The sequence below is a fragment of the Furipterus horrens genome, unplaced genomic scaffold (assembly GCF_987537825.1).
Source record: "Furipterus horrens unplaced genomic scaffold, mFurHor1.1.pri manual_scaffold_13, whole genome shotgun sequence".
NCBI lineage: Eukaryota > Metazoa > Chordata > Mammalia > Chiroptera > Furipteridae > Furipterus > Furipterus horrens.
The window spans coordinates 47,247,473-47,308,420 of NW_028327183.1; the positions used below are offsets into that span (position 1 = coordinate 47,247,473).

The following is a 60,948-nucleotide window of genomic DNA, read 5'->3' on the forward strand; positions in this document are numbered from 1 at the left end:
TGTTCCTTAACGCCCCAAATCCACATGCTGAAGCCCTAACCCCCATGTGCCTCTGTCTGGACATAGGGCCTATAGAAAGGGAATGAAGGTTAAGGAGGTCCGAAGGGTGGGCCCGGATCTGAGGGCACTGGTGTGCTTATCAGAAGAGACACCAGAGAGCTTGCCCTCTCTCTGTCCCATGAACCCACGAAGAAGAGGACACATGAGCACACAGTGAGATGGCAGCCACCTGCGTGGCACAAGAAGGGGCCTCAGAATGAAACATATGTACCTTGCCAGCACCTTGAGCTGAGACTCACAGCCTCCAGAACCGTGAGAAACACATTTCTGTTGTTTCAGTCACCCTGTCTGTGGTACTTGGTCATGGCAGCCCGAGCTGACCAAGGCTCTCCAACATTTATTGTCTTTCTGTTCATTCTTTTGTTTTGATTAGTGCAGCTGTGGTGGTTTTCTTTTTCTTTGTTTCTTTTTTAAAGATTTTATTTATTTATTTTCGAAGAGAAGGGAGAGAGAAAGAGAGGGAGAGAAACATCGGTTGCCTCTCACACGCCCCACAACTGGGGACCTGGCCCACAACCCAGGCACGTGCCCTGACTGGGAATCGAACCAGTGACTTTTCGATTCACAGGCTGGTGCTCAATCCACTGAGCTCCACCAGCCAGGGCACCATGGTGGTTTTCAAATATGTCCACGACGTTTCGACAGTCCTCCCCTCAAAAGGTGGAGACGAGTTCCCCTCCCCTTGGATGTGGCTGGACCAAGTGGCTTGCTTCTAGCAAATAGAAAACGGTGAAAACGACCGTCCGTGACTTCCCAGAGAGATCCCATTGGATGTCTCGCTGCGAAAGAATCAGCTGCCTTGCCACAGGGCCACTCCATGGAGAGGTCCGTGTGGCAAGGAACTGAGGCCTCCTGCCAACAGCCATGTGGGAGGTCCAGGAAGTGGGTCCTCCAGGCCCCGCCAAGCCTTCAGGTGACTGTAGCCCAGCTGCCACCCTCACCATACCCTCCTGAGACACCTTGAGCCAGGGCCCCCCAGCTAAGCCACTTCCGGATTCTTGACTCACAGAAACTGTGAGGTAATACAGGGGCTGAGTGTCCGGGGAGTTGTTACGCAGTAGTCTGTAAGTAATATAATCACTCCAAAGTGTGTTTCATTAGCTGGTAGGGCCAGTCTCCTTATGGTTACTACTACTTCTACTAGCCACTGAACACACACTGTGTTCCCAGCACTGGTTTAAATGCAGATGCATCAGTAGGGAACAAAAGGGAGAAAATTCCTGCCTCACGGAGTTTACAGTCTTGTGGAGAAGACAGGTAATGAACAAGTAAAGCAAGAAAGATACAGTAGAGTCTGGTGTGTCATAAGTGCTATGAAGAACAAGGCTAGACATTTGCACAGAGACCTGAAGAGAGTGATTGAGCAGGTGCCTAGGGGAAGGACATTCCTGGCAGAGGGAAAGGCCAGTGCAAAGGCCCTGAGGCAGGATTCGCTGGGTTTGGAGTGATGTGAGAGGAGAAGGGTATAGACTGTGACTCAAAGGGGACATAATTCCAGAAATAGGACCTTACCTCTGGGAGGGGGGTTCAGTTTTCCTTTTCTGAGGAATGGGTGGGCTCACACCTGCTTCTGAAGGCCCCTGTGGGAACTCAGGGACCTCCTGCGTGTGAGCAGCAGCCCAGGTGAGACCCTCTGGCTGCCCTGGGCATGGAATGCGCTCTCTGGAGGCTGCACTGTGCCCCAGGGAAAGGTTGGAGAAGGCCAGACTCCCTTCTTGGTCCCCAAAGACTGGCCTTGGCAGCCTGGTGCCAGGCAACTCCCCTTCTTTCTCTTCTCCTCCTCCTTCTCCTTCTTCCTCTCATCCTGCCTCCTCCTCCCTTACCTCCTCCTTCCTATTCATTCTGTCCACTTTCTCCCTCCTCCTCCCTCTCTCCCCCTCCTCCCCGCTCTCCATCGTGAATCAACATTCCAGCCCAGGGGAGAAAAACAGGGCAGATTTCCTTCCTCTCCCTGGCGGGTCTCCAGACAGTGACTGGACCATTGTGCGTTCTGGCCTCAAGGTCATTCCCACCCCCACTCCCTGCCCTCCCCCCAGCGAAGGGTTACTTGAGAAAAGGCATCTAGGGGGAGTGGGTAGGAACCCGACGGAGAGGGGCAGAGCCTGCCCTGGAGGCCCAGACTAGCTCCCAAGCCACTGCTAGTGAAATCCCAGCACCCGCAGCGCTTTGAGCTTTGTAGCTTTGAGGGGGGCGGGGTGGGAGGGGAGCCTCTATCAACCTCCTGGGGCTGAGGAGGGCTGGGGTCTCAGCCCTCAGTCTGCCACCTGCTGTGTGGTGCTGGGCCGGTTCCTGCCCCTCTCTGGGCTCAGCCCTGGCCCTGCACCCTTCTGACTGAGTGCCCGCCAGCAAGTCACCTCCTCTTTGTGCCTCAGTTTCTTTTTTCTGTCAAACAGTCCCTGCACCTGGATCCCCCAGCTTCTCAGCTGACAAAAATCACCCAGGCTGTTCATTTTAAAAATTCAGCTTCCAGGTCTCTTCCCTAGAGAAGCAGATTTCCTGCGCCCTCTGTATTGTTTAATAAGCAGGTAGGGGACTGGGGGGACGCAGTCCCCTTTCAAAAGGAGGCTGTGAGGAACAAGTTAGGGAATCTGTGCTCAGAGCGTGTTCCCCTGGAACCTGAGATGATTCATGCTGTGATTGTAAAAGCTCATACCCATTTGTTACTCTTTCTTGTGAGGCATTTTTCACCAAGTGCAATTTTCAAGAACATCACGTATTCCATAAAGTGAGGCAAACCTGTGTGGTAGGGTTAATGAAGTCCTCCAGGAAGAAGACATTGCAGAAAAATGGTTGTTTTTAGCTTTTCCATCTGCCTGTTGCCAAAAGCTAGCAGACACCTAACTGGGGGGTCAAAGGGATTTACCAAGCCCTTGTGCGCTAGATTCTTTGCTGTATTGACTCAGTTAGCCTTTTCAGCAATCCTAGGAGGTGGCCACTGTTACTTCACTTTTACAGGTGAGTAAAAGCAACATGCCCACGGCTATGAGCGGCCAGCTCAGCTCCCTCTGGGCTCCGATCCTGTGCTGCTGAGGAATGAAGGGGACTCACCGGCCACCGCCTCCCCACAGCTGCCGTGGCAACTGTGGAACCTGGAACAAGGTTTTGGGCTCTCTGTGCCTCAGTTTCCTCTCTGTAAATGGAGAACTGGCAGTAACTACTCCTAAGGGTTGTTGTAGGAATTCATTGAGATGGTGCCTGACAAAATCAATGCCTGAGATACAGGAGCTATTATTATTTTGTGGTTATTGTTGTTGTTCCGTGAAAGGAGGAGTCAGTCAGGGAGCCCAGAGATGCCTAGAGAGATGGGAGACTTGGTTTTGGGGACATCTGAGTCACTAGGCCCTAAGGATACAGGATCTGGCTTGACCCAGAAACCTGAGCTGCCTGCTCCTTCGCTCCCTCCACCCCTCCCTCTGGCCTCATTCTGCAATGCACAAAGCAAGCCCCAACTGAATGCAACCCCAGTCTTTTCTAATTCCTTGCTACCATGGCTGTGGCTCCATCCTGTTGGGTTTAGGTGAGAAAGGCCATTTGGTCCAGCTTGGGAGGCAGGAGTTCTGAGGTCTGGCATGGCAGAGCCTGCCAGCTGCCCACCTGGGATCCATTCTTCCTGTCTTTCTTGGTAGCAGGACCCTGATGTTCTTTGGGGCAGCAGTGCAGTGTACTCAGGGAAAAGACTCTACTTCCCAGCCTCCCTTGCAGCTATGTCACCACATGGCTAAGAGCTGGCCAATCAGATATACGTGGAAGTTGTAGGCTGGATCTTGGGGAAATGTTCCTTAAAAGGGGCACAGTCCATAAACTGGTATGGGGCTCTTGTTGCCCTTCATCCCCCTCTTTCTGCTTTCTGCCTGAAATATGGATGAGGCAGCTGCAGTTCCAGCAGCCGTCTTGGACTGCGAGGTGATGGAGAGAACAGAACCCCCCCAGCTAAAAACCATGGACCAGAAAGACAGAAAGAGCTGTGTCCTTCATGACGCCATGGAGGCCCCATTCCAGATCTGAACAATTTGTTTATGGGCAATTCTTTTATGTGAAAGAGAAACAATCTTCTACTCATGAAAGCTACTCTGACACATACCAATTTCTCCTTTTTCTTATGTTGGTCGTCTCTCTGTTGCTTGTGTTGTGTTATGTTCAGTCTCTCCTGCTAGCCACTAAAAAGGATTCTAAATGACACCCCTAAGCTCTAGCCCTACATATGTCATTGGCTCTTATGTGAACTTGGAGGGGTGGAGAGAATACGGACGTTATTTTTCATTTGGGGGCTGAAGAGTGCTGGGATTAAGAGTATGGGGTCAAATTTATCCTCAGTTCCTAGGGGTGCTACTGCCTGGAAACCTCATATTGGAGAGCGCTGATTTAGGTAATAGCTTCCAAACTCTTGGTGCCCCCGGGCATGGGGCAGAGCCGTCTTGGACTGCGAGGTGATGGAGAGAACAGAACCCCCCCAGCTAAAAACCATGGACCAGAAAGACAGAAAGAGCTGTGTCCTTCATGACGCCATGGAGGCCCCATTCCAGATCTGAACAATTTGTTTATGGGCAATTCTTTTATGTGAAAGAGAAACAATCTTCTACTCATGAAAGCTACTCTGACACATACCAATTTCTCCTTTTTCTTATGTTGGTCGTCTCTCTGTTGCTTGTGTTGTGTTATGTTCAGTCTCTCCTGCTAGCCACTAAAAAGGATTCTAAATGACACCCCTAAGCTCTAGCCCTACATATGTCATTGGCTCTTATGTGAACTTGGAGGGGTGGAGAGAATACGGACGTTATTTTTCATTTGGGGGCTGAAGAGTGCTGGGATTAAGAGTATGGGGTCAAATTTATCCTCAGTTCCTAGGGGTGCTACTGCCTGGAAACCTCATATTGGAGAGCGCTGATTTAGGTAATAGCTTCCAAACTCTTGGTGCCCCCGGGCATGGGGCAGAGTTAGTGGACAGGACCTTTGGCTCTCTCCTTCCTTCGTTGGCCAGAATTGGTCACATGGCCACCTGTAGCTGCAAAGCAGTCTGGGAAAGTGAGTATCTGACATCTCCAGCTTCTTTCGTGGGAGGCAGCACCTGCCATCATAGAAGAGGAGAGCGGAGTAGCTGCTGGGGAGCAATCAACAAAACCTGTCCTACTTTCTCTCTCAATATATATTTATTGAGCATCTAACCTGGGACAGACAGACCCTCTACTTCAACCAGAGCAGCTTCTCTTTTATTTTACATATTAGTCTCCTCTGTCTCTCATCCCACTTGCAAAAAGTTTGCCTCTGTCATTGACATTTTCAAAGAATCAGCTTTAGGTTTTATTGACCAACTCTAATTTTGTTTTATGTTTTGTCCGTTTTGCTTTTATTGTTCGCAATTTCTTACCTTTTTTCTTCGATTTATTTTGTGGACTTTTTTCTAGTTTCTTGAATAGAACGCTTATTTGGTTCACTTTCAAGTCCTTTTCTTTTATTACTGTCAATGTATTTAAGCATTTAAGGCTATCATTCCCCCTCCAAGTGTGGCTTTGGCCATATTCTGCAGATTTCTACACATAGTGCTTTCACTGCCATCTGATTCTGATTGATTTTACCTTTTTATTTTTTTTGTTGTTGTTAATATTTATTTTATTTCTTAATTTTTTATTGTATTTTTTCTCACTGCCACTTATCCCCTTCATACTCTCTTCCACCTCTAACCCCCCACCCCAGGTATTTTGCATTTTAATGACCTCTATAATCTAAATATTATTTAAGTTTACGGAATTGTTTTCAAGTGTGTAGGAATTTTTTGGGGGGAGAGAAGGCTATAGCTTTTGAACTGATACCTACTTTTATTTCATTGCTATTTAAAATAATATATTGACCTACCATGTAAGCTTTGCATTTGAAGAAAGGGCTCTCAAGTTAATAAAATGGTTTGGAAGAGTCTAGTCTACTCTACGTCCACATCCTGGACAAACTGAATCTGTGACAAATGTGAGAGTATGACCCAGCTTTTATAACTCATTCTGCGAGTCTTTTACCACTCACGATCCCTACTCAACACAGCCATCCGCAGAAAGGCTGTTTTGAAAGTTTCTGGAAGATCTCTGTACCAGGCCTTTCCTACCCAAACCTCTCTTGCTACCCCAAGTCTGGACTCTGCCATCACCACTTCTGACCAACACCAGGAGTCTCTCTCTAGTGGGGCATCTTGACTGGGTGGAGCCTGCGGCTTAGACTCTGGTCGTGAGAGGAGTTAGAAGACACACTCTCTCTGGCTCCCACTCCCCTGATCTCTGCCCCTCACCCAGTCTCGTCCCCATTTGCATTCATTTATTCACAGGGCCCTGTCCTGTGCAGAAGCAGCTTTGTTTTGTGGGCCGAGGAGATGGAGGGAAGTACAGCATTGGGGAGGGCTATGGCCGCCACAGCCCAGCTCTGTTTGGTGTCTCAGGGAGGGTCAGCCTTTGACCCACTGGGAGGAGGCAGGACCCTTGGATATAGTTTGGGGAGACGTGGGAAGGGCCTGAGGCTCCGACAGTAAGCAGTGGAGGCTCGCAGCCTGTAATCTGGGCACCCAGACTGAGAATAACCTTGGGTGGGAAAGGAGGCAAGTGGGCTCCCGGGAAGTGGCAGGGTTGGCAATGGTGGAAGGAGAGGCTGACGCACACTTGTGTTAACCAGGACGTTTATGGCCTCCACGGCTCTCCGACAGCTCAGTGAAGGAGGAGGGCCCTGTTGGCTCTAACTCTATTGTGGAAGAAGGAGAAGAGAGGACCCAAACCACGGCGATCCTCCGCTCAAGAGGAGGGCATGGGGCGGGTGGCCCGAACAGCTCTTCTCTCTGGAGGTCTCCAGGTCCACGCTGCTACTCCATGGCTGTAGTGGAGGGCAGGGCAAAGGGGGGGAGGAGGCCATCAGGGAGGTAGAGGACCAGGCCCCCACCCCTCCTGCTCCCCTGCCCACCCCTGGTCTCCCAGCGGCCCCGCCCGCCCCACGCTCAGCCTGTGCCAGGTTCAGGTTCAGGAAGGTGGCGTTGGTCCTCATGCGAGGGAGGGAGGTTGACTGTGAGAAGAGAGACGGGTGAAAGGGAGGTCCGGGCTCCATCGGCGGGGCCTGCTGTCAGGGGACAGCATTCTCCTCCCGATAGGGATCCAGAAAACCAGAGCGTGATGAGTGAATGGATGAAGGAGGGGGTCTGGGGGTGTCTGCTGGTGATCGGGTCCCTAATCCTGGAAGCTTTAAGTCTATGGGAGGGAGATGCTGTCCCTGGCTCAGGGACAGGGCTTCTGCGAGTACCCTGTCTAATAGAGGAAGCAAGACTGCAGCCTGGGATGGCCTAGCTCCTGCTCTAATGGGTGAAACCTGGCCTGGCCTCTGGGGCGTGGCCTCTCAGACCTCTGGAGATGCTCAGTCTGATGGAGGAGACATTCCTGACTCTGCGAGCCCCCAGTCTGATGGAGGAGACGCGGTCCCTGACTCTGGGAGCTCCCAGTCCGATGGAGGAGACATTATTCCCGACTCTGGGAGCTCCCAGTCTGATGGAGGAGACGTGGTCCCTGACTCTGGGAGCTCCCAGTCTGATGGAGGAGACGTGGTCCCTGACTCTGGGAGCTCCCAGTCTGATGGAGGAGACGTGGTCCCTGACTCTGGGAGCTCCCAGTCTGATGGAGGAGACATTATTCCTGACTCTTGTGAGAAAGACATGGTCTTCAACATTTGGGAATTCCCAGTCTGATGGAGGAGACATTGTTCCTGATTTCTGGGAGCTCCCAGTCTGATGGGGAGACACGGTCCCCAACACCTGGGAGCTCCCAGTCTGATGGAGGAGACATTACTCCCAGCTTCTGGGAGCCTTCAGTCTGATTGGGAGTCACAGTCCCCAACATCTGGGAATTCCACATCTGACGAAAGAGACATTGTCCTGACCACAGGGAACTGCCCGTCTGATGGAGGAGACACATTTACCACCACCTGGAGGCCTGCCTCCCTGCTAGTGAAATAGCTTAGCCTGACTTCAGTTTGAGAGATATGTTCCACCCTCTGCTGGTAGAACTGTCCTTGTTCCTTCTGTAACGCAAGGGGTGAGACGTGACCCATCGTCTGGGCTGACAGGCTGGAGAGGGAGCCTGATCTGCCCTGACTCTGCACTGCTATTCTGACGGGGGCGGTAAACTGCCATCCGCATCCCATGTTCCCAACAGGGCGGCAGAAGCAGCCTACGCCCCCTTTTAGAACTTCCAGTCTGGTGTACCTCCCGCCTGAGAGAGAAGGCACGGACGCCCCCTTGGGGAGCCCTCAGCAGGCTAGGGGAGGCCTATGGAGCCCTGGTCTAGGTCATCGGTTTGTCAGAAGAGGGACCCCGGAGTCAGAGGGAGGGGACAAGGCCCGTTCTCGCAGTCTGGCGGGGAGGCGTCGCCGTCCTTGACCTTTGTCCCCCAGCCTCACGGCGGAGTCAGAGGCCCCTCTGGGGGGGCCCCGGCCTGGAAAGAGGCGCCCTCGGACCCTCTCGTACACTCACGGGCCACCTGCAGCTCCAGCTCCAGCGACTCCGTCTTGCCCTGCAGCGTCACGGTCTTGAGCGTGTAGCGGCCGGCGTCCGTGAGGTTCAGCTTCTGCACCAGCAGCGAGCAGTTGGCGAAGCCCACCTCCCGGCCTGTGTGCGCGGGGCCTGCGATCCAGTTCCCTGACGGCAGCTGGCTGAGCAGCCGGTTGGGCTCGGAGGCAGGCCCGCGGTACCAGGCGTAGACCAGCAGGTCCCTGGGGTAGCCCTGGACGGTCAGTGTCACGTCCTGGCCCTCCATGGGCTTGGTGGGCACCGGCACGATAGACATGGCGACTATGGCCGCTGGGGAGAGAGGGAGGGGTGTGGGGTCAGCCGGGCCTGCACCTGGCGTCCTGTCCCCTTCCTGCCCCCAGCTGGCTCATCTGTGCCTCCCCCCAGCTGGCTGGTGCTCCCTCACGCAGGGTTCTGGGAAGGAGACAGAGGAAGGAGGTCACCTGTGTGGTCGTGGTGGAGGGTTTTGCGTCCCTACAATGCCTGCCAGGGATCCGTGTCTTCCCGCTTAGACTGCGAGGCCCCAGGGGAGGGGGCCATCTCTCCCCCATTAGACTAAATTTTCAGACTCTGGGGGATATCTCTCCCATGAAAGTGAAGGACCCTAGAGAATAGGGTCATGTCTCCTCCATCAGATTGGACATTCCCAAAATATAGGGGCCATGTCTCCCCTATCTGATTGGAAATTCTAGAATATGGGGGACCGTGTCTCCCCCATTTTTAATTTTTTAAATCAAAAAAATAAATTGACTGGGAATCGAACCCTCAACCTTTCGGTTAATAGAGGATGCTCCAACCAACTGAGCTACACCGGCCAGGGCGTTGTGTCTACCCCATTAGATTGGAAATTCTCAGAATATGGGACCATGTTTCCCCCATCAGATAGTCGGGTGTTGTGTACCCAAGGTCGTGTCTCTTCTCTCCAACTGAGAGACCTCAGAAGGCGGGGGCTGTAGTTTCCCATCAGGCTGAAAGATTCCGGAGGGTGGGAGGCGTGTGTCCTCCATAATAGAAAATTCCAGATTATGGGTTAGGTCTTCCCAATCAGTCTGGAAATCCCAGAGACTGGATTGGGGCCCCCTACTAGAAATTCCTAGAAAGTGGGAGGCCTATACTCCCCCATCAGATTGGGAGCACCCCGAAGGTGGGAACCGTGTCTCCCCCATCAGACTAGGAATTCTAAAAAAAAAAAATAAACCACAAGGGCTACATCTCCTCAAGACCATGTCTCCCCATCAGAATAGAAAATCTCCTGAGGGTGGACTGCATCTCCTCCATCAGATCAGTGGCTTCCCCAGGTGGGGGAAGGGCAGTGTTTCCCTTTTCCTCTGTCTCTTTCCTGGCACCTGCCACAGGGTTGCTGTCAGGAGAGGGGGCCGTCTGGGGCATTTACCTATTCCCTGCACATACCTGTGTACCTTAGATACACCCCCCCAACCCCGCTACCACAGGCGGGGCTTGGGGAGAGCACCTGAGGTCATCTGGTCTACCCCCCTGTCTCTGGCCAAGACCAGCTGCCAGGACCCAGGTGGGGTGGGGCCGGAGGTGCACTTACCTCTGGGGATGTCATTTCTGCTTTGGGTGAAAGAGGATCCACCCTTTGGATGAGACCCAGCCTGTTAGTTGGAGGGATGGGAGGGAGAGGGAGGGGAGGACTGTTCCCACTGTCCCCAGGGGATGGTGGCCACTTGGGAAGGAACCAAGGCAGAATTAATCAGACCCCAATGTTCAAAGCCACCATCCCCAGGGGATGAGAAAGTGTCCCCTGAGGACCCTGATGGCTCTGAAAACACCAGCTGAGTCTGCACTACCCCAGCCCCTGGGTCGTCCAAGGACAGGGTGAAGACAATGCCTTCCCAGCTGTGTTTTTCCACTTGCCAACAATCGGCTATGATTTTCTGCGTGTATGTGTGCATGCGCACCATCATCTGGGCCAGATAACGGGGTAATCCGGTTGGCCACCCAGAAATTCAGCCGCCTGTGTGGCAGAGAGGGCGTCCAGCCCCTCAGCAGCTGGTGACTGAATTTAGAACAGGCGCACCCGCCTGAAGGGACAGCTGAATGCTTTCCCACTCTTGCCACTGCGAAATGTGGGACATCTGGCCCATTTCTCACTTAGCCACCCTTCGAGGGAGAGAGTCAGATGTGTTGTTTGTTTTCCAGGCGACTAGGAGGGATGGTCTCCTTTTGTCACCTGGATGAAGAGGGGTTCGCCTGACCTGCCCCTTTGCTGCTTGGCCGACAGACAGGTTGCGAATCTCTCCCTTTCCAGTCACGTGTTGGGCAAGCGGTGGCCTGACTGGGTGGAGCCACCAAACCCTCACAGTCCCACCGGGCCTCCGAGGGGAGGGGGTGGTGGGCAGGCTGGGGCAACTCACCGGTTAGCTTGACCACCACTGAGGCCGATCCGGAGAGCAGGGTCTTGGTGTTCTTGGCGATACATGTGTAGGTGCCCTCCTGGGCCGCTGTCACGCTACTGATGGTGATGTGGTCTTGCCCATCCTTTAGGGCCCGCCCGTTGAAGGCCCACACGTACTCAGGCTCTGGGCAGGACCGGGACACGCACCACAGGGTGAGGGATGTGTTGAAGTCGACTTTGATGGTGCAGCCCGTGCGGGTAATGGAATCCTGCAGGATGGCCACGCGTTCCGGGCCAACTGTGGGGGCAGGGCAAGAGAAATGGGGCGGTAGAGGGAGAGGGGAGGAGAGGCAGGCACCCCTGGCTTTTGTTCCACCAGGCTGGGCCCCCGGGAGTATCTGGGCCTAGGGGAGGGAAAAAGAGCTCTGGCCTGTTTGAATCCCACACGGATCTCTAACTCGCTTTTAGGATCTCGAGAGCCTCTTTCCCGCTCAGGGGAATCCCCGTTTCTCTTCTGTAAAAAGAGGGTATTGAGCCAGACTAAATGTCAAGAGATTTTTCTTTGAAATGTATGGCTCCATTAAAAAGAGAAGTAAGTCTAAATGATTGGTTTCTGATAAGCCGGTCTAAGAGTCTAGAAGTAAGTCTAAGGCTCCAAGAGTGATATTTGCAGGTTCTAGGATTCTAAGGTTCTAGAAATCTATGTTTCTAAGATTCTAGGATTGGGTGGCTCTAAGATTTTAGCATTAGATTCTAAGATTCTAAGAATCTCTGCTTCTAGAATTACTAGGATCCTCAGAGTCTAGAATTCCGTGCTTCTCAAATCCAGAATTCCTTGGTTGTAGGATTCTAGGCTCTAAGTTTTTGTACATCACTGGCCCTCAAATACCTCAGCAGTTCGTTTTCCTGGATTCCACACCGCGTATCGGCTGCCCCTGGCAGTGACTCCGTGCTTTGGTAGTGTTTTTCTTTTATTGCCCTTCCGGCCTCACATTCCAAAACCAAGCACTCCACTGTCCCTTCCCTGCAGGTATTCCTTCAAACTGGAGGACTATTCAATCTCAAAAGTGTCCTTCATCTTTAGGAGGTGGGTCAAGTGCATTTGAAGGGGGTTCCCTGGTTCCTAACCCCAGCACACCAGTGACACACTTGTTTGCCCTTAGGTGTCCTTTCTTGGCCTCAGTGTCCCCATCTATGAGGTTTGGGCCCTGGGTGTCTGGCGGGGCCAGAAGGACTCACAGAACACGGTCAGGTTGATGGGCTCGCTGCGGCTGACACTGACCGGGTTCCAGACCTCACACTGGTAGAGTCCGGCCTCCTCCCTGCGGATGCCGTGCCGGGTCAGAAGCCGGCCATCGGGGGACAGGCCGAGGCGGAGAGCGATGGGCAGGGTCCCGCCATTGTAGAACCATCGGACCTCAGCGGGGCTGGGGCTGCTGCAGAACAGGCGCAGCGTGTCTCGGTGCTCCACCAGCTCTGTGCTGTTGGCCATGACCACAGGCGGGGACAGGATCTCTGTGGGGCAAGAGACAGAGGGGGAGGGCGCCGGGCACCGCCTGCTCCCAGGGTCTCCTCCTCCCCAGGCAAGGGGCATGGCTGGATCCTGGTGGCGCCCCTGTAACCCCAGCCAGAGTGGCAAAGAGTGGGATAAAAGGCAGGTCTAATCTTGGAAGCCATCCTGAAGGAGGTGATCATTTTAATGTTATTTTAGGTCCTTTTTATGGCTTTAAAGTATTTTAGGTTTTTTTTTTGTTTTTTTTTTTTTTTAAGAGGGATTGGAAAGGAGGTGGGAAGGCTCAGCTGGGGAAGAGGAGGTCTGGGGGTTGTCTCACCATAGACCCGCAAGTGTCCGTAGCCCACCTCCGTCTGAAGCTGCCTGTTGAGGGTCTGCACGATGTAGGTGCCCGAGTGCCCAACCATAGCACCATGGATGTCCAGGCCGCCGTCAGGGCGCACAGTCTCCCGCCCCGTGTGGGCCGGGCCAGGGGTCTCGTCGCCTGTGCTTACGATGTAGCTGGCCACCAGGTAAACAATGTTCATCGAGGGCCCCGCATACCAGTTGTAGGCAAGCAGCTCCCCCGTCAGCCCGTGGACAACCAGGGTGATGTTGTCCCCTTCAGCTGGCTGGCTAGGCTCGGGGGTGATAGTGATCTCGGCCACTGTGCTCAGGAACACAGCTGAGAGAAAGGAGCCAGAGGGGTCAGATGAGGCAGGTGTGGCTGGCCCCCCATGTGACAGAGGAGACGTGGGCTACTGGCATATGTGTTCTGGGTACATCGTAAATGCTCAATAAATGTAAGCCTGGGGAACGGGGTGCGTGTGTTCTGGGGATTGGATCAATCTGATGGGCTGGGCCAAAGATCTAGCATCAAGCTTTGCCAAGCGCAGAGCCCACACGCAGCCTACGGGGGCCTTGGGACTTCATGAGACCCAGGGTTTTCCGGCTGTGAGAGTCACCAGACAGCGGAGCCTTAGAAGATCTGGTTGGCTCCTCCAGTCCCTTGGCCCTGACTCCCACTCCAGTGCTCTTCCTCTGCCTCCCCATAATTAACATACTTCACCCCTTCTCTTCTAAACCTGACAGGTGAGCTCCAAACCCGATAAGCTGGCCAGGGCTGCTTGGGTTTGAGCTATGTGTGGTTCCCGGGAATGAGTGGTCATGGCTGTTCTCACGTAAGAAGTACTCCCATGCCTGGCCTGATTTCTGGTACTTTCCACGCTAGCAGAGCATGGCTAAGAGGGAGGGCTCTGGGACTAGTGCTCAGCCCTGCTGTTTTCTGGCTGTGTGACTCCGGGCAGTGAGTTGACTTCTCTGGGCTTCAGGTTTCTTGTCTATGAAGTGGGGGTCACGAGTGGGCTTCCTTCACAGTGTGGTTGTTAACATACCACAAGCATGGAGAATAGCTCCAGGTGCATAGCATGCCCCAGTAATGCTGCTTAGGATGACCTTCAAGTGACCCTGGGAGTTAGGCCCATTTCACAGACCAGGAGACTGAGGCTAACAAGGGGAAGGCAACTGCCCAAAGCCATATCCTCAGGAAGGGGCAGAGCGGCTGGCTACAAGTCACCCCGCTTAAGCTTCCAGACCTCAGTAAGGGTTTGCCGCGTGAATGAGGGAGCAACAGTGGCTGCCTCGTCCGAGTTCATGCTCGGTCTTAGGAACCTCCAAAGTCCACCCTGCCAGCCCCTCTGGGTGGCTGACCCGGCTGGGCTCCGGCTGGTGCCTCTGGGGGCCTGAGGGAAGCAGAGCTGCCTTCCCTACCCAGCATGCTGGTCATCTGCTCACACCTTCCCTCTCCCGGCCAGGATGCCCTACCTCCCTGAAGCCATAGGGGGCTGAGGTTCTGGGGGGCACCATTCTCGCTCACCGCTGAGGAGGAGCCAGCTGCACCCGGTCAGCGCCATCTTTCACCCCAAACCTGGGTCTTGGAGACAGTGGCGTTGGTGTCCCAAGGCTGTGAGACCCGTCCTGGTTGGGGCTTGGCTCCGTCTGGCGTGGGACCTGGGAGGGTTCGGCGATTTGGAGCCGGGGGAGATCACCTGAATTTGGAGGGATCGAGTCACCAAGGATCTGGGGCCCCGTTTGGGTACCAGAGCAGGTGTGGCAGGCACGGGCCAGGGGCCACGACCTGGCCAGGCCTCCTGGGGCACTGCCTAACCTTCTTTGTGCCGAGGGCCCGGGTTTGGTACCAGGAAGTGAACCAGGTCACCAGGGAAGGCGGGGGGAGTAGCGGGGGAAGATTTTAGGGCAGGTTTTTACCCATGGCCCAGGTCCTGGCCTTTCTGTCTCAAGCTCAGGGGTCACTGAGGAATAAAATGAAGCAACAGTGGCTGCCATTTCTCCAGCCTCCCTGCTGTGGGTGACCTTCAGCTGTCATCTCATGGGAGGTCCTGCGAGGTGGGCACTGTTAGAACCCCCGTTCATTTACAGGTGGGGAAACTGAGGCCCCGGGCAGGGGCTCCGACCTGCCTAAATTCCTGCAGGGAGAGGGATTTTGGCCTCTGCTCTGTTTCCAAAGCCACACAGAAGGGCACGAGGCTGGGTGCCTGCACACCGCCGTAGGGGCTGTGCTTCCTGGCCTCCAGCACGGGACCCGAGACCCTGCTCAGGGCCGTTGCGAGCAGGCAGCAGCATGCTCCTCTTTAGGAATTTAGCCAGTGCCTGGCAGCGTTGCGCCCTGAAGTGAGGTCTGGTTGGTGTGACTGTTATTACATGTGTCCTGGACCTAATGCCACTGTCTTGCACCCCCATGGCTTTGGGCAGCTAATGGAGCGCCCTGGGCCTCAGTGTCCTCATCTGTAAAATGGGAATGAGGACCGTGCCCCCCCCCCATAAGGCTGTGGTGAGAATGAAATGAGTGACTGTGTGTGAAGAACTTCTGACAATGCCCAGCACAGAGCAAACGCTCAATAAATCATTGATTCATTTATTCGGCAAATATTAAGTGAGTGTCTCCTGCCTGCCAGGCACCGTTCTGGCTGCCGGCAGATACAGTCCCTGCCCTTGTGGGCTGACATTCATGGGGTAAAGTAATAAAGCATAAAATCTATCCCCCGTCGAATGGAGATGTGATGTCTAGAACCATAAAGCCAGCAAGGGGGTTTGCAATGTTTAAATTGTGGGTGGCAAAGGGAGGGGGCCAGGGAGGGGGCCTCTGGGAAGGTGGTGTTGGGCAGAGGTCATGGGCAGGGCCTGGTGGGACGTGGGGGAAGAGTGACCCTGACCCATGTGCTATTATCATGCCTTGGTGGCTTCTGGGTCCTGGCTCCTCTGAGGCCCCGGGGGCCTGCTTCTGGGCAGGGAGCCATGCCTGTGGCTCACCTGTCCTGGTTTGTTCCTCCAGAGCCATGTCCTAAGCTGCCCTCGCTGGGCGGGGTTCTGGGAGGGGGAGTGAGAGGTGCGGGTGACCTGGCCCCCCTGCTGCCCCCACCCCGCCTGTGACCTCACCTCACCCTTCTCAGCCCTGGCCCCGCCCCACCCCTGAGCCCTGGGACCACATCCCAGTGTCCTGCAAGATGCCTCCCCCGATGTCCCTGGGCACCTCTCACTCACCTCGTCCCAGACTGACCTTGGCGTCTTCCCCGGATCTGCTCCTCCTCCCTGTCCTCTTATCAGGGATTGGCGCCACCGTCCACTGTCATTGGGACAGAAAGACCCAGACCCTGTCCCTGATGCCTCCTTGCACTCCACCCCCACATCATTCTTATGGCGCCTGCCTCCTGAATATTTCTTCCATGAATGCCTTTCTCTCCCTCCCTGTGGCCCCTGCCCTGGTCCAGGCACCTCCTGAATTTTGTCTGGCTTCCCCTCCAACCCTTTCGTGGTCCCTGCCCACCCCACTCCCATCATGGTGCGCAAAACCTGCCATGGCTCCCCAGCATCTTCAGGAAAAAGCCCAGTTCCCCGCTGGGACCCCCATGTCCCGGCCTTAAGAGACATCCCTTCCTTCCAGAACTTTCTGTTCCATTTATTCTGTCTCACTTGCACTCCCTCCACTCAGCATATCCCCCTGCTTTCCTCTACTCTTTCATTGCCTGCTCCCAAATTCCTCCTCCTCCTCCAGGCAGCCCTCCTGGACTCTCAGGCTGGGTTAAGTGTGCCCTGGGACCCCTATTTCCAGCCCTGACCCCCATGGGTCCTCACTGTCTGGGTGGTGGGTCTGTCTCCCTGACTGGATTGACTGTGAGTCCTGGGAGGGCAGGACCAGGGCTGCTGTGGTCACCACTGTGTCCCCAGCACTGCCCAGTCCAGGGTGGGGCACAGAGCAGGGGCTCAGAGAGTATTTGTGGAACCGAACACCAGGTGTGGATGACACAGAGACAGGAGTCTCCAGGGAGGCCCGGGTTTCTGGTGATTTGGCTGAGGAGCATGACGAGGACAGGGATCCAAGAGGCTTAGGGTGGAACCCGGCTTGTGTCCAGATCCGCCATGGCTCCCTACCATGCACGGCATCACACTGACCCTCCTCTGCTATTTGCCCCCACCCCCCACCTCCCTGGTCCCTCTCTGGTGCTCCTGGACACGAAACTGGAGAGCTGCAGTTTCTTGAGCACCTACTACGTATGTACCAGGCCAGAGCTGAGCCGAAAGTAGACCTGGCGACCAGGGGCAGGGTCTTTTGTTTCTCTGTGAAGCGGGTGGTAGGTGATCATGACCCTGACCTTCCTGGGAGTCCTCTGAGGGTGGATCAGAGCAGGCACAAAGAGGGCACACGTGTGCGAACACCTTGGCTCACGCACCATTGAACCAACATTCGTTGAGAACCTACACTGTGCTGAGCACTCTGCTAGACACTGGGTTGCAGCCTTGAACAGGACAGAGAGCACTTCCTGCCCCTCAGGGCTGGGGAGAATGGAGTGGCCGGGGCACTGGTTCATGCAGGGCAGCGAGGAGTCGTGGCAGGGGGTGACATCGGAGTAGAGACTTTGTTGAGCAAACTCAAAAAGAGTGCGGAGTCCTGGCTGGGTGGTTCAGTTGGTTGGAGTGTCATCCCATACACCACAAAAAAGGTCGTGGGTTCGATTCCTGCTCAGGGCACATGCCTAGGTTGCGGATTTGATCCCTGGTTGGGGCGTGAAAGGGAGGCAACCGATTGATGTCTCTTGTCTCTTTTTCATATCAATGTTTCTCTCCCTCTCTCTCTCTCTAAATCTTATAAACATATCCTCAGGTGAGGATTTAAAAAAAGGAGTCTGGAGACTTTGCTAGAAATAAGAGATTTATTCAAGGGTGTTGGCGTTTACAAACTGGAAACACAGCTAGGCAAAACCCCAGAAGTGTTCCAAAGGAGAAAGAAAAGTTAAAAGTTCTTATAGCAAATAAAAGTACTTTCTTGAGAATGATCAGTCCTGCCTGTACTCTCAGCCCTCGGGTTGGTCCAGGCCGGTTATCAGCCAGATTCGGGTAGCCTGCCTGGAAGAGGGGTGCCAGGACATCTGGTCACGTTGTTCCAGTGGCCTGAATAATGGGTGTCAGGTGGCCTGGATATGTGAGTCCTTCAGGGGATGATCAGAGGGCTGCCTGGAGGTCCAGATGTATATCCAGGCACTCGTGCAGAACCGGAGAGTTCAAAAGAGTTCAAGCTCCCTGGCTGGTTAGAGCAAGAATGGAGTCTTTCTTCATGCCTCGGCCTTCATAATGTTAGTAATCTCCGCAGCTTGGCTAAAACAACTCTGTTTTATGTATTCCCTAGCTTCACTTTTTCCTTAGACTCTAGAAAGGACCTATGCTGATTCCGGGGAAAGAGCATTCCTGGCAGAGGGAGCAGCAAGTGTAATGGCCCTGAGACAGGAGTGTTTTGGTAAGTGTGAGGCCGGTGGGGCTGGAGCCCATTTTGCAGACAAGGAAACTGAGGCGCAGGGCCATTGCCTCAAGAGGTTAGTGCGGATAAGTCTTATCTTCTCCTCGCAACCAACTGGGGACAAGGTTCTCTGACCCTGGTCCTGTCTGCTCCCTGCCCCACTCCCAGCCCTCTTATCTCACCAGCCACCTCAAGACTTCCTTAGGGAGCCAGAGGCTGCCTGGGGCCTCCTCATTCAGTCCACTGGCTGAGGCCCCACCCATCAGACTTCATCAATATCTGTTAGACAGAAACGGTGGCCTGTGCCCTGCAGCAGGACTCCTGTCCTATCCTCCCTGAGCAGAGACCTTGAAACCAAGGGTTGGCTAGCAGGTTTCTAACTACCTCCTTCCCCCCTTTCCTTATCTCACCAGGGCGAGGCTGAGGGTGCTGCAATATTTACTCAGCGATCTGACCCCCCGGGTGCGGCTTCCTCTGCAGGCTTGGCCAGGTCTGGGCTTGGTCCTGTGGAGGCTGTTTTTGGGGAGAAAGGGCCTCATGTCCCCTTAACTCCTCACCCGAGGAAGAGCACCCAGACCACTGTGCAAGAGCGGACGGTGAGTTGCAGAAGCTTGAAGCCTCAGACCTTTGCACAGGCTGTTCCCTTTGCGTGGATATCTACCTCTCCCCCCTCCTTCTGCCCCTCTCACCTCATTCACCTGGGTTTTTCCAAGGCATTTAATCATTTATCAAATATTTACTGAGCACTGACTATCTGCAGGCTGTGCCAAGGACATAGGCAACATCCCTTCCCTTGTGGGGCTAAATCCTATTGGAGGGAGATGGGCAGTAATCAAACAACTGATACAGCGTATCGTGTAAGGGAGAGATAGTGCTATAAAAAATAAAATAGGGCAAAAGGATAACCCTTTTAGCTGGGGAGGTCAGGGAGGGCCTTTCTGAGGAGGTGATGTTTGAGGTGAGACCTAAAGGAGGTGAACATCTCAGGGAAGAGGGTTCGTGGCAGAAGGCACAGCAAGTGCAAAGGCCCTGCAGCAGAAAGAAGGTCTTTGGTGAGCGCAAGGACAGCATGAGGCTGGTGTGGCTGGAGCTGGGTGTTGGGGTCGGGGGGACGGTGGGAGGAGGCAGTTACACTCCACCCCCTCCCATATTATTTGAGAGGAAATTTCAGCTACTATATTATGTTATTTATAGATACTTCAGCCTGTGTCCCTAAAAGATAAGGACTCATTAAAAAACAAAACAAAACACTCACAGAGTCATTATTTCACTTAAAAAGTGAAAAGAAAATGAACAGCGAACACCTCCTTAGTATCTTCAAATACCCAGTCAGTGTTCAAATGTCCAGCTGTCTCATAAATACCAGAACCTCCTTATCAGCTTCATTGGGCAGAATTTCCATCCCAGAAAATTTACCTTGGGCAGCCATCACCCAAATCTGGTTTTATTTTGATTTTTTTTATCGTCACCTGAAGACATTTTTCATTGCTTTTAGAGAGGAGAGGAGAGAGACATCAAGGGGGGCAGGGGGGGCGGGGAGAGACTGGTTGCCTCCCACGTGTGTCTCGACCGCAGATCGAACATGCAACCCTTCAGCTACATGGTGACACCCCAACTGAGCCACACCGGCTAGGGCCCAAATCTAGTTTTGGGATACTTTGATCACCCTGAAAAGTGTCCTTGTGCCAGGATTTCAAAATGGTCCAATGTATCGACATTTTTGCTTCAGCAGTGGACTGCTTTTCTCAAGGGAAATCTTCCATGGAACCCCTCAATCTAGACTCACCCCTCCCCCAGGTACACGAAAGAGCCCGTGCCCCCCACCCCCACCTCCATCAATGGCTGGGCTACCTGCGCCAGCTGACCAGACCCAGAGACTCAGAGGGCAATGCCCTTTGCTCACAAAGAAGTTGGATTAGGGAGGGAAGGGTTTTCCCCATGAATCATAATCACTCTGTGTCGCGGCCCAGCCCACTTCCTTCCCCACACAGCCACTTCCTCATCTGCAGACTAAGGAGCCACAGCCCTGAGAATCTAGTGGTGCCCGGGGACCCAGAGGGGGTGGTGGTGGCACGCAGTGACCTCTGCTGGTGGGCAGAGCGAGGGCTCCTGGAGGATCCTAGTTCCAGCCAAGGACCTGGATCTCTTCCTAACTGGGCCACTTAGCCCCATGCCTGAAATTCCACCATCAGCGATAGCGCCTGAGGGTTAAGCCTTGCTCTCTGCTCCATTCCCTCGTAGAGGGCAGAGCCCTCTGCTTGGACGCACAGACCCCGGCGTGGTCTCTGGGAGTGTATTACATGTTGGTCTTTCCTTCTCTCAGGATGGAACAAGCAGAGGGTAGAGCTTCGGTGTTAGAAAGACTTTGGTTCCATTCCCAGTTTGTCCATTTACACCCTGACTCAGTTTCCTCATCTGTGAAATAGGGATAATGCAATTTTTCCCTCACAAAACTGTTGCGAGGATAAAATAAGTGAATAAATGTAATGTAGTTAGCACAGTGCATGGTGTATACAGTAAGTGCTCAATAAATGTTTATTATTAATTATTATTACATTGGGTCCCAGATTGCCTCCTTCACTAGACTGAATGTTCCTGAGAGTAGGAGTTGCTCTGGTTTATCTTCATGTCCCTGGTGTCCATCTGAGTTCATTCAACAGAGCTTGGTGCACAGTAACTGCTCAATAAATATGTGCCGGTGGATGAATTGGAGACTGCTAGGTACAGGAAGAGAAGAATCTGGATAATGAGAATCCATACACAGTCACTTAGTCCACATATAATTCTTGTGCCCCTATCTGTACCTTCCCCATCCTGGGTGGTGTTGGGACCCATTGGTGACTGAGCCAGGTCTGTCCTCCCAGGGCTCAGAGTCCAGCAGGGAGACAAACATGTCTCCAGACAATAACAACCCAGAGTAAGCAGGGCTGTGTTGGATGGACTCAGGGGAGACCTGACCCAGCTTGGGAGTTAGGGAGGGCTTCTTGGAGGAAGAGGTGTCTAAGCTGAAACCTAGGGGATGAGTGGAGGTGGGGCAGGAGTGGAGGGGTGTGTCTGTGGACATGCTCCAGGCAAAGGGAACAGAATGTGCAAGGATCTGGAAGAAGTTCAGTTTGGTGGGCCACAGACCACAGAGTGGGGGCGAGAGGCAGGGGGTGCTGAGAGGTGAGGCTGAGGGGCCCCTATGGGCCAGGCCCCACAGGGAGTTGAAGGCTGTGGTGAGAAGCCTGGACTTTTAGGGCACTGGGGAGCCATGGATGGTTCTGAGCAGGGAAGGGTGGTGTTGAGTCTGGGCTTTAGAAAGATCCCTTGGACTGTCTTGTGGTGGGAGGATGGCAGGGGGCAAGAGACCAGGTAGGAGGCTGGGGAGGGGATTGGGAGAAACGGTTTGGCCCAGGGTAGCAGGTTCCAGTGTCTGCCCCAGTGATACCGAGGGAGCAAGGTGCCTCTGTTTTAGGCCTGTGCAGCTGGGTGGACTCTGAGTGCCCGAAGGGTAAAGGAAGGGGCAGAGGCTGGGGGCAGGTGCATGGAGAGCGGGCATCACGCAGCCAGGGCGCCTGTCGGTGGGTCTGCACGGTCCTCTGCTGCCCCCTACTGGCTCCACATTGACTCCGGTCCTGCCTGCAAGTCTGACAACAAGGACGGACCCAATAAACCCAAACCCTGACCTGTGATAAAAGATGACGTTCAGTGATAAAAGAAGATGTTTCCGGGGCGACCGCGCTGCACGGTACACCACGTTCGTGGTCCCCTATCCCACCCGCACCTCGGACCTGGGTCTTCAGCTGCCTTCTGCCAACACGTGGACTTGAACTCCAGACTGGTGTCCCAAACCCTGCCCTCTTCTTTCTTTTTTAAAAGCCGTTTCATTGAGATACAATTCACGTACCATAATTCGCCCACATTAAGTGCACAGTTCAATGTTTTTAGTTTACGCGCAGGGCTGTGAAACTATCGCCACAATCAGTTTTAGAAACTTTCCATCACCCTGTACCAATTAGCAGTCACTTTTCATTCCTCTCTCGTGGCCCCTGGAAACCACCGATCTGCTTTCTGTCTCTGAGGTTTTACCTATTCTGAACACTTCATATAGGTGGAATCCTACAACATGTGGTCTTTTGTGCCTGGCTTCCTTCACCTAACAATGTCCTCAAAGTTCATCCCTGTTGTAGCATGGGTCCGCATTTCATTCCTTTTTATTTTATTTTTAAAAACGTCTTACTTATTTATTTTTAGAGAGAGGGGAAGGGAGGGAGAAGAGGGGGAGAGAAACATTAACGTGTGGTTGCCTCTCAGGTACCCCTAACTGGGAACCTGGCCTGCACCCCAGGCACGTGCCCTGACTGGGAATCGAACCAGCGACCCTGTGGTTGGCAGGCGGCACTCAATCCACTGAGCCACACCAGCCGGTGCCAAGGTTTCAATCTCAATATCTTTTGGCTCTGTGTACTTCTTGCCCCAGCCACCCTCAACACCCTGGTCCAGCGCCTGCTGAGTGAATGAATGAGTCATTGAAGGAACACGTGGAGAAGGGCAGGCCTGCCTGGAAATTTCTCAGGAAAGTATAGTGGTTCAGAGTGTGGGTTCTGGTGTGAATTCCAATGGTGTATTGATTGGGGGGTTCACACATATTTTGGTTCCCCTTATTCTGGGTACACGCTTGTCCCGTGTACCATGTGACTTGCTTTGACCAATGAAATGCAAGTGGGAGTGTCACTTCCAGCAGAACCCTTTAAAACTCGGGGCGTGGCTTATCATGGCCCCTCCCTCTCCCTGCACAGTGACGGACTCTGTCAGCCTGGTTCATCAACGAGTAGAAGTGAACCAGAGCTCTTCTGACGTCGGTCACACCTGCCTACCTACCTGAGATGAACCCGTGGCATGAGCAAGAAATAAATCTTCGATATTTTAAGCCATGGAGATTGTGGGGTTGTTACTGCAGCATAACCAGCTCACTTGGTGTGTGACCTTGGGGTGGTCACTTCACCGCTGTTAGCCTCCATTTCTCCAACTGCAGAAAGGGAATATAATAGTCCCAGCCTCCCAAGGCTGTTCTGAGAATTCAAGAAATTCAGACCTGTGAAGGCACAGAGGCCAGGCTTTTTCAGGCTCTTGTTTTATTATTATTATTATTTAATTATGGTTTATAGTAATGAAAGAAAAAGACCCCTTTGGCACCCCATTTCCTGGGGCTGTGGTAGGAGGAGCTGGCATTAGTCAGCTCTGGCGGCCATAACATAACACCAGGGACTTGGTGGTTGAAACAACAGATGTTCACAACAGATGTTCATTTTCTCACCACTCTGAGGCTGGAAGCACAGGATCAAGATGCCAGCAGGGGTGCGTTCCCCTTAGGCTGCTCTCCTGGGCTTGCAGACAGCTGCCTCCTCATTGTGTCCTCCTATGACCTCTCAACGTGGTACATCTCTAGCGTCTCTTCCCCTTATAAGAGCATCAGTCCTATTGGATTAGGGCCTAACCCTATGACCTCCTTAAACCTTTTTTTTCGCATTTGACATATTTTAATGAACACATTACAGATACAACTGAAGGCTCCTCTGTGTATACCTCAACTCTATTTCCCTCCTACCTCTCCAGAGGTAATGTTTATCATTCTCATACATGCTTGTTTATATATATTTTTTAGAAACTTTGATTGGTTGCCTCTTGCATGCCCCCAGCTGGGGGGACCTGGCCTGCAACCCAGCCATGTGGCCTGACAGGGAATTGAACTGGCAACCTTTCAGTCCATAGGCTGGTGCTCAGTCCACTGAGCCACACCAGCCAGGGCTCATGCATGTGTTTACACTTTAGTATATGTATACCCATCAGTCTTTGTTCTGAATGTTCTAAAATGACTAAATCTTTTCACATAGCACACATCACTTAGCCATTTTAACTCGTTGTTTTTGAAATGTAGTCAAATTAATACATATACTTCGTATTAATTCATTTTAACAGCCAAATGCTACAAATATACATTTTAAAAAATCCTCACCTGATGACTTTTTTTTTTTTTTCTCATTGCTTTTAGTGAGAGAGGAAGGGAGAGAGAGAAGCATCGATTGGTTGCCTTTAGTATGCGCCCAGGCCTGGGATCAAACCCGCAATCCTTTGGTTACGCAACAATGCTCCAACCAACTGAGCCACACCAGCCGGGGCCTACCACAATATGTCCATCTGTTTTCTAGTGAATATTGGCTTCCAGTTTTTACAATTAAAAACAATACTGAAATAAACTTTCTGTGCACATCTCCTTAAGTACACATGTCAAGGGTTCCTGTAGAATGTAACACCCAGAGACTGGTTTAGTCTATAAGCGTCTTGAGGAAAACTACTTGTTGCCAAACAAGTCTCCAAAGCGTAACTTAAATTTCACTGCCACAAGCAAAGACGACAGCGCATTGCCCAGACCCACCAGCAGTGTCAGGTTTTCTGTTTTGCTTTACTTTTTGCCCATCTGAGGGCAGGGAAATGCGATCTCAATGTTATTTGTAACTCTTTGATTATGAGTGAGATTAAGCATCTTTTCAACGAGAATGACTCTGCAGGGGTCCTCATCTGTGACTTGCTCATTCATTCTCTGATCGTTTCCTTGATTTATATGGCGTCCTTTGTCAGTTACATGGCACATAAACATACGTTTGGATTTTGCTGTACACAAACTTATCAATCTTTCCTTTTTGCGCTTATGTCTACTCCAATGTCGTGTTCTTTGCTCTTCTATAGGGTTAAAGTTCTCCTTTTGATCTTTAATCCATTTTTCCTAACCTAAGAAGCCTGGATAAACTGATGGCATAATTTGTGCTTATATGCCGCTTACACCATTTAATTACAGGTCACTTTCCCCGTTCAAAAGTGATATTTTTACTAGGAAGTTTGATTTTGATCTTGTGTATTCTAATTATCTATCAGCTATATTACAAGATAGTAATTTTCCCTCTCATTATCTTTAAAAAAATCTATTTATTTATTTGTTTTTATTTTTAGAGACAGGGGAAAGGAGAAAGAGAGGGAGAGAAACATCACTGTGCGGCTGCCTCTCACTTGCGCCCCCAACTGGGGACCTGACATGCAACCTAGTCATGTGCCCTGACTGGGAATCAAACCAGTGACACTTGGCTCGCAGGCTGACACTCAATCCACTGAGCCACACCAGCCAGGGCCCTTTCATTATCTTTGAATCTCAGACTATGTTTTCTATTCTAACAGAAGTTATTATAGTTGCATATCATTTGTGTGATTCTAGTATAAGCATATTAAATTTTATTCCAAAACACAGTGAGGTATACCAGATTTCCAATGTTTGGATATGTATTTTACACACTTTGCATGTTAAATATACCCTCATAGATGTAAGCATAGTATATAGGGCAAAAAATTCCCTGTACTATAATTTAGCCAAAACAACAGAGAATATTTCAACATTAAATACAAAGCATAAATAATGACTTTTTGACTGGTATGTGCAATTTAAACCAATGATAAATATCCACTAAGGCTATAAAAGTTCATAATAAAAGATTTTATATTAAATATCAGTTTTATATATCTATTCCTCATAGACATAGGTTGTTTTCACAGCTATTCTTTATTGCTTCTTAAAGGATCAAATATCATAATCAGATATTCAGTTTTAAACTATCTGGTACCCAGATTGTTTAATGCAACTATGTATAGATTTTACATCAGAGTCCATTTAATTCCCAGTTATTCCATGTAAATGTCTTCCTGAAATCCAATTAAAATGGTTGCCACTTTTTAGGTATTAAAAAATAAAAATCAATGGGGATTTCGACTTACTTCAAGTATTTTTTCAGTATTTATTCTAGATCAGTTGCTAAGGATAAGGAAGTTATCCTGCTTTCATGGATTTTACAATACAACAAAGAATTGAAGAACGATAGAAGAAAATACTGCACTCTTTCCTTTGTTTGCTGCCTCGTATAGTTTTTAAATTTTTAAATTGATTTTTAGATAGAGAGAGAAAGAAAAACATTGTTGTTCCATTTATTTATACATTCATTGGTTGATTCTTATATGTGCCCTGATGGGGGATAGAACCCGCCATCTGGGTGGGACCAGGGGAAAGATGGTGGCGCCTGCAGCTGCAGCTGTGCCCCAGGCTTCGGGGATCTTCGGCCCCCCAGCGTGTCTCTTGGTGTTGGGAATGGCGGGATCTGGGAAATCCACCTTTGTACAGAGGCTCACAGGACACCTGCGTAGCCAAGGCTTCCCCCTTATGTGATCAGTCTGGACTCAGCTGTGCTCACGTGATGTTCCCTTTCCTGCCAATATTGATGTTCCTGACTCTGTTAAGTATAAAGAAATCATGAAACAATATAGACTTGGGCCCAATGGTGGCATAGTGACCTCGCTTAATCTCTTTGCTACCAGATTTGATCAGCTGATGAGAAGGCCCAGAAAATGTCTAAACATGTCTTGATTGACATGCCTGGGCAGATTGAAGTACGTATTCACCTGGTCAGCTTCTGGGACCATCATCACTGAGGCCCTGGCAACCTCCTTTCCAAATATTGTCATTAATGTAATGGACACATCAAGAAGTACCAACCAGGCACCTTCACGTCCAATATGCTCTATGCCTGCAGCATCTTGTACAAAGCCACGCTTCCTTTCATTGTGGTTATGAAGAAAACTGACATCATCGATCACAGCTTTGCAGTGGAATGGATGCGAGGTGTTGAGGCTTCTCAAGATGCCATGAATCAAGAGATGACTGACGTCAGAAATGTGACTTGTTCAACAAGTTTGGCATTAGATGAGTTTCCCAGCTCACTCTGGGTGGTAGGCGTGCCTGCTGTTCTGGGTACAGGCTTAGATGGACTCTTTGCTCAAGTCACTGGTGCTGCAGAAGAATATGGAAGGGAGTATTGTCCTGAATATGAACATCTGAAGAAATCCCTGGCCAGTGCACAGTGCCGGCAGCAGAAAGAACAGCTGGAACACCTTTGTAAAGATACAGGCTCTATAGCCTTGGACACAGGAACTGCTACAGACAGTCCACCTACTGTGTGGGACCCTTTGGACTTGACCCCGACTCTGGGAACCTTGGAGGAAGAGGATGAGGAAGCAGTGACACTGATGATATCGACCACAGAATTACAGAGGAAAGCCGTGAAGAGCCAGAGTTCCAGAATTTTATGCAAGAATCAACAGCACAGTACTGGAAGAAAAACAACAAATAGTTTCTAGAAGTCCAAACGTTTGGAACTCTGTGAAAGAACTATCCTTACGTCTGACTGGGGTTACTATAAAAAAGAATTTTGTTCAGAATAGCAGAGTTTCTCTTATTAGGAAAATCTCCTGACTTTGATGAAGTCAGGAATAGAAGATGTTTGCACCTAGCAGCTAGATGCCAATTCCCCTTGGCCTTTTCCTTGGATATTTGCAAGGAAGGATATTCTGTTCTTGGATGCTGGTCTTCCTTCAAGTGTAAAACTTCACATTTTATCATTTGAACTCAAATACTTTTTAAAATTCTTTTTTCATTTTTTAAATTGTTGTTCTATTACAGTTGTCCCATTTCCCCCATTGCTCTCCCCTGCCCCGCCCACCTCCCCCTCTCCCACAGTCAATCCCCACCCTGTTGTCCATGTCCGTGGGTCATTTACACTAGTTTCTTTTCTTTTTGAAAAATTGTCTTTTTTTTTTTAATGTGTAACTTTATTTTCCAAAGATTTTATTTATTTATTTTTAGGGAGAGAAATATCAATGTGTGGTTGCCTCTTGCGCGCCCCCAACTGGGGACCTGGCCCGCAACCCAGGCATGTGCCCTGACTGGGAAGTGAACTGGTGACTATTTGGTTCGCAGGCCAGTACCCAATCCACTGAGCCACACCAGCAAGGGCTGTACTAGTTTCTTGACTAGATCCTTTCCCTTCTTTCCCTTCTTTTCCCCCTCCTCCCTCCCCTCAAATACCTTTGCTGCTGATGGATGGAATAGAGAGAGGACATATTGTTAACCTCAGATCTCTATCATTAGGCTTGATCTGTGGCCTCTGTTTCCCTAGTGTCTTGCCTTGGACCCATGAGTTCACCCCGCTTTTAGCAGAATGGGAGAGGGGAAGCATGAGCTTGTGCAGAGTGGCAACCAGTCAATGTCGGTATGAAATGTGCCTCATGCTTCGTAGCTCATTATTAGGACACCAGGTTTGTTGAAGAAAGTGGGCAAAACATATAATTAATAAATAAGAATCCTCTGCGATCCACTCTCCAGATCAGATCGTCTATCCTGTTGCTGGCATTTCTCCTGATTAAAAAGGAACGACAGCTGACAACCAAGGACCAGTTCAGTTCTGAACAAGTTTTTCCAGCTATTAATCGCAGCTGAATTTAACTTCAGTCCCTAGTTGACTCATTCCCCTAAATGTGTAGAAAAATCTTATTCCTTGCAGCTCCTTATTGCAAAACTAGGCAAAGAGGCCAGAATGGAAGATCTATAATGGTGATTTGAAATACAATGAAGTTTTAATATTCATAAAATAAATACATTAAATAAATAAGACTCTGCTTTTGCTGGTGTCTTGGATAGAGTTTTTAATTTTAACTTTGTTGTAAGCCTGCCTGTCATAATTTCAAATAAGAAATATATATAATCACAAATAGATTCACTGCTGTTCATCAGAGAGGTATAAAACCCCATGTCCAAACCTGTCTCAGTAAGATGATGTTTATTCTAGTTTTCCCTATTCACACACTAGCAACCAGGTATAGAGCCAGGCCCTGCTTATATTGTACTTTGAACTTAATGCAAATATCCTTGGTGATTTACTCAAAGGCCATGGACTTGGCTCAGGTGTACATTCCATATATAATGATCATGGTAAGGGTTTACCCTGCCTCCATTCTTCACAGTACCTTAAAATGTAGTATACTCCGCTTAAGGAATTTTACCCCTGCCCAATCTGTATTCCAGTAGTTCTGAAAGTGCAGTCGCTGAACCAGGAGTATAAGCATCGTCTGGGAAATTGTAAGAAAGGGGACACTGAAGACCTGAATCAGAAACTGGGGGTAGGCCCAATCTGAACCACTGCTCTACCCCAAACAGCCTATGACAATTCCAGGCCAGGTGACTCTTGGCTATCAATTTTCAAATGATGGGCTTTGTCCAGAGTATCCTAACCTTGACACTCTGGTGACTATTCTCCAATTTAAACATTCTAAAAATAAAAGTATTTTGTTTTAGATTTTATTTTACTAATTATTTTTAGAGAGAGGGGAAGGGAGGGAGGAAGAGAGGGAAGGAAACATCAATGTGTGGCTGCCTCTCATGCGCCCCCAGCTGGGGACCTGGCCCACAACCCAGGCATGTGCCCTGACTGGGGATCGAACCGGTGACCCTTTGGTTCACAGACTGGCACTCAAGCCACTGAGCCATACCAGCCAGGGCTTAACTATCTTACTTAAAAGAAAAAGAAGAACCTGCAATCTTGACATGTTGAGATAACGCTCTAACCAACTAAGCTACCTGGCCAGGGCCTGATGCTTCTTATATTTCTTCAAGTTGATTCTATAAACCATTTCTGGTGAGAAAAGTGAGCTTCCACCTTTAATTTAAAGAATCATCTACACTTTTATGCATAAAAGAAAAATGTCATCATCTATTGTATATTCAAGACTTACAGCATCCAAGAGTTTCGAGTGTGGGAAAGAAATTTCTAAAAAGAAACGCAGGTCTAGTTTCAGTCTCCTGAAATTTTCTCTGGTATCAGATGACTCTAGCTTTTATCTAGGAATGAAGCTGAACTATAGGATCTATCAACTAAATACCTAGCATCTGCAACCATTACTACTGATAATGTCCAAATCCAAGCCTACTAGATTAAAAAAAGTTTTTAAAAAGATTTCATTTATTTACTTTTAGAGTGAGGGGAATGGAGGGACAAAGAGAAACATCGACGTGAAATTGGTTGCCTTCCTGCACACCCCCAAACCGGGACCTGGCTCTCAACCCAGGCATATGCCCTCATTGGGAATCGAACCAGTGACCTTTCAGTTTGCAGGATGATGTCCAACCTGCTGGGCCAAGACCACTTGATTTTTAGGGGGTCTGCAGCAGATATTAAAGAGGCTTTTACTGTGCCACTTCTGGGCTGGCATACAGGGTACTGAAGGCCCAGTCTTTCTTCTTCAGTGGATTCCATCTCTAACCAGCCCACCACCAACTGGAGACAGCTCATTTAACTTTAATTACCTATTTAAAGGTTTTATGTCCAAAAACAGTAGTATTGGGGGTTAGGGCTTTAACAGGAATTTGGGGGGGACACAATTCAACCTATAACAACAGGTAACAAGTTAGCAGGCAGTCAGGCTCAGAGAGCTTACTCTTGAAATACAGCTATTTTGGAGGTGGGGGTTGTATTAAGATTTAAAAGGAGCTAGATGCAACAGAATCCCTAAGTAACGATAGCTTATACCACAGAGGAGTCTCTCAGGTAACTACATAACCTGGCATGGTGGCTCTTTGTTCCAGCCCAGGCTCTCTCTCTAACTTGGCTCTGTGCTGTCCTCGTCCACCTGTGTCATTCTGGGTGGCTCCCACCACACACGTTTTCTCCAGCCTAAGAGATCAGAGAAGGGAGATCTCTCCCATTAAAGACATGACTTGAGGATCTTGTGTATCACTTTTGCTCACATCCCATTGGCCTGGAATTAGTCACATGGACACACCTAGCTGCAAGGGAAGCTGGGAAGTGTAGTTTTGATGCTCAGCAGTCATATATTTAGTTAAAAACCTTATTACTGAAGAACGGAGAGAATAGATATTGGGGTTTGACAAGCAGTTGCTGGCATAGAAGAGAGGAAGCAGGCACATGGGTTCTCCTCATTTGGGGTTGGGTTAAACAGATCGGCCCCCTACAGCACACCCTAGCAGCTAATTCTGGGGCTGAGCCTTGCCCATGTGACTGACCTGGTTGACCTTCTCAGCACGCAGGAAGTCAGAGACCCAGGCATTGGGTGTCCTGAGAAGTCGGGATGGAAGTCCCTCACAGGGAGTATCTGCATGCTGGGCCACAGGAGATGCAACTTCCCTTTCTGTGAACTCTTCCTCATCTTCTATATTAGTTTCCTGTTGCTGCTGTTACAGATTACCACAAACTTAATGGTTTAAAACAACAGGAATTCATCCTCTTACCGTTCTGGAGGTCAGAAGTCCGAAATGGAGCTCCCTGGGCCAAAATCAAGGGGCCAGCAGGCCTGCGTCGCTTTCTGGGGATTCTAGGGCAGAGTCTATTTCCTTGTCTCTTCCAGCTTTTAGAGGCTGCTTCTGCTCATGGCCCATTTCCATCCCTACTGCCAGCGAGGGGCCTGTGGAATCCCGTCACCTGCCTGCGCGGCCTTGGCTTTCGGCCCCTCCCTCCATCTTCCAAGTGCGCCACGCCCATCTCTGCTTCCTCCGTAGTCACAGCGCCTTCTCTGACGCTTGCGGGCTCTGCGTCTCTCCCGTTGAGACCCTTGTGATTACATTCAGGGCCCACCTGGATAACCCAGGAAACTCTCATCGCAGGATCCTTAATTTAATCAGGGCAGTAAAGTTCCCTTTGCTGTGTAAGATAACATCCACTGGGAATTAGGACATAGATTTTTAAAGAAGATTTTATTTATTTATTTGATAGAGGGGAAGGGAGGGAGAAGGAGGAGAGAAACATCTTTGTGTGAGAGGTACATCAATCAGTTGACTCTCAAGTGCCCTCAGCTGGGGACCTGGCCCACAACCCAGGCATGTGCCCTGGCTGGGAATTGAACCAACAACCCTTTGGTTCACAGGCCGGTACTCAATCTACTGAGCCACAGCAGGACATGGATTTTTAAATTGAATTTATTGGGGTGATATTAGTTAATAAGGGCAAAGACATTCTGAGGGGCCATTATTCAACCTATAACAGTCTTTTTTTTTTTTTTTTCAGCTTCCAAAGCAAAACCCACAGTCTTTGCAGTACCTTACCTGGCCCTGTTCTCTCTGCTGCTCCCCACCTCCTTGACTTCCCCGCCCACCCTTTAGCCCCATCTATCTTCTGCTTCCAGCACCCTGGCCTCCCTGCTGCTCCTTGAACACACTGGCACACGCCTACCTCAGGGCCTTTGCACTTGCTATTGTCACATTGTCGCTGCCTGACACGCTCTGCCTCCAGATCTTCACATGGCTCCCTCCCTCTCCTCCTTCAGGTCTTTGCTCCTTGTCACCTTCTCAGCCCCCCTCCTTTCTTTATTTCCCCCAGTGCACTTATCACTGTCCAACACGCCATGACCTATGTTAGTTACTTAGTTTCCTGACTTTCTCCCCTGTCAGAGTGCTCCTCTAGGAGAGCAGGTTTTCTCTGCTTCCTTTCCTGCCAAAGCTGCAGGACCTAGAACTGTGCATGGCACACAGACTACTTACTGGTGAATGATTAATGAATAAATTAAGGGCCACAGCCTACGCTCACATTTAGGAGTGGGGGTGGGGTGGGGTAGAGAAGGGAGTCCTGCCCTGAGGAATTTGGTGAGATTCAGAGTGGGGGGGGGGCGGGCATCAGGCAGAAGGCAGCTGTAGGAACTAGCCAGGACTGTCATCTGGGGCCACAGACCTGTGAGGTCAGCCCTCCCTGCCAGGTGCCTTGTCCTCTGGGGCATGTACGGTGGGGCCTGCCTTGTCCCCAGGGGAAGGGTCTCTGAGGGCCATCTAGAGAGTGGGGTAGGGTACTGTAGGCTGACAGGCAGTGGGGAGCCCAGCCAAGTGGGCGCCTGTGAGGCTTGGCTGAAGGCAGGCCCAAGACCACCCTCCTCACCCCCAAATATCCCAGTGGAGGAGGAGGAAGGGGGCAAGGGCCTGCCTGTCCCAGGCACGTGGCTTAGCTCAGGCTGCTAGGAGAACCAGACTAAGGTGGTACATGCAGAGAGTGAGCAAGAAGCTGGGCCTGTCGTGGTCTCCTGTCCCCGACCTGGGACACCTGCCCCGAGCCTTGCTGTGTCTTCAGCGGAGTCCACCCAATCAGCCCCACGGTCCTACTGGCCTGGTCCTGCTGGGTCTCTGGGGAGGCTTTGCTGCAGGTGTGAGGCCTCCAGGGAAGGTTGGAGGCTTTCCCCCGCCCATGGGCCTGGCCTGGGACCCCTTCAGGGGGCTGGCACCAGCTGGCAGTAAGGGTCAGGGTCAGGGTTCAGCAGGTCCTGGTGGGGAAAGAGAGAGAGAGGGATGGCTGTCGGGGGCTGAGAGTTGTGGGGAGAAAGAACCAGCTAGAGACTGCGAGACCCCGATTAAAATACCCCCGCCCAGAGAACAGAAGGCTGAGAGGGAACACAGAGAAGTGGAGGTGCCGGAGGAGCCAGAACAAGGGGCAAACATGGGATGACACAGCCGAAGAGGCAAGAGAGACAGAGACACAGAGAAGGATGGAAAGAGAGAAACAGAGATGTGAGGAGATACAGAGAAAGAGGTAGGGAGAGAAACATGAAGGACAGATTGAGAGACAGACAGACAGACGGGGACACTGAGAGAAAGACAGAGACCCAGAGACAGACAGGAGGGGGCCGAGGCGGGTGGAGGCGCAGCCCAGGGACGGGCCTAGGCCGCGGTGTGACCCTGGCTGAGGCCCTTCCCCTGTCTGCGCCCCGTGTCCCCTTTGACGAAGGGGGAAAGCGCAACCGCGGGGTGGGGGCGGGGGTGGGGGCGGGGCAGCCTCAAGACCCCGGCAGCGCGGGGAGTGGCGGGGAGGGCAGCCCCCTCGCAGCGGAGTCCTCCGCCCTTCCCCGCCCCGGCTCCATGGGGTCCCGCCACGCACCCCCCCCCCGGCCCCCCAGCCCCACACCTGGTAGTGCTGGTTCTCGGGCACCGGCTGAGGGGGCGGGGCCTGCAAGGGAAGAACGCGCGTGAGCCAGGCTCTGGCGCCCCCACCTGCCGCCCCTTGGCCCTTGGTGTGGGGACAGGCCCGATTCGCAGCCCCTGCCGCCCCTCCCTGACTGCGAGGCCCTGGGTGAAGGGTGCCACCTGCCCACACCTCAGCACCCCCCTCTGAGGAACGGGTGCGAGGGTGCCGCTTCACGGGGCGCGTCTGTGGCCAGTCACCCCATTAACGCTCAGCAGCCCCGTCACCTGTGGTTCCACGTGTCTAGTCGTAGCTTCTTAAGTTTCTCTTCTTATTTAATACTTATTTTCGTCCACCCTTCCCACCGGAGTATAAAGGGAATTTATGTGCTCAGTGGAGAAACAGGAGAGAAAATGGAGCCCACCCCCCAGCCTCCAGGCCCAGAGACAAACGCTCTTCATGCTCTTTCCTTCCAGGCTCTCTTCCTTCTGGTTTTTAAATAAAGAAGGATGCTCTTCCCAAACTATGTGACTATGCACCCCCGGGGTACCGCAGTGGACTTGGAGGGGAGGCACCAGGTCAGAGTGGGCTTTCGGGGAGAGTGGGGGCTCACCGTGGTGGCATTCGTGGACCCCGTGTCACTAACGGGGGGCACCAGGAGGACTGGAGACGGCATTGATTCATAGATGTTGTTGTCATCTGAAGCAGAAGACAAGGGGAGGAACCAGCTGAAAGGTGGCCCACAGGCCCACTCTGGCTGCTGTTGACATTCATTTATTCAGCTAACATTTGTGCAAACCCCTTTTCTTGCCCATTCCTATGTCTGGGGACAGGCCAGACAGGGACGATCCAGAGTGAGCAGGGCTGGAGTGGGGGAGGCCCAGATGGCTCCTGGAGGGGGTCAGGCCCTGAAGAAGCATCAGGGAGGGCTTCCTGGAGGAGGGGACACGTGGGACTCTAAGGAGAAGCGAGGGTTTAAAAAAAAAAAGATTTTATGTATTTATTTTTAGAGAGAGGAGAAAGGAGGGATAAAGAGAGGAAGAGAAACATCGATGTGCGATAGATACATTAATTGGTTGCCTCTGGCCCACAACCCAGGCATGTGCCCTGACTGGGAATCAAACAACTTTTCAGTTCACTGGCTGGCACTCAATCCTCTGAGCCACACCAGCCATGGTGAGCCTGCCATGTTTGAGGAACTGTACTATGTTTGGTCTGTCTTTTGTTTTATTTGTTTGTTTGAGGATGGGAAAGCTATATGTCAGAGATGAAGCCAGGAAAAACAGTGGGGACCAGTTTATGGGAGTCCATGAGAGACATGTTAGGGAGCCTGAACTTTATCCAAAGTGCACTGGGGAGCCATGGAGGGTCTTTGAGTAGAGACATGGCCAGAGTTTTAGAAGGACTGTTCCAGGAATGGGGTGAAGGCTGTGTTGGGGTACCAGCAAGGAACGGGTTATGGCGATCTGGGAGGTGGAGCCTGAGGCGGGTTGTGGCCTGGTGGTGGCTGGGCAAGTGTGATGGTGACTGGGGACAGGAAGTGCTGGCCGCTGAGGAGAGTAGAAAAACAGGATTGGGGTGAGCGCCGATGCCCTCAGAATGTGTGGGCTGAGTCTGGGGACCCCAGAGAGGCCTGGGTGGGGCAAGCAGTCGGGAGGCCCCAGGCAGGGGAGGACAAGGGGGTTTGTTGCTGGGGAAGAAAAGGAAAGGGACATGAGGAAGGCCAGTAGCAAGTCGGGGCCCTGGCTTACCACTGTTATGACTGGGGTCCGGCTCCGGTTTCCCTGTGGCCGCCATCCTGGGGGCACATAGAGGGAACCAACATTAGTACAGTCAAACGTCCAGGGAGGTGGGACAGAGACCCAGGGGGCTGGAAAGCCCACCAGGCCCTGGAGAGAGAGATGGTCCCTGCTTCAGGGTGAGCCAGGAAGAGGCCTGTCCCCATCCACGCCTCTTTTCCCATAATCCTCGGCCACACAACCTTTCCTCAGTTTCCCCGGTCTCCACCTTATGCCAACAAGCAACATTTCTCCAAAGTCACCACAGACCATCTAAGCAGTTCTTCTCCATCCACCTGTTTCATGATCTTGTTTCATAATCTCCTTAATATTTATTTCTCTTCAGACTCTCTGTCTCTCTGTGTTTGTCTCTGTCTCTCCCCCTCTGTGCCTTTCCCCAACTTCTTCTCTCAAGGCGTGGACTTTGGTGCTCTCTCATAAGCTCCAAGGGTCCTTCTTTGGACTCTGTAACTTGTTTCCTGAGCTCACACAGCCCGGCTGGCTCACTTTTTCTAACGCTGACTTTCTAAATAAACTTTTGCTTGTATCTGAAAAAAATTTTTTCTCTTTACTTTAAATTAAAACAATATGTTTATTGATTTTAGAAAGAGAGGAAGGGAGAGAGAGAGAGAAACATCGATGTGAGAGAGAAGCATCAATTGGTTGCCTACCATATGCGCCCTGACTGGGGATCGAACCCACAATCTAGGTATGTGCCCTGAGTGGAAATTGAACCCCCAGCCTTTTGGTGTATGGAACAACTCTCCAACCAACTGAGCCACACTGGCCAGAGCAAAATATTTCTCTTTAAATAGGCTTATTTGAATACTCCAATTTGAAAAGTATACTTGGCATCACTACCTCAAACTTGTAAATTCACTGAAAAAGTATTTATGGAACACCAACCATGAGCTGGGTGCTGTTGAAGGCACTGGGGACACAGCTGGGAACAAGACCGACAAAGATCCCTGGCCTCCTGGAGTGGACACTCTAGTGGGGAAAAAGAAAGATGGAGATAACAATAGATTAGATGGTAGACAGAGAATTTGAATAAACAATCAACAGAAGAGTGAAAAGTATTATGAAGGAAAGTGAAGATGCAAAGGAGCAGAGCATAGACGGGGTGTGTGCGTGATTTCAAAAGGATGGTCCAGAGAGCCTCACTGATAAGGCGATATTTGAGCAAAGGCCCCAAGTAGCCAAGGGGACCAGATGTGCAGAAATCATGAAAAGAGAGTTCCAGGCAGAGGAACAGTCTGTGCAAAGGCCCTGAGGAAGGAGCAGGAACAGCAAAGAGAGGACAGTGGCTGGCAAGAAAGACTGTGAAGGTGGGAAGAGGTGAGGTCAGGGAGGTGAGGTGCGGGGCAGGAGACTGAGCTGGGTCTCATGTCCATGGTGGCCTTGACTCTGAGGGACCCCGAGCTGACTGCTTTTAACAGGGTCTCCCTGACTGCTGAGTGGGGAACAGACTGTGGGGCCAGGAATGGAAGCAGGGGAACCCATCAGAAGCTGTTATATTATACATAAAAACTATTTTCAACTACAGTAGTCCCTCTCTATATCGCGGTTCACTTATCACGGCCTCACTGTATCATGGGATTTTAAAAAAATATTATATTTAATTATTTATCACGGATTTTTCGCTATATCGCGGGATTTTGTGGTACTGTATATGCATGTTAAAGTTACGTAGGTTTAAGAGTGTAGAATAAATGTAAGGTTCCTACTTCACAGGGGGCTTTAGAACGTAATACCTGCGATACGTGAGGAAATACTATAGACATAAGCAGAAAATTGGCCAGGAAAGTAAAGGGAAGCCCAACAATGATTTAGATTTGTAGCTCAGTATAGTGGCCTATTTTCTCTCGGTAAAAGCCAGAAAATATTAGCTTTTCAGAAAGCAACTGATTCAGGCAGAAGTCCAAAAAGTTTCCGATTTGAAGGTGAAGCTCGGGAAGGGACTGAAACGATGACATCAGGAGGAGGCATTTCTATTGGTGCAGATAAGTGAACAACCTGGTAGTCATCAGCGGTAGTCACAGTGATAACACCTGCTTTCTTGTCATCTTTGCAAACAGTGCTCTGGACACAATGCTGCTTTAGTTCCAGGCCAGAGCTTATCTTGTCTCGTTTTAACATTCCAAAGGTGTGAGGGATAAAAAGTGGGGGGCACTTCCTCTGGGATGGCTGCTCTGGCTCCATTTTATTTATTTATTTAGAATAGAATTTATTAGGGTGACATTGGTTAATAAAATTATATAAGTTTCAGGGGGTATATTTTTTTTTAATTAATTTATTTTTTTAAAGTATATTTTATTGATTGTGCTGTTACAGTTATCCCATTTTCTTTTCCCCTTGCTCCCCTCCACCCAGTACCCCCTTTCCCTCCAGCAATCCCACCCCCCTTAATTCATGTCCATGGGTTGTGCATATAAGTTCTTTGGCTTCACCCTTTCCTATATTATTCTTAACATTCCCTGGTCTATTTTGTACCTACCAATTATGCTTCTTAATCCCTGCACCATTTCCCCATTTATCCCCCTTCCCTCTCTCCGCTGATAACTTTCCAAACGATCCCCATATTTATGATTCTGTTCGTGTTCGGTTGTTTGCTTAGTTTGTTTTTGTTTTTAATCTTTAGGTTCTGTTGGTAATAGTTGTGGGTTTGTTGTCATTTTAATGTTCACAGTTTTGATCTTTTTTTAAAGTAAGTCGCTTTAACATTTCATATAATAATGGCTTGGTGATGATTAACTCCTTTATCTTTACCTTCTCTGGGAAGCACTTTATCTGCCCTTCCGTTCTAAATGATAGCTTTGCTGGATAGAGTAATTCTGGTGGTAGGTCCTTGCTTTTCATCACTTTGAACACTTCTTGCCGGTCCCTTCTTGCCTGCAAAGTTTCTTTTGAGAAATCAGCTGATAGTCTTATAGGCACTTCTTTGTAGGTAACTCTCTTCTTTTCTCTTGCTGCTTTTAAGATTCTCTCTTTATCTTGAACCTTTGGCATTTTAACAATGATGTGTCTTGGTGTGGTCCTCTTTGGGTCCAGCTTGTTTGGGACTCTCTGTGTTTCCTGGACTTGTATGTCTATTTCCTTCACCAAATTTGAGAAGTTTTCCTTCATTATTTTTTTACATAAGTTTTCAATTTCTTGCTCTTCCTCTTCTTCTGGCAGCCCTATGATTTGGATGTTGGCATGTTTAAAGTTGTCCCAGAAGTTCCCAAGCCTCTCCTCATTTTTTCCAATTCTTGTTTTCTCATTCTGTACTGATTGACTGTTTATTTCTTCCTTATGTTCCAAATCATTGATTTGAAGTCCAGTTTCCCTCCCTTCACCATTGGTTTCATGTGACTTTTCCTTTGTTTCACTTAGCATAGACTTCACTTCTTCCCTTATGTGTTTGCCATACTCAAGCACGTCTGTCAAGTCTGTGAGCATCGTTATCACTGGTGTTTTGAACTATGTGTCTGTTAGGTTGGCTATCTCCTTGTTGCTTAGTTCCACTGGAGCCTTGGTCTTCTCCCTCTTTTGGGCCATACTTCTCTGTCTCCTCAACTTGACAGCCTCCTGTGTTTGCCTCTGTGTCTTAGGTAGAGCTGTTGCAACTGTTACGTTGTAAGGGGTGGAGCCTTAGGTATCTATTTGTCAGTGCAGGGCGACCTATTTCACCATGTTGTGGCGCTGTATGTGGGGGAGGGGTCAGAGTGGGAACAGTGCTGCTTGCTTCACCCTCACTCCTTTTCCAGGTCCTTCTCTCACTTCCCGTATGGGATTGGCGCCTCTTTAGCTGTTGCCCTGGTGATGGTTCCCAGAGTTGGTGGGTTCGCGCACATTAAAGGACAGTGAGGACCCTTTAAATAAGTGGACTCCACTGAAAGACTAGCAGTTTCTTCTGCCACTCCAGCCCCCACTGGTTTTCACAGTCAGAAGCAATGAGGCTTTATTTTCCCCAGCGCTGAAACCGTGAGCTGCACGGTCTGGTGTGGCACTGGGATCACTCCCCCGGTGTCCCTCCCTACTTTTGTAACATGTGGCTGTGCTTTCTACTGGCTGGTCACAGCCACTGCCTTGCTGTCACCACTGTCACCCAACACTGGGTCCTCTCCGTCCCTTCTGTGTGCCTACTACTTGTCTGGATGAATGTTACTTCTTTATATCTTTGTTTGTTGGACTTCCATGCAGTTTAATTTTCTGGTAGCTCTGGTTGTATTTAGTTTTTAGGTAGTTGTATTCCTTCTTAGTTGTGGAGGGAGATGCAGCGTGTTTACCTATGCCTCCATCTTGGCTGGAAGCCAGGAAGTACAATTCTTGAATACATCATCTGTATATTGTATTATGTATCCACCACCCCAAGTCAAGTCTCCTTCCATCACCATTTCCCCCTCTTTACCCTCCTCTACTTCTCCACCAACTCCCTTTCCTTCTGGTAATCACCATACTGTCATCTGTCTATGAGGTTTTGTTTTCTTAATCCCTTTACTTTCTCACCCAGCCCCTCTACCCCATCTCCTCTGACAGCTGCCAGTCTATTCTCTGTATCTACAAGTCTGTTTCTATTTTGTTTGTTGCTCTGGTTCCATTTTAAAGTGCCTCTCTCTAGCCCGGGCTGGTGTGGCTCAGTGGATTGAGCGCCACCCTGAGAACCAAAGGGTTGTCGGTTTGATTCCCAGTCAGGGCACGTGCCTGGGTTGTGGGCCAGGTCCCCAGGTGGGGGCGTGCGACAGGCAACTTATGTTTCTCTCCCTCTCTTCTCCCTCCCTTCCCCTCTCTCTCAAAATAAATAAATCTTTAAAAAAAAGGAGTCTCTGTTTATATTATTTTTTTACAGCCCTTTGTCACCTCTAAATGTGGACATATCATAAGGAATACAAGTACGGGGTGAAGCACAACACACAAGGCAGAGCTGAGGGGAGGGAGAAGGTTGCTGCCTTCATTTCCTGGGGCCCATGTAGTGGCGGAAAACCTGGGGAGCTTACTGCAGCCAGCTCAGAACTGAGTTCTGAGGAGGTTCATCTGGCTCATATCAAGAGGAAGGAATTTTTCATGAATGGACTGTCGCTAAGGAAAACAGGCCCCAGCCTCCCCCCACCCCCATGCAGAGGCTTTGCCTGCCCGCCATCTACTCCACTTCTTGGCAACAGCATTTGGTCACGTGAAGCACCTGGTCACGTGAAGCCGGGTCTATTTCCAGCTCCAGGGCTGCCGGAGGAGCCCGGGTCCGGCCAATTGGAGCATGCCAGCACCTGGCCACAGTGACTGAGCCGTGTGAGGACACGTGATGTAAGGCAGCCTTTGGGCTATCAGGAACACAGGGCAGTCTGTTTTTGGCGGTGGCTGAGCTGGTGGGGTATAAGCCTGGAGCCATTAGGAGCTTTCCTGTCACATCACAAAGTGAGTACCCATCTGAGAATAGAACCACCATAGAGAAAAGCAGAGTTAAGAGATGTATGGAGGACTTTCTTCTTTTTTTTTTTAGGGTTTTTATTTATTTATTTTAGTGACGGGGAAGGGAGGGAGAAAGAGAGGGAGAAGACCATTGATGTGAGGGAGAAACATCAATAGGTTGCCTCTTGTACACGCCCCCAACTGGGGACTGAACCTGCAACCCAGGCATGTGCCCTGACTGGGAATCGAACACACAACCTTTCATTTTGCGGGATGATGCTCAGACAACTGAGCCATACTGGTCAGTTCCGAAGGCATTTCTTGACAAAAATTGAGCCCCTGGATCCAGCCATACCTAAAGCTCATGTAGGACAAAAACACTTCCTAATTCTTTGTAAACCAGTTCCAGTGTTGGGTTTTTGCCCCTTGCAAGGCAAAATTCTGTCTAATACAGGATAGAAAGATTCTTTCACCTCAGGGGTTCGAAGATTTGATGAGATTGTGTATCAGTCAGATGACGTGACTTGTGGAAGACTCAACTAATGGGATTGATTGAGAAGGCAAGGGGAGGAGACAGGGGGGAAGCAGAGAGAGACCTGGGGCCCCTGTACCTGTGGCTCCGGCCCTTCCAGCCTCTTGTCACCAGGAGACAGGCAATGCTGCCGACGAAGAGGGATCCAGCAGCAAGAGATCCAATGACGATGGAGGTCACAAGGCCAGTGCTTATGGGTGGGTGTGTAACGGGCAGCTTTTCTGCGAGGATGAAAGAGAGAGAAGGCTGTGTGATGTTTCAGGAGCACCCCCCGCCCCTCCCCCTCTGGCATCAGTGGCCACCTCCAGAGCGCGGAGGTGTGATCTGGGCAACTTCCCAGCCCAGAGCTCTCTTCTTCTGCTTTTCACACCTGAGTACGCAACCCCCTGGATGATTCCACTGAACATAAAACCCAGTGTGTTCCAAATGGAGCTCCTTGGCTCTCCCACCTCCAAATCTCGGCTTCTCTAGGATTTCCTACCATTCCCAGCACATCCAAAACCTACCTCCTGGCATGACCCCCGACCCCACCCCACCTACCTGCTTTTTTGTGCCTCAGTGGATGACATCTCCATTCTTCCAGGGAAAGGAGGAGGTTCTGGGCTGTGTTTGTGGGGGATAGAGAGAACTCAACTCACAGCATTCTTCTCAAACACAGCATGCCAGGTTTGAGACAAAGTGTGCCTGACTTCTGGCCCCCCGCATGAGGGCCTCCAGCCTCTAATCTCAAGTTGGACACTCATGTCCCAGCCCTTCTTGGCAGCTAAGTTCATAGACTCTGAGGTCGGAATACTGGGGTTCTAGTCCCTGCTGCCTATTGGCTATGTGACCTTGGGCACATCACTCAACCTTTCTGTGCTTCAGTTTCCCCATCTGTGAAACGGGGATAATAAGAATACCTACTTTGGCCCCGGTTGGTGTGGTTCAGTGGATTGAGTGCTGGCCTGCTAACCGAGAAGTTGCTGGTTCAATTCCCAGTCGGCACATGCCTGGGTTGTGGGTCAGGTCCCCAGTTTGGGGCGAGTGTGACTCAGTCACATTGATGTTTTTCTACCTCTCTCCCTCCCTTCACCTCTCTCTAAAAGTTGAGGTGGGCCACCCCCAGCGCCCTCAGCTCGGTGGAAACTCCCTGTCCAGCAATGGACTCAGGATCGCGGATGAGAGACAATAAGTAACCCAAACACTGTATTTTGCCTGGGAGGAGGAAAGGTGGCTGATCTCTCTAGGGGAGAAAAGCCCCGATCAAGCCTTCCAAGCTCCTTTTATTGAGAAGAGTATCCAGGGGATACAGATCAGGATACACAAATCATCAATTTCAAATGCTTGGATTACTGATAACAATCACTGGTTACTAATAACAATGTACGGAACACAGTGAGCATTCTGGGTCACAGTCCGCTAGGCATCCTGGCACTATATGGACATCAAGTGAATACACCTTCTGGGTCCTTGATGTTACACAGGGTCTATGGCTAACTTAAGAGATGAGAAAAACAGAACAAGCTTCAAAGCAGAATATTCATTCTTTAAATCTAACCCCACAGGGACCCCCTGAATGGGCTTTAGGGTCATGTCCATTTCCAGCCTTCCTGGTCTTCCAGTCAAGACTTATAGGCCTCCCGGGAGAAGGCTATCTTGCACCTGGGCTACAATTCCCAAAACAACGCAGGGTGGACTCCTACAAAAAGTAAATAAATAAAATCTTAAAAACAAAAGAATACCTATGTGTAGGGTTATTGTGAAGACTGTTTACCACCCCCCACCCCCCCGGACAGAATTCTCTCAATTATGCAGCGAAGTAGATTCTGTGCCATTGTACAGATGAGGAAACTGAGCCACAGAGAAATGAACTGATCTGCCTGAGGACTCATGGTAAATTCCTGGTAAGTGCCATGTTGGGATCACACCTGGACCACCCGAACTCCTAATGACCACTCTGTGTGGCTTCCGAAAGAGGTGTCTGGGTCCTGAGAGCCCTTGAATGATGGGAATGAGCTATTGCAGGCTTTGAGCAAGTAAAGGCGGTTTCTCTCTCTCTCTCTCTCTCTCTCTCTCTCTCTCTCTCTCTCTATATATATATATATATATATATATTCAAATTAATAAATGTTTGACTATTTCATCCATCTCCCTAAAAGTTTATCTGTGTAAAGTGTCCAAAGCCCATTTTTAAACTTAATCTTGTCCCTTGGAGGAAGGGGATAGCCGTGTCCAGACCTGTCTGGTATTTGGGCAGTTGACAGGTGTCTCCAGACCCCAGGGAGTTGGCTAAGTTAGGCCCATTTTGCAGTTGTACACATCCAGGCCCAGGGGGTCACTTTGGGCACAGGACAGAAAGTTGTCCCTGGTCCAGGAACTGTACCAGCAACGTTTGTACCTTCCGCGTTATCAGATCCCCACAAGAGCAGGTGGTTATTAAGTGACTTCCCCGAGTGACTCAGGAGGTGGGGCAGGGCTGAGGCTGGGCGGATCAGGAAGCCTTCCAGGCCCTGCCCTTCCCTCCTCCTTCCACCCATCACCCGGTCTTCTTACAATATCCCAATATCCAGAGGCCCCTCCCCCAGGGCCTGTTCGCTCTGGCACCTGCTGCCCAGTCCACCCACCCAGTCTTACCCCCGGCGACTCCCTCACTCACCGGGCTATCCAGGCTTTGCCCATGCTGTTCCCTCTGCCTGGCATGCTCTTCCCCACACGCTATAACTCCTGCTCACTTTGCCATTCCCAGAGCCTTCTGGAAGCTTTTTTTTTAATAACTCCAGGCCAACCAGACTCCTGATACACCTTTTCTTCATAGCTTATAGCTTAATTATGCGCCTTTTACCATTCCACCATCGTGAAGCCTCCAGGATTTCTGAGGGATTGATCCCACCCCTGTTCTGGGTGGGGCTTCATTAGCATATTCCAGTCAGTATAGTCCCACCCCTTGTCTCAGTGATTGGATCAGGTTGGGCAGCAATCCAGTTGTAGTAAGCCAATCAGAACTCTTCATTCACTTGGCCTTAGTGATTGGCTCAGGCTGGTCCAATCAGAGTGAAGTGAAGGACTGTAGTTCAGAGTCTGGGAAAAGGGGGTCCCTTGTTCTGGAAGTCAGTCAGTTGTGAAGTGGTGAGGCCCGTGAACGCCTGAGTCATTTTGCTGCCATGAGGCCTTATATATGCCTCCTTGGGAAGAGAGCCCTGAGTTTTAGCTGGGCAGAAGCCTGTGCCAAATAAAGACATTTTCCAGTCTCATGGGTGGACTGCTCATTTAAACATTCCTTAAAGCCCTGTGTTTGGTAAACAAAATGCCAACATTGCTTCTGACATTGAAACCCTGGGCAATTTCACATACAAATTTCCGTGTCCAAATTCCCCCATTTTATAAGGACACCAGGCATATTGGATCAGGGCCCACGTTATGACCTCTTTTTAACTTGGTTACCTCTGTAAAGACGCAATTTCCGAATAAGGTCCTATTCTGAGGGACTGTGGGTGAGGACTCAACATATCCTTTCGAGGAGACCTAATTCAACGTAAGACACCTCCCAAGCCTGGTTCCCTGGTATCATGAGAGTGTGAGCGGTTCAGGGCTCTTTAATCCATCCCTTTGCTGCCTAAATCAGCCAGAAGCAGCTGCGATTGCTGCAGCAAGAACCCTGCCTGATTCATATAATTAAGTGTCCTCTTTTTAAAACTTGATATACTTCCTGCCTTTCATTATACATAGTGAGCATGTAAGGAGAAAGCCTGGGAATCACTGTATTTTCCAAAGTCGATTGTAACAGTATGCTCTTCTATAATATGACCTTGCTTTTCTCCTATCTAGCAGAAGGCCTACACCCCGACCCCCCCCCCCCCCCCACCACACTTGCCCGGCCTTGAATCTGGGCCAACCTTGGTCACTTCCTTGTAATCAAAAGATTGCAGTGTCGCCCTGACTGGTGTGGCTTGGTTGGGCATCATCCCGCAAAGCAAAAGGTCGCTGCTTTGATTTCTGGTCAGGGCACATGCCTGGGTTTTGGGTTTGGTCCCGAGTCAAAGTGTGTACAAGAGGTAATGGATCAATGTTTCTCTTTCACATCAATGCTTCTTTCCCTCTCTTTCCCCCTCCCTTCCCCTTTCTCTAAAAATAAATGAATAAAATGTTTTTTAAAGAAGAAGAATGCATGTAGGGGATACTCTCTGACTTCCTAGGCTAGCTTAGAAGAAGCCGTCCATTTTCTGCCTCGGTCTTATGGGATACTCACTCTCCACGTGTGCTCCCTCAGAAGCCAGCCACCATGTTGAGTGCAGCTGGGGTCCCAGCTGACAGCCACACGTGTGAGTGCAGACGCCGCTGGGTGACTCACCTCCAGCACTTGAGCTAACCTCGGCCTTTGAGTCTCCTCATCTGAAGTCCCAGACGTCACAAAGCTGTCCAGCCATTCCTGCTGTGCCCTGTCTAAATGCCTGATCCCAGAAATTGTAAACATAATAAAATGGTTTTTGTTTTATACCACTGAGTTTGTTCTGCCGTAAGGAGTAACTAGAACTGGACCTCACATCCCATTTCTTCTTCCAGGATTGAACACTTTCTTTTTGGCTTTTCCTTTCACTGGCCTCTGGAACCATTTACGCTCAGTTCTACTAAAAAAAGAATCAGCTGGGTCTTCTCCTGTGGACCGAATTTATCCAAGCTGATATTTGATTAGATGCAATCACATCTGAAAAGTGCTTTGAGGGACCATTATACAAATGGACAGTGAGCAGACCATCTATAGAAGCAGGATTCTGACCCACCGCCTGCAGCAACCTGCCCAGGAAACCAACCCTCTTACAAACAGCCCCGGAAAAACCAGTCTGCTTTAAGCCAGACTTGCAGGAAGGAGCCCACTTGCTAACTTCAGCGACCATCTGAGAAGCTAAACAGTAACTTCTATGATAATCAGCCACAAAGGGCCAGGACTTGGCCAGTAACTGACAGCTTCCCTAATTGTTGTCCCCACTTCTAACTTAGGACCAACCAGATGGAGCCAGATATGCATTCTAACCGGTCACACGGGAAGCCCCGCTTCTAGCCAGCTTCTCTGTGCCGGCTACCTCCACTCCGGGCGCCCTTGAGCTTCCCCTCTGCCTGCCTTTGAGTCTCTGCCGAAATGCGAGTGATGGAGCCTGACTCCCTTGCTGTATAGAACAAGCTCTGAGTAAACAGCCTGCGCTTCTCTCATTTGGTTGGTCTCTGTGGATTTGCACAGCTTCAGAAGCAGCAGCAGCACAAGGATTTGCCAAGGTCGTCCCCATAACCGCCCCATGGGGGGAGGTGTTGTGGTTGCCCCCATTTTCTGACATGGAAATGGAGGCCCTGAGAGGTTTGACCACCTGACTGATGGTTGAGTGGCTGGTGAGCAGAAAACCCTTGACACCGTATAGTCTTCAATGATGCCTGTTAATGATGAGGCAGAATACACTACTCTCCCCTTTATCCACGGAGATACGTTCCAAGACCCCCAGTGGATGCCTGAAACCACAAATAATACCAAATCCTATATATACTATGTTTTTGTAAATACATACGTACCTATGATAAAGTTTAATTTATAAATTAGGCACAGCAAGGCATTAACAAAAATAATAAAGTAGGACAATGATAACAATACACTGTAATAGAAGTTACGTGAATAGGGCCTCTCTCTGTGTCTCTTAAAGTATCTTATTGCACAGGACTCACCTTTTCACTTAAAGGGAGCACTGTTTGGCATCTCCGAATTGCTAGCGTCACTACTCTTGCACTTTGGGGCCAGTATTAAGTAAAATCAGGGTGACGTAAACACAGGCACTGTGATCCCATGACAGTCGATCTGATAACTGCGACACTGCGAGGTGACTAAAGGGTGGGGAGCGTGTACAGCGAGGACACGCTGGACAAAGGGATGATTCACGTCCTGGGCAGGACGAAACTGGGTGGTGGGAGATGTCATCATGCTACTCAGAATGGCACACAATTGAAAGCGTAGGCATTGTTTTTTTCTGGAATTTACCATTTGGTATTTTCAGACCACAGTTGACCACAGGTCACCAAAACTGCAGAAAATGAAACCACGAATAAGGGGTGGGGGTGAGGGGCTACTCTGAAGCCATAGTTATGAGTGCGGGCTCTGGAGCCACCCAGCCTGGGTTTAACCTGCTCCCCACCTGGGTGGCCTGGACAAGTTGCTTAAACTCTCTTGCCTCAGTTTTCCCCTCTGAATAATGGGGATCATAATGCCATGGCTAGGAGGACGCAGAAGATAAATGTGTGTGAATTGCGCTGCACATGGTCAGTGAAGGGGTGTCAGGCTCCATCACTAACCGCCTTGGTTGTCAGAGGGCTGCTTGAAATTCCCCTGACTACATTTACAAAACAACAGACAACAGCTGTAAATGACCATGACTCCTTCCCTCTGGGCTTTTAAGCCTGGTTTCTGCCACTTACTGGCTGTGGGGCCTTGGGCTACTGGCTTCCCCTCTCTGAGCCTCAGTTTCCTCATCTGTACAGTGGAGACAGCCATGGTACCCATGCATCCTGGGCCTTTCTTGTGTTTCAGGCTGCCCTGTGCCTGGGACTCCTCGATCCCAGGAGCCCTGCCAGAGACTCGCTTTCTTAGCCTCCTTTCCAGTCTGACACTGTCATGTGACCCAGGCTCTCCAATCAGATGTACCCACGTGAGAATGGGCTTTAGAAGCTAGAGACACAGAGGCAGCGGCCCAGACCAGGCCTTTGATGGTGAAAACGAGGTCGATACCCCCACTGACAGATAAACTCCGCAAGGGCAGAGATCTCCATCCTGTTCCTTCCATAAAACTCAGTGCGTCTCACGCAGCAGGTGCTCAACGACCGTTTGTGGGATGAACAAAGGGAAGAGTGAACGCAGCCTGCAGCGCCCACAGGCAGGGGTCCTGGGCCCAGTGCTGTCAGCGGGGGCAGTGCCTGCTCCGGCGCGAGCAGTTCTGCTGACGAATCTGTGCCTCGTTCCTGTTTCCCAGCCTTCCGGAGGCCCTGTGAGCACGCGCGGTGCCCTCTACTTAACCCCCTTCTGCAAACGCCCGCTGGGGTGGCTTCTGCCACAGCCCAATGCCCTCATGATTGGGAGAGATAAGGCACGTGAGTTGGGATGCAGGGCGTGCACCCCACCCTCTCCACCCTCCCCATGTAGGGGCTGAATTTGGGGCCACAGCTGCCCTCAATAATAAATGCTCTGGTTGCCAAGGAGACCATCCTGATTTGAGGACACGCAGCTCTGTCCCTAATACCCACGAAGTCAGCCTCTGCTTTCTCGTTTTTATTTACTTATTTAAAATTTTTTTTGCTTTTAAGTGTTTTCTTTTTAGTGCCCTGGCTGGGAAAGGAACCCGTGACCTTTCGCTCTGCAGAACAATTACCCAACCGGCTGAGCTGCACTGGCCAAGGCCTCCGCTTTTTCCTTTGCTCTTCTTTTGCCACCGAGCTGAGCTGCTTTGCCAAGGCAGCTCCCACCCCATTACTTGCAGCTCTCTGTGGGGACCCCTCGGTGCTTCCCTGGGGCCCAGGTGGAAGCAGCCAGGGTAGAGAAAGAGCCAGAGGGCAGAGGCGCCAGGGAACGGACTAGGACCCAGCTGGAGCCTTGGTTCCTCTCCTCCCGGTGGGGTGGTCTTGAGCCCTTTCTGGGCCTCAGTTTGCCCCTCTGTAAAGAGGGGATCATCCCAGGGCCTTCTTAACAGGGTTCCTGGGGGAATGGAATGTGGTGAGGTCAGCAAAGTTTTGAGCCTGGAGGTGCCTGGCATGTAATGCGTGTTCCTTAGATAGGAGTTGGCGTTGCAAATACTGACTGAGTGCTCAGTATGTGCTAAGCGCTGCCCTAGGCACCAGGGGACTAATGGTGAATGAAGTGATAATAAATATATAATATTATGATAATTATTAGAAATGGCAGGTGCTATGTTCTTGCTCATCTTCCCAGACGTGATCCCCAGGTCCCCAGCTGCCCGTCTTGTTTGTCTTACTTGATCCGGGGGTGGATCCTTGACTCAGGGGGAAGCAAACCACAGGCCAGGCTGGGCCAGCTGGATTCTCTGTCTGTCTGTCTCTCTCCAGCTCAGCTCCCTCCCCCACTTTTTTTTTTTAAAGATTGATGGGAAGGGGAGGGAGAAAGAGAGGGAGAGGAACGTCAATGTGTGGTTGCCTCTCACACACCCCCAACTGGGGACCTGGCTTGCAACCCAGGCATGTGCGCTGACTGGGAATCGAACCGGTGAGCCACATCAGTGGCTTTTTACTGCGCGTGTGCTGCACGGTCACTGTTGTCAAATGCCCTACAGATTGAGTTCCCACTGAATTTGCACAATAGCCTCATCATTATCACCATTTTGGAGAAGAGAGAAACAGAGACCATGGAGAGGTACAGTCATGCAAGGTCACACAGGGGACAAATGGCAAAACGGGTGTTTTGAAACCGGAAAGGTCGGTGTCTGTGCTGCCTGTCACTACCAGGACCAATAAGTAGAGACCTCCCTTTCTTTAAATCTCTACATTCTGCAAGAAGAGATTCAGAGTGTGCAAAGAAGCCTGGGCTAACACACTCTTTAGGGTCCGGGTGGGAATCCCAGGCCATGGAGAAGAGAATGGAGCCCAAGGAGAGATGAGGCCAGAAATGGCGCCCTCTGGAGGAGGAGGGAGCACTTGCCTTCCTGACGATTATTTCCACCCAGACGCGGCTGGGCTCCCCACCGATTCATTCACTCAACAGTGTATCCTGCCCTGCTCTAGGCTCTAGGGAGACAGCTGTGAACCCAGGCCTCCTGGCGTGCACATTCCAGGGGCTGCCTCTGGGGTTTTACAAGCAAGCCCTCCCCACTTTGAGCCAGTTGGAGAGCTTCTGTCCTTATAGTCTCAGCCTTGGCTCAAAGACATCCTGAGGATGTTCTCCTTGCTCTCTTGCCTCAGTCATGCTGGCCTCCTGTCAGCTCAGCTTATGAGCCCTTCAGCATTCTGCCACAGGCCCTTTGCACAGGCTGAGTTCTCTGCTCAAACACCTCCCAAAGCTTCTTTCCCCTCTACTTAGAACAGCCAGTCATCATTCAAGCTTTGCTGAAGGATCCCCTTTCCAGGACAACCTCCCTGATACCCCAAATGAATCCCTTATATCGTCGTCGTCGGCAGCCGTCCGTCTCGAGAGACGATGGTGTAGCTTCTTAAGAGTCTATCTGCACCGCCGAGAATGGCTGTGCAGTCCGACTCGGGAGTGACACGGTATCTGTCTCCTCCCGTGTTGAATCGACATCTTACGATGACGCTGAAGTGTCCTCTCCAGTGAAGCTGAAGCTACAGAGCCTGGGCAGGGTGATATGGAGGGTCTGCTGTTGCCCATGCAGCAGACCCCCCCTCTCTTCGCAGCTGAAGGGTCCAAGGGAAAGACGGAGTCGATACAGCTTGGGTTCAGGTGCGCCGCAGGAGTTGCCGGTGTTGACTACAACGTCAAACCGCCTTAGGGACTCCGGCTCTGGATTTTCTGTCGGGGTTTACTCCCTTAGCCTTTCCCCTGAAGAGGTATGCCGCAAGGCAGCGGAGGTTTTTTGGAGTCAGAGTTTTCCTTCTCTGATGTGCCCTGACTGGAAGATCGAACCAGCGACACTTAGCTCGCAGGCCGACGCTCAATCCACTGAGCCAAACCAGCCAGGGGAATCCCTTATATACAATCTCATAATCCCTGTACTTGCCTTTTGTTCACAGTTACCTGCCCTGGCTGGTTTGGCTCAGTGGATTGAGCGTCGGCCTGCGAGCTAAGTGTCGCTGGTTCGATCTTCCAGTCAGGGCACATCAGAGAAGGAAAACTCTGACTCCAAAAAACCTCCGCTGCCTTGCGGCATACCTCTTCAGGGGAAAGGCTAAGGGAGTAAACCCCGACAGAAAATCCGGAGCCGGAGTCCCTAAGGCGGTTTGACGTTGTAGTCAACACCGGCAACTCCTGCGGCGCACCTGAACCCAAGCTGTATCGACTCCGTCTTTCCCTTGGACCCTTCAGCTGCGAAGAGAGGGGGGGTCTGCTGCATGGGCAACAGCAGACCCTCCATATCACCCTGCCCAGGCTCTGTAGCTTCAGCTTCACTGGAGAGGACACTCCAGCGTCATCACAAGATGTCGATTCAACACGGGAGGAGACAGATATCGTGTCACTCCCGAGTCGGACTGCACAGCCATTCTCGGCGGTGCAGATAGACTCTTAAGAAGCTACACCATCGTCTCTCGAGACGGACGGCTGCCGACGACGACGACCTGTACTACTTATAATGATCTTTTTGTGTGTGTGCATGTGAGTGTGTGATTATTTAGTTACTATCTGTCATCCCTCCTGGGCTGTGAGCACTGGGAAGGCGGGGCCAGGACTGCCTCGGTCACCACCATGTCCCTAGCACTGCTCGGTACACACCAGACACAGACGAGGCCTTTAGGAGGAGGCACTTGGGGAGTGTTTGCTGAAGGAATACGTGACTGAGCAATTTAGCGTCTTCAGAGACAGCTACGTCTCTGATTCAGGCAGCCCTGCATTTGAATCCTGCCTCTGCCAGTAATGCGATGATTAGCTGCCTGAAATGGGAAGTGGCTTAAACCATCTGAGCCTGAGGCTCCTCCTGGATAAAATGCAAAGTCAGCATGCACTGGGCCCCACAGTTGGGTTAAACTGTGAATCAGATCACTCTCTTTTTTTTTTTTACAAAACCCTGTACGGCTTCTCGTCAAGTTCCCCATGGTGTACAAGCCTGTGTCCCGTGTGCCTCTCGGCCCTCGCCTACAAACGCCCACCTTGTTCCTCACCTTGTGGGCCATGTGTCTTTCCGTCTGCGCTTTGAACACGCCAAACGAGTCTAGCCTCAGGGCCTATGCATTCTCGCTGTTGCCTCTGCCAGGAACTTTGTCCCCCAGAAACCTGCAAGGCTTCCTTCTTCCCTTGCCTTCTTTTCATCTCTGCTCAATGTCTCTTCTCCAGCAAGGCCTCTCTGATTACCTCCCATCCTAGATCACGCCATTCTGTCCGATTTGTTTTTACTAAGCACGTTATCGCCGCTCTGTGCCTCAGTTTCCCCATCTGTAAAATGGATCTAACGATACTACCTCCCCCACAGGGCTTCTGTGGGGATTAAGTGAGTTGCTATTTGTAAAGCTATAGCACGTAACAAGCTCTAAATAATGTTAGCTCTTACTGTTATTATTAAGGTCACCATCTGAAATGATGTCTTAATTTATTATACATGTTCATTATCGGCATCCCACATTTCAGTGACGGTAGGGAGACTTTTCTTTCTCTCTTTGAGAAGATGTGGTTAATCTCCCAGGCCCTGGCATGGTGACTTCATAGGATTAAATCTCAGTGCTATCACTCACTTTCTGTGCCACAGTTTTCCCCTCTGTAAAATGGAGACAAGACTGGTACCTGCCTCTTGGAGTTTTTATTTTTTTTTAATTAAAGTTTTTATTCATTTATTTATTTAGTCAACCAACATTAACTGTCCCACACACTGTGGTAGACGTTGGATGATAAAAGGAAGAGTATGTTCTTACTTCTCTCACTTGGGAGAATTACTATCCTAGTGAGACCGATGTGTAAACTGATAAATTAGAATACATTATGAAAGTCACAAAGGTAACGTTGGGGACACAGATGATGAGTGATCAAGCCTGCTTATTATTCCCCACCCCCCGCCAGCTTCATTGAGATATGGTTCACATATAACATTTCATGGAGTTTTTTAGAGATAAAACTGAGTTAGTACAGGGCAGTCCTTCTTCTCACCTGGGGTGATTTTGCCTTTGGGGGACATTTGGCAATTACTGGAGACACTTTGGGCTGTCACGACTGGAAGGGCACTCCTGGCATGTAATGGGGAGAGGCCAGGGAGGCGGCTCAGTGGCCCGCAGTGCACAGGACAGCCTCCTGCTATAAAGAATTAACCAGTGCAAATGTCAACAGTGCCCAGGCTGAGAAGCTATGTTCTGGGGCGTGTTTACAACAGCACCTGTCCCATAGCAAACATCCAAGAAACGTCAGCTGTTGCTGTTGTCCGCTACCCTGTCTCTAGCGCTTTGCCTGGAGCAGATTCATCAAAAAACACTTGATGAGTGAACATGAGGATTGAGTGATATGGCGTATCCCTATAGACCAGGCATACGCTAGGTGCTCGATAAATGTTTCATTAATGAATGCATGCAAGGAGTAAGTGCGATGGTCCATTCTCCAGGTCTGGCCCCATGTTTGGCACTCTATAGATATAGTATTAGTTAATGCACGGGGAGTAAATATCTTCGAGGCCTGGCACACAGTCAGCACTCAATCAATGTTTGTTGAACAGAGTAGTGTTCGCACAGGGCCAGGCACGTGGTAGCTGCTCAGGGCACATTAACTACCCGCTTCCTCCCCCGGCACCCAACACTCACCGGCCACCTCGACCTCAGTCTTGGCCCGCATGGTCCAGGAAGGGTTGATGGTGACCTCTATGTGGTAGGTGCCGCTGTCATTGGGCTGGGCGTGACGCAGCAGCATGGAGCCATTGGGGAAGCCAACGATGTCACGTTGCCTCATGGCGCTGCCATCTCTTTGGGGCCGCTCCACGTCAGGGATATAGGTGAACAACCTTGTGCCACCATCTGTCTCCTTCCCCTGGTACCAGATTAAGTCTTGGAAGGTGTGTGGGATGCCCTGGACAGACAGGAGGAGGTCCTGGTTCTTCTGAGGTTGTTCCGGGATCTTCTGGATGCGGAGGGCTGCCCAGGAGCCTTGGGGGACCCAGAGGGCCAGGACTGAGGCTGTGGGAGTTACAGGGAGGCCTGAGATCAGAAGTGTGTTGGGCAGGGACCACCACATTCTCTGCCCTGTGAGTTCTCACCTGGGAGTTAGAACTGAGTGCTGTTCATTGCAAACAGTGCTGGGATCGATTAGTGATGTCCGCCATGGGTTCAGGAGTGGAAGCCCAGGTATACCTGCCACAGATTTGCCATCCCATTGGTCCAGAAGTTTTTTCTGCCCTGAGATGCTGTGTGGCTGCCTCTAAGCACTCAGTCTCTGAATTCATTAATTTATTCATCTAACCAATACTTATAGGCACATATATTATTTATATGTATGATATTATACATATAATACACCTAAAATTCCCTAGATTTTTAGGCACTGGAGATACAGCAGGGAACTGAATACAGATAAATTCCTGCTCTCATGGTCCTAACATTCTAGAAAATTCTTTCGATAAAATGGTGGTGGGTTTGTACCTCTGTTACTTGTCCTTTCATCGTACTCTAATAATTTCATCTTCCCTGACAATCCTTCCTTCTTCCAGGAAGGGGTTGAGTCCCACCTTCTTGCCTAGGCCCCGGGGGTACACCTCCTCCTTACCTGATAGCAGGAGGCCCTTGGAGAAGTGGCGCTGGGTCCCCGTGGGAATCTCCATCTTGGAGTCCTTGGAGATGCCAAGGGTCCACCTGCTGGACACCGAGGGGGCTGCAGGGCCAGGCCCTGGCTGTCTGCAGTGGGCCAGCTCAGTGAGGAGCCCGGCGGTGCCTACGAGACATGGCAGAGGCTGCCTGAGCCTCAGCACCCGCTTTCCACAGGCTCCCGGAAGCCTCTCCTGTGCTCCCTGAAATGACTGTGCAGACACTGGTTGAACCAGTTTTCCAGGTGCTGGGGAACTTTCTGAGGCTTTCCCGCACTCCTCCCTTGTCCCCCTTCCATGTCTTCTTACCACTCAGTGTGTCTGTCAATAACAACAGCAGTCATTATAGCAACAGTTACAGTGGTTTCTGGTTGAGCAATGCCCCCCACCTCTCCTGAGCCCAGCACACACTACATCATCCAACATCCGCCACACACAACTGTTCCCATTTCAGAGACGAGAAAGCTGAGGATACGGAGAGAGGCAACTCTACCAGAAGGGGGAGATGGGATTTCACCTGTGGCTGGCTCACTCTAAAGCTCTCAGCTTGGTTTTTCAAAAGCATTCATTCATTCATTCATTCACTCATTTATTCCAGCACACTCCTATGCCCAACCCCATGCTGGGAGGTACTGGGGACACAGTGACTATTAAGAAATCTCCTGCCCTGCCCTCGGTCCACAGTGGGGCTCACATTTCTGCCTGTGTGCGGGACAGACCCATTTCCAGGTAATGATGATCCAGAGTCATCAGAGCTGGGATGGAGGAGATCAGGGGTTGGGAGGGCCCAAGAGGATGCTTCACTCAGCTTGAGGGCAGGGAGGGCTTCCCGGAGGAGGGGACAGCTGAAATCTGAAGTAGGAGTAAGAATGAGGCAGATATTGGGGTGGGGTGGGGTGAGGTGAGTGTAAATAACACAAGCAAGCAGAAGCACAAGGCTACATGCCATTGAGATGCTTTGAGGAAGCTGAAAAATCCTGGACCATTGGGGGTATGTGGCTGGAGAAGTGGGAGGGATCACTTGTGGCTTTGAGCTCTGTTGGGACAGAGTCAAGGTGTTGGAGGGTCCAGGCTTGTGCTAATACTGTAGCCACTAGCTACATGAGGCTATTGAAATATAAATTTAAATAAATTAAAATTTAATGCCTTAAAAAACTTAGTTCCCCCAAACCAGCCACTTTCAGATGCTCAATAGCCCCTCATGATTCATGGCTATGGCATTAGACAGAGAAGATCTAGAACAGCGGTCCCCAACCTTTTTGCACCAGGGACCAGTTTCATGGAAGGTAATTTTTCCATGGACTGGGGTTTGGGGGTTTGGGGGGATAGGGTGGCTGGAGCTCAAGCAGTAGTGCGAGCAGTGGGGAGCAGGATGAAGCTTCGCTGGCTCACCTGCCGCTTACCTCCTGCCGTGTGGCCCGGTGTTGGGGACCCATGATCTAGAACATTTCCGTCATCATTGCAGAAAGTTCTATTGAACAGCGCTGGTCTAGGGTTGGGGGAGGGGGCAGAGGGGAGGGGCCGTGCTGGTGAGATTTCTGGGTCTGCAGGAGGAGAGAACACCAAGCTGGGGGTGTGTGTGTGTGTGTGTGTGTGTGTGTGTGTGTCCTTGGCACACATCAGGTTGTTGGAGGTGATGGCTCTTCCAGAGTCCCCAGGTTGGAGTGAGAGAGAAATCTTGACTTTGAACCACCACATCGGTGCTGCGGCCTTGGGGTGTCCCGGTGTCTGAACAACTACAGACCCCAATGTGGACCTGTTGCAACTCTAAGCAGCACCAAGCTGTGCATAAAGCCAGTTTTTCTGGATTCTGCAGTTGCTGAATCTACTCTCTCTCAATAATAACTTTTATTCCATTTGCATTAAACAGGAGTGGGTTTGTTACACAGGTTTAGACAGTAGAGACTCAAAAAGAAGAGAGTTGCTGTGGCTCAGTGGGTTGAGTGCCTGCCTGCGAATCAAAGGGTCGCTGGTTCGATTCCCGGTCAGGGCACATGCCTGGGTTGCAGGCCAGGCCCCCAGTTGAGGGCACGTGAGAGGCAACCACACATTGATGTTTCTCCCCCTGTCTTTCTCTCTCCTCACCACCCCCCAAAAGCAAATAAAATCTTAAAAAAAAAAAAAAAAAAGAGAGTAAAATTCAGAGAGCAAGTGACTGCTAGTAGTAGATGTCCAGAATTCTATTTCCTGTCCTGCAGCCTTCATCCCCTTTTCTACCCAGCTCCAGAGGGCAGGTCCTGATTGGTTCCAGCCTCCCAGGTGGTCCCATGCTTCTGGCCAGGGATTGGCTGAATGGTGGACAGTACTGGCCAATGAGACCTGAGGGGAGGCTGCTAGGGAAGCTCCCCCAGGATGGGGTGGGCAGCTTCTCTGGATCCAGATCTGGCTGCGACGCCCGGAATGCAGCATCTATCTTGGCACCAATCTGAGGATGATGCCAACATGTGGAGGGAAATGGCAAACAGCAGAGAAGCAGAGCTGAACTCCACACCTGGTGCCCAGAGTGGAACCAGACAATCCAGTTTCTCGCTTTTAATCCCAGCCTGAGCATCCCGATCATCGCATTTTTAGAGCCGGATAAAGATCCTCTCATTGACGGAACTCTACTCAGGATCCTCTGGACTCTTTTCCAACTCTGCTCTGACGTTTGGACTCCTGTGTTCATCTCTGCATGGTCCACATTTTAGCAAGAATCCTCCTACGTCAGTGTAACTAGAACTTCCCACCCCTGGTAACTGACCAGGCACCTCACCGGCCACCGTTCCCCAGGTGACGTCTGACCACCCTGACCTGCCTTCAGCCAGGGTCCCATTAGGCGGGTTTACCCAGAACCCTTCCTCACGCTTGATGCTTCCTCTCAGAAATTTCCACCCACTGACCCCCACCGGCTCCTAGGCTACCGACTCCCACTTGCCCACGCTGTGTTTGGAGTTGAGTCCTCTCTCTCCGCAGACCCCCCTCTCAGTGCTCCCCATGCCTATCGCCATGCCCCCCCTTGAATAAAGTCTGCCTCATCATGTATCAACAAGTGTCACTGTATGATGTTTTTCTTTAACAGTAAGAATATTATCTGTTCTTTAACAATTCACCCATCCCTCCCATCATGAACTTAGCTGGTTTCTGCGAATTCCGCCAATAAAAGCGAGGAAATGAAAGGACATTTTCTATAAGAATTTTAAGTTTTTTTTATTGTGGTAAAACACAAACAAAACTTACAATTTCAACCACTTTAAAATACACAATTCAGTGGCACTTAGCCAGTCACAGCGTTGTGCAGCCATCACCCCTATTTCCAGGACATCTCTTTTCTCTTCCAAAGGAAACCTTGGACCCATTAAGCAGTCACTCCCCATTCCTCCCCCGAATCCCCCCCCAAGGCCCTGGCAGACACTAATCTCTTTTCTGTCTCTATGGATTTGCCTATGTTGGACATTTCATATAGATGGAATCCTATAGTACGTAGCCTTTTGTGTCTGGCTTCTTTCACTCAGCACAGTGTTCTCAAGGCTCATCCATGTTGTAGCGTGGATCAATGCTTCATGCTTTTTCATGGTTGAATGATATTCCATTGCATGGCTAGAGCACATTTTGTTGATCCATTGATGGACATGAGGGTTGTCTCTATTTTTTGGCTGTTGTGAATAGTGCTGCTGTGAGAATTTGTGCACACGTATTTATTTGGGTATTCAATCATTTTGGGTATCTACCTAGGAGTAGAATTCTTGGGTCACTTCATTGTTATTTAGTTATTTATTTAGTCCTCACCCGAGGACATTTTTTTTATTGTTTTTTAGAGACAGAGGAAGGGAAAGAAACATTGATGCAAGAAAGAAACATCAACTGGTTGCCTTCTGTTCACACCCAGACCGGGAATCAGGCCTGCCGCCTACATATGTGCCCTGACTGGGAATTGAACTCATAACCGAAAGGTTGCGGGATGACGCTCCAACCAACGAGCCACTCTGGCCAGGGCAACGTTATCTTTTAACAAGTTAGATTTCAGTAGCACAGGCATCCTCACCCAGAGCAATCCTCAGCTCATAGGCTTCAGGGACCTCACAGCCACTTGAACCCTGCCCCCACTTACTCCAGCAGAGCAGTGCAGGGGTGTGGGCGGTGTTTCAGCCTCTCCATGATCTGCATCACAGCCTCCCCCTTCCACCCTCTGATATGGATAATTGTGGTTTTCTCAGTCTTAGGTGAAATCACACAACACCTGAACCAAAATTCTGGGTCACTCTAGTACTGTGGAATACACAGATTCTTCCCCCCAAAACAAGCCATCACATCCATTGCTGGTGGGAACAGAGAGCAATCAGTTCCACTTCCATGGGGAACCATTTGTCAATATCCATCATGAAGGGCCATACTCTTAAACTCAGCATGTGTCCCAACATCCATGCTAAGTGACAGTCACTACAACATTGTAATTGTAAAAGGACAGAAACAATACAAATGTCTGCCTCTAGCAGCCTGGTAGAAAAAGCCCATGTGGCTGCTGGGAAAGGGCTAAGAGACCCTCAGAACTTGCAGAAACCTTCAGTAATAGAATCAGGTGCAGAGCAGAGTGTGAGGTGTTACCTAGCGTGAGGACAAAATAACGGACACTTGCTGTCTGTGCATAAACTCACCAGAAAGTAGTGCCATGCTTATCTGTAGTGGGACAGGGGCCCTGCGTGGGAGTGGCAGGTAGAATAATGGGTCCCCAAAGATATCCAGGTCCTAATCCCAGGAACCTACGAGCATGTTCTCTTACATGCAACAGAGACGTTGTAGATGGGATGCAGGTAAGGACCCTGAGTTGGGAAGGTTATCCTGGATGATCTGGATGGGCCCAGCGAAATCACAAGGGTCCTTATAAGAGAAAGAGCGAGTCAAAGGAGAGAAGGCTTTGTCATGTGGGCTGAATGCAGGTGGCCTCTAGAAGCTGGAAAGGCCAAGGAAGGGTTTCTGTCCTCAGGAAGGAACCAGCCCTGCCCACATCCTGATTTTAGCTCTGTGAGACCCACTGGGGCCTCCTGACTTCCAGCACTTGAAGAGAATAATTCTGTGTTTTTCAAGCCACTAAGTTTGTGGTAATTCAGTCCCCACACCCACAGCGTATGCTTTAATGATTTGATATATTACATTATACATTTTTTAAAATTGTGGGAAAAATAGAGAAGACAAAAATCTGCCATATTAGCCACTTTTAAGTGTATAATTTCATGGCATTAATTACATTCAAGGGCAAAACTGCATATCCCAAAGAAGGAAGCTGGACCCTTACTTTATACCCTGTGCACAAATTAACTCAAAGGGGACCCCTGATCTCTTTTTATAACTTTTGATTTGCAGATGTTTATGTATTACCTAGTTTAAAAAGTTAAAAAGAGCGTTCCGGCCCGTGTGGCTGAAGTTGGCTGGGCATCATTCCGCACACTGAAGGCTTGCTGGTTTGATTCCCTGCCTGGGTTGCAGGTTCAGTCCCCACTCAGGGCGCATACGGAAGGCAGCCAATTGCTGTTTCTCTCACATCATGTTTCTCTCCCTCCCACCCCCTCTTTCTAAAAATAAAATAAATAGATAAATAAATAAATTAATTAAAAGAGGAACCGGACGAGCTCTCTGCATGGTGTCTGAGAACCCTGGGGACTCAGGCCATGTGACCTTCTTGATTCAAGGTCTTGCTGCCGTCTCTCCGGTTCCATCCCAGACGGTGACAGTCCACGTGAAACTCGGCTCCTCCTCATTCCCACAAAAGACCCTCTGCACGCAGCCCCTCCAGGTGTAATAAATAAACTTTAATAAGGTGTTTGAGGACCGGGGA

The 60,948-nt window shown here is 50.4% G+C and overlaps 2 protein-coding genes and 1 pseudogene across 3 annotated transcripts; 1 reads left to right on the forward strand and 2 right to left on the reverse strand.

Annotated features, from left to right (window-relative positions):
• Positions 1–6,695: 6,695 nt before the first annotated feature.
• On the reverse strand, positions 6,696–16,069 carry CEACAM16 (CEA cell adhesion molecule 16, tectorial membrane component). Of its 2 annotated transcripts, none has more exons than XM_090260606.1 (7): positions 15,994–16,069; positions 14,309–14,480; positions 12,773–13,117; positions 12,180–12,455; positions 10,960–11,238; positions 8,546–8,872; positions 6,696–6,903 (listed from the first exon to the last, which is right to left on the reverse strand). In XM_090260606.1, exons 2-7 carry the CDS (start codon positions 14,343–14,345, stop codon positions 6,893–6,895), a joined length of 1,275 nt encoding a protein of 424 aa, XP_090116732.1. In that variant the 5' UTR covers positions 14,346–14,480; positions 15,994–16,069; the 3' UTR covers positions 6,696–6,892. The 2 variants fall into 2 exon arrangements, with proteins under 2 accessions (XP_090116732.1, XP_090116733.1); XM_090260607.1 differs by lacking the exon at positions 6,696–6,903 and adding an exon at positions 7,025–7,089.
• A 10,252-nt stretch (positions 16,070–26,321) lies between these two features.
• LOC149995033 (GPN-loop GTPase 1 pseudogene) lies at positions 26,322–27,476 on the forward strand (annotated as a pseudogene).
• A 5,817-nt stretch (positions 27,477–33,293) lies between these two features.
• CEACAM19 (CEA cell adhesion molecule 19) lies at positions 33,294–55,372 on the reverse strand. Its single transcript, XM_090259793.1, has 7 exons — positions 55,103–55,372; positions 54,148–54,516; positions 41,825–41,966; positions 35,799–35,845; positions 34,661–34,746; positions 34,051–34,092; positions 33,294–33,412 (listed from the first exon to the last, which is right to left on the reverse strand). Exons 1-7 carry the CDS (start codon positions 55,155–55,157, stop codon positions 33,359–33,361), a joined length of 795 nt encoding a protein of 264 aa, XP_090115919.1. The 5' UTR covers positions 55,158–55,372; the 3' UTR covers positions 33,294–33,358.
• Between the last annotated feature and the right edge of the window lie 5,576 nt (positions 55,373–60,948).

Coding starts and splice junctions, on each gene's coding strand:
- CEACAM16 (XM_090260607.1), bottom strand. CDS start 14,345: ATGGCGCTGACCGGGTGCAGCTGGCTCCTCCTCAGCG. Junction 13,118..14,308: donor CAGCTGGCTCCTCCTCAGCG/GTGAGCGAGAAT, acceptor CCTTTCTCTCAG/CTGTGTTCCTGAGCACAGTG. Junction 7,090..8,545: donor GCTGGAGCTGCAGGTGGCCC/GTGAGTGTACGA, acceptor CTCTTCTCACAG/TCAACCTCCCTCCCTCGCAT.
- CEACAM19 (XM_090259793.1), bottom strand. CDS start 55,157: ATGGAGATTCCCACGGGGACCCAGCGCCACTTCTCCAAGGGCCTCCTG. Junction 35,846..41,824: donor TGGAAGGGCCGGAGCCACAG/GTACAGGGGCCC, acceptor ATGTGCCCCCAG/GATGGCGGCCACAGGGAAAC. Junction 34,747..35,798: donor GGACCCCAGTCATAACAGTG/GTAAGCCAGGGC, acceptor CTTCTGCTTCAG/ATGACAACAACATCTATGAA.